At 41.8% G+C, this 70,683-nt stretch overlaps 3 protein-coding genes across 4 annotated transcripts in view; all 3 read right to left on the minus strand.

Moving 5' to 3' along the window:
- ccn5 (cellular communication network factor 5) overlaps positions 1 to 8,732 on the minus strand; it is a 12,472-nt gene extending 3,740 nt beyond the window's left edge. The window contains exons 1-4 of the mRNA XM_088937494.1: positions 8,621 to 8,732; positions 7,173 to 7,389; positions 5,970 to 6,218; positions 1,822 to 2,045 (exon numbers count right to left, since the gene is read on the minus strand). Of these exons, the coding sequence (XP_088793620.1) occupies positions 1,822 to 2,045; positions 5,970 to 6,218; positions 7,173 to 7,389; positions 8,621 to 8,659 (729 nt within the window). The 5' untranslated portion in view covers positions 8,660 to 8,732. The remainder of the gene's footprint in view (positions 1 to 1,821; positions 2,046 to 5,969; positions 6,219 to 7,172; positions 7,390 to 8,620) is intronic.
- A 22,362-nt stretch (positions 8,733 to 31,094) lies between these two features.
- On the minus strand, positions 31,095 to 60,729 carry helz2a (helicase with zinc finger 2a). Its single transcript, XM_088937495.1, has 20 exons — positions 60,626 to 60,729; positions 55,709 to 56,749; positions 54,173 to 54,356; positions 53,031 to 53,138; positions 52,031 to 52,548; positions 51,123 to 51,740; positions 50,003 to 50,795; positions 49,230 to 49,308; positions 43,708 to 47,308; positions 43,429 to 43,514; positions 42,626 to 42,769; positions 41,312 to 41,476; positions 38,605 to 38,749; positions 38,354 to 38,470; positions 37,750 to 37,942; positions 36,062 to 36,196; positions 35,422 to 35,631; positions 34,450 to 34,606; positions 33,876 to 34,043; positions 31,095 to 32,337 (listed from the first exon to the last, which is right to left on the minus strand). The coding sequence occupies exons 2-20, from the start codon at positions 56,707 to 56,709 to the stop codon at positions 32,219 to 32,221; spliced, it is 8,541 nt and encodes a 2,846-aa protein (XP_088793621.1). The 5' UTR covers positions 56,710 to 56,749; positions 60,626 to 60,729; the 3' UTR covers positions 31,095 to 32,218.
- Positions 60,730 to 62,820: 2,091 nt separating this feature from the next.
- The window catches only part of gmeb2 (glucocorticoid modulatory element binding protein 2), a 17,053-nt gene continuing 9,190 nt past the window's right edge, over positions 62,821 to 70,683 (minus strand). For both annotated transcript variants that reach the window (XM_088937535.1, XM_088937536.1), the window contains 6 exons: positions 70,477 to 70,580; positions 68,053 to 68,210; positions 66,828 to 66,899; positions 66,492 to 66,629; positions 66,207 to 66,329; positions 62,821 to 64,916 (listed from right to left, as the gene is read on the minus strand). In XM_088937535.1, coding sequence (XP_088793661.1) covers positions 64,282 to 64,916; positions 66,207 to 66,329; positions 66,492 to 66,629; positions 66,828 to 66,899; positions 68,053 to 68,210; positions 70,477 to 70,580 — 1,230 coding nt within the window. In that variant the 3' untranslated portion in view covers positions 62,821 to 64,281. The remainder of the gene's footprint in view (positions 64,917 to 66,206; positions 66,330 to 66,491; positions 66,630 to 66,827; positions 66,900 to 68,052; positions 68,211 to 70,476; positions 70,581 to 70,683) is intronic.

Here is a 70,683-nt window from a genome sequence, read left to right on the forward strand (position 1 = left end):
AATCTACTTTGAACAAACTACAGTATGTCCAAAATTCAGCAGCCAGAATCCCAACCAGGTCTAGTGCAAATGATCACATTTCTCCTATCCTGGAGTCCTTGCACTTGCTTCCGGTCAAATTTCATGTAGACTTTAAAATCCTCATGCTCACCTATAAGGCTGGGCATGGCTTGGCACCTCAGTACCTGTCTGAACTATTATCTCCCTACTCCCCACCTCGCAACCTTTGCTCTTCTAACTCTGCTCTCCTTACTGTCCCCCAAGCCCATCTACATTGTATGGGTGGCAGGGCCTTCTCCTGTTATGCCCCCAAGCTCTGGAACTCTCTCCCCAAGGATATCAGAGAGTCACCTTCTGTAAACTCCTTCCAATCCAGACTCAAAACCCTCTTCTTCAGAAAAGCCTTTACTTAACTGGTTCCATTCTTCACCCCTCCGCTTTTCTTAGTACCACCATCCACAGTCTCCTATATATATTGTAATTGTGTTTTATCTTGTGTATTCTTTTTATTTATTGTTGTTGTCATCCTGTAAAGCACTTTGAGAAGCCACCTTTAAAGGCGCTATATAAAATAGTTTATTATTATAATTTAGACAGGTCAAGAATGAGAGGCCTGGAGACTGGCCAGGACACTGTGGTAAATCCCCTCCTGACCGCCACCATCTCCAGACACTGTCCTGGATCAGTCAGTTCTCTGTGACACACCGTTTTCCTTCACCCACCTGGGTGGTGAGTGGCAGCCATTCTGCACCCACCTTGCCTAAGCCAAGAGTTTACATTTACTCATGTTCGTATGAACAGTGCCATGAGATCTCCTTAATACCACCTTGGTTTGCTGCTTCAAGGCCTGGATTTTAAGCCCTCAGGATCAAATTCTTGGTCAAAATGTATACTGGTATTGATCAAATACACTAACAGGAATCAATACTAACACCCTTCACCTCAAAAAGGCATTCACTGATTTAATCCTCATCCACTTCTTCTTATGAGGCAATCTGATACTGTAACAGTGTAATGGAAACTTCCATTTGACTCCTGTATGGAGTCTTCTGAAAAATGACGCCAGTACGCAGCCATAGTGCGCCAGAACGCTCATCACACATAAGTGGGGAGGAGAACACAGTAATGAAGCCAGTTAATAAATAGGAGGCCATGATTGGTAAAGGCCAGGGGGGGAACTAGCCAGGACACTGGAGTAATAACCCTACTCTTTTTGAGAAACGCCCTGAGATATTTAATGACCACAGACAGTCAGGAGCTCGGTCTTATGTCTCACACGAAGGACAGTGCTTTATTTGCAGTATAGAGCCCCCGCATTAAGACTCACACAGACCACAGAATGATGGAACTGGCCAGACTCACACCTCCTGAGCTGCAGCTGCTGGCTGTATAATAATGTCTCAATTTTAAAAAGGGAGACACCAGAATTTGAAGTGGGATTGTGTAACAAACTGAAGTGGAGAAAACCTGAAATGGAGCTTTAGGAGCCTTATCTGTTTCAAAGAAAAACACATGTACGAAGTTCTCCAGGAAAAATAAAATACTTACAGCCCCAGCACATGCCATGCCTGAACACCAGATGGCGCCATTGTTTACTAAAAAGTACTTCTTCAATGTTATAGGCTGCTATACTATTGTTACCTATTTTACTCAAAAGGCATTCTAATTTGAAGTCGGTAATAGATCTGGCCTCTTTTACTCTTTCAAATCCTGTAAGGGAACATCCTTACGTTAACTCCTCACGTGCACGATGAATTACGACACTGCGGAAGAGCAGAAGCTTGACAGACGTTCACACCTGCCACATCACGGCTCACTCACCGTGGGGGCCAATCGGGACAGGCTCTGGCAGGGCCGCACCATGCAGAGCCGCGTCTGCGTCTCCAGGCGGCAGGCGCGGTTCTTGTTGGTGACGCGGGTGGAGGTTCCCATGCCGCAGGTCTGTGAACAGGCGCTCCACTCGGTGCTCTGCTCGATGCAGTTAGAGCCGGAGTTCGGGGTCTGGCTTTGAGGGTCCAGCCGGTTGGACACCTCGGGTCTGTGAGCTGAAATTTCAGTTTTTAAAGTGTCAGAGACCAACGTAACCAATCTCTGCCTTCTCAAACTCTGGGACGGCGCTGAAAATGTTGGCACTGTCTCGTGTTGGCCCTGAAATAACATCTCTGAAATAAAGTAGTTCAGGTGGGGAGCTGCGTCAGCATGCGTAGGCTGCAAAGGAACAGATAAATAATAAGCCTCCACTGTCTCGTTGTGTTTTCTTTCTTCTTTTTTCAGCATGGAATAAACCTATTTGTTTCTCTGAAATGAATCTCTTTTTCTTAAAAAAAAGAGAAATATTAAAAAAACATACAAATTTATTTGCACAAGTGGCGTTGACACTTTCTCTGATGCAAACTTCATACCCTAACACTATAAATGCAAATGTTCATTTGCATAACCTTAACTGTTCAAAGGGATTTTTAAAAACTTGACGGTTGTAGTGATGATTCCTCATACTGTACAGGTATGTGCATACTGATACAGTAAATACAGTCTGTCAGGGTGGTAGACGGACAGCAATAGCAGCAGACGTGCCACTAGCTGCCGCCAAAAGGGCTAGTGTCTGCTTTCACATGCGAGGTTCCTTTAGTGGGATCAAACCATCCATCCATTTTCCAGCTACTTTTTTCAGTTCAGAGTTGTGGGGGAACTAGACCTATCCCAGCAAACAACAGGCACACACTATTCTATTGGCGGGCACATTCTCACACCAGGGCAAAGTTTCCCAGAAGCCAATTAAACTTTATGCCAGCAGCTATATCACCCTGCAACTCACAACTGGCAACCCACTGAAGCTCAGCAGGTGTGATCCTGGTCAGTACCTGGACGTGAGACCTCTTGGGAAAGCTAAGGTTGCTGCTGGAAGAAGCATTAGAGGGGTCAGTAGGGGGCGCTCAGCCTGCAGTTTGTATGGGTCCTAATGCCCCAGTATAGTGAGGGAGACACTACACTGTAAAAAGGTGCCGTCCTTCAGATAAGATGTAAAACTGAAGTCCTGACTCTGTGGTCATTAAAAAACCCAGGACGTTTCTCAAAAAGAGTAGGGGTGTTACCCTGGTGTCCTGACCTAATTTTTCTCTGACGTTTATCATTCATGATCTCCTAATAATCCCCATCTATGAATTGGCTTCATCACTCTGTTCTCCTCCCCACTGAGAGCTGGTATGTGGTGAGCGTTCTGGCGCAGTATGGCTGCCATCACATCATCACCAGGTGGATGTTGCACATTGGTGGTGGTGGAGGGGAGTCCCCATTACCTGTAAAGAACGTTGAGTGACGTTCCAGAAAAGCGCTATATACAGTAAGTGTAAGCTATTATTATTACTACTACCCAGAATCCAGAAGAAAGAATTGAATAGATTTCCATAAGAAAGATCAGTTTGTCGTTTGTTGCTAATTGATGAAAGAATCCAGTCTTCATTGATTAAAGGATTCCTTAAAAAAGACAATGCAATGGCTTCAACAACATGACTGGGGAGCTTGTTCCAGATTTGCGCAAAAAGGTGGATCTTATTCTTGGGTTTTAAGGCACTACCATATAGTTCCCACTTGTGTCCTCCTTGGTCACATCTTACAGACTACACAGTAGTTACCTATAGTAGGCTTTTTGGCCCAGGAGTCAATGAAAGGTGCTTGTTATCCCTTGAATTTAAGATTAGCACTATTACTTACTCACTGCGAGATACCCTAATCCAGCCAGACAAGTTGACGAGACATCCTTTCATGAAATACATCCTCCAGCCCCCGTTTCTCAAACTCAACAAAAGCCCCAACAATGGTGGCACAGTTTCTTAACAATACGCGTGATAAGAAAATCCGTTCCCTCTACAATAGTTTCTTAACAATATACGTGTTCATATCATTTCCCACTACAAACTGAGCAGTTGTTCAGACAGGATTCGTAATAAGGAAGAACGCCCAAGAGATTTTCCCACTGTACTGTACATCCCGAACTGAAAAATTAGGTACACCAAATTCCAAGCACAACTCAGCACATGGTTTGTGGGGGTGGAGGAGGGTGGAAACATTAGCCACTTGCTATTCTCAGGAAAACCCCACCTTTCCTCCAAATTCCAACAATAATACCATTTCATGGGAAAAGGGAATGGAAAGCACCACACAGACAGTATGGGTTTTGAAAAGGTAAGCAAAAAATCTAATATTGTTCTGCCAGAGATTATGTACACAAGATCTGCAGACCTAATAGGTAAATTATTATCAAAATTGTTGGCAAACAGCTCATCAAAATGGAGTGGATGGCTTGTCAAAAAGTATCATTTATTTTTGCAATTCCACTTCATCTGCTGAAACACAGATTCAAAAGATTCAAAAACAAACAGGTGTCAAAGCAACATATAATTCTGCAAAGTTCTTGAGGCACTTGAATACATGCAGCTAAACATTATCTCCGTGTCTATCACTCCCCAACACAATAGGATCACAAAATATCTCCAAGACAGATTTTCAGCAACATGTCTCTTTATGTGGCTCTCAGATTCAAGTCAACAGCCACACTGTTCCATGATTTGTAATCAGATAACTTGTATTCAGTTTATATTCTGTATTCGAACCAAAAAATTAAAAGAAAACATTGCAGAGGGCTTTGAATTGATAGGCGTCCCTCTGGATAACTACAGATATGGCTACCGCAGATTGTTAATGATGTACAATAATCTAAATATCTCCTTTCCAGAGCAGCATTGCATATCCAATACAGTATAACACTTCTCGAGCTCCACTGCAGCAAAAGCACATTTAGCACAAGCTGTTCTTCTCCTGTTGACACAAGCTGACTTTGTGGCATTTGTTGAAATCCTAGATTTTTTCCAGACTGTTTCATTGTTTTGTTAACCTCCTATTGGAGTTATTTATATTTAACAGATTGTGTTGTTTTATGAAATCACCGAGCCCTACCAACCTGGTCTTTTCCATGAATCGTGGAAGGAAAAACACGTTTCTATTCCTGTCCTGTCTGTCTGGGTTTTATTTTGCTTCAGTACGGCAAAAGAATCCCCCATTGGAAGTAAAAGAATATGATAACTGAAGGGTCGGCAGCCTAACCACAAAGTAGACATTGTAGGATTTTGAGTGGAACAAAAATGAAAGCGAGACAGGTGGCGTCAACGTGACTTGACAATTTGCCTCAAAACATTTGCGCCAGGCTTACAGACTCAATGTCAGTCATGTAATAACAAGCTAGAGCTTCACAACCACAGATTAGGATCTCCACACTCTCAGTCAGCAAAGTCAGCTTGGATCGAGAAGAGTGAAAATGTAACTAAACTACCTGGTTCACAGAGAAACAAAGGCGTCAGACGTCTGACGCTACAAGTTCAGTGTTTTTCCAGAAAAGCTCAAACGCATAAAAACATTAAATATTTTCTTCTTGTTTAGTGTTCTAGAAGGTAGTGTTTCCGCCCCACTGCAAGATGAAATAATTAAACCACCATTTTAGAGCAGAAGAGTGGATTTGTTTCGGTGCAAGTGTCCAGGAGTTGTCTACTTACCTTTTAAGAGCACAGTGTGTGAATGGACCCCAGTGTCAAATTGTCCCATCTCCACAACTCAGTCACACCACCAACAAGGAGGGGGCAAACACACCCTTAAAAAGCCCTGGTTGACATCACTATAGTGTTCTTATCTTGCACCCCAATGATCACACATGGATGTCAAAATGTGTCCTGAAACCATGGTGTGCAACTCATGAGTAACTTGTGAATGTGATCCTCAAGGTCTAATAAAGGCAAGGAAGAAGTGGGAGAGGAATGAAAACAAGAGACAGTTCTACAGAGACACATGGGTGTCTGGGGCATTTTGCTCAACCAGTGATGGAGCTGACCTCAAGGGACTCTTCAAGAGGCCGATCCATTAACCCTCCAGTCAAGGTGATGTGGGTCACATGGCCTCCACCAGACCATCGCAGCCCTTACCTGCCAAGGCGTCTTGGAGAACGCTGTTGGCCGTATTCTCACACACCCAGTCCTTGCAGCACTTGCCCTGGAGTTGCAGCTGCTGGGGGTTGGGGCAATCAGGGCTGGGCAGCCTCACGTCCTCGCTGCAGAGAGGCACGCAGGTGACCCCCCCACCCGCACAGCGGCACTGCACGGCGCAGGAGGGCTGGAACACCTGGCCCTCCTTGTAGCTCACCCCGTCCAGCTCACAGCCCAGCTCCTCCTCACCTGTGGAGGCACACAGCAGCGTGAGCACAGCCTCTGATTCTGCATCCACATGACAAGGATTCAAGCCTCCATCCCTCATTATACAAGCTGAATTCATTCCTCTGCAACTGCTCGTAAGGTGAAACCTCCCATGACATCCCATTTTATCATCTTCATCTGGTTCCAGAACTCAAATATGTTCCCTCAAACACCCAAAATGTTTTAACAAAACACGGGTTAGTGCTTAAGTATGAAAACAATAACATTCCTGGTGAATTATTCAAATAACATAAGTCATTAGCCAATGCATGCTGTAGACATTAGGTAGAACAACTAACAGTCCTGCTCATTTATGATGCAGTATAGCACCATTACAGTCATTAGCAAATGCAGAAACATTAACTACTATCAGCATGGAATAAACCTTTACCTGTTCCTTTGCAGCCTATGCATGCTTACGCAGCTCCCTACTCAAACTTCATAAAGAAAGATCCCCTACATGGTAAAGACTTCAAATCAACATCTACTGTACATCCTTTGGCCAATGCTTAAGCCACTGTGCTGTTTTCATAAGGTATGCTTACGTGTGGTTTTCTGCAATACTGTTTGTGCTTGTGGAAATGATAACATTAAGATCACTTTATTGGCCATATACAGTACAATTTCTTGTATTAGGAATTCATCTTTTCGCATACCCCAGCTTGCTCTCCATGAGACACACAGACAGGGAGAGAAGCTTTGGGTCAGAGCGCAGAGTCAGCCATTTATATGGTGCCCCTGGAGCTGTTGGGGTTAAGGGCCTTGCTCAGGAGCCCAGCGGAGTAGAATTCCTCTGCTGTCCACGGGATCCGAACCAGTAACCTTCCAGTCACAGGCGCACATCCTTAACCGCAGAGCCACTGTTTTATTTGCTGCATGCAACCCCAGAAGACGGAGCTCAATGTGTGTCTGCGGCTCGTCTGAAGGCATACTCACTGACACACACTCCAGGACCCCCCGGGTAGCTGGCGCTGAAGTCACACTGGAGCCCGCGCGCGCGGTCACAGCCAAATCTCTCATTGCAGGTCTCGCCCTCCTGCCTGGCACACACCTGGCAGCACTGGCACCCGTCCAGGACTACAGAAACACCCGCAGGGCATCGGGGAGCTCTCCTGGGGCAGTAGCACGGCCTGCCGCAGAGCTGGCAGCAGACCTGCCAAAAACAGAACCACAATTGCTGTTACACTTCGAGATTTTATTATTGTATCCCACAGAAGGCACAAGCAGATTTTTTTTAAATTTATCACTCTCTTTTAACTCAGCATGCTACTAACACAAAGTAAATATTGGCTATTTGAAATAGTCTGTGCCATCTTTATTGGCAGCTGTACGGTATGTGTTTGAGAGCAGTTTCAAAACTTTCAGATTAACACCTCACTTATTAAGAAGTCAACAAGCATTGCAGCCAGTATTTAGCAGGAATTATGTAACAGTTTCTTTCATTTATGTTTCTTTGAGATGTACTGCATTTACAAAGAAAACTAGTGGCTCTACTGAGAGCTGGCCAATGTTACTAATCTTAGTTGTCTGCTTATAAGTGCTTTATTCCTGAATCTGTGGTGTAGCAGCTTTTGAGGCAAGCGTTTGGCAATTGACACATTTTTCATTCATTTGAATACGTTTGTTCAGGTTCTGTTTGGGATTTTCAGCCAGTTGTGAAAGCATTGAAAAAAACAAGTTGGTGAGGTTAATTGAATTTGCAAGAAAGTGATCAACAATTAAGCTCTGTGCATATGCATCACTGCACACAAACTGCAATTATATAAAACATCAGCAATAACATATTTTCCAGACCTTCACTGTCTTTAGAACTTTTTTCTTCTGCACAGACTACAGATGTTCTGAATTTCTTGGAGCCCAGTGGCTGTCATAACTATCGTGTGAGTGCAGGGGCACGTCTGAAGTCTGACCTTCCTCACTCGGCCAGATAAGTTAAAAATAAACGGAGCTGCACCTCAGGTGTGCCAACACAGGAAACTGTTTTCAGAGATAAGGAGGTGCATGACAAATGCTGCATCTGCTGCAACAAGGAAACTTACTTTTGCAACAGCTAAAAGATAATAAATGGACTTTTTATGTTTTATAAAAAGGAACAGTTCCAGGTTTCAGAACTTGGAAACCTTTTCTTTTTCTGACAGCACGTACTGCTCAGCACTCACTCTCCTGGCTCAGTGTGTAGTGATACAATAGATCAGTATACATATACTGTATATTGGTGCTGAAAACTGTTAATGCACAAGAGTAAATAGAGAAATACCAGCATTAATTTATCATGCATATACAGGATTGCACCTCCAGTAGAATTCAAAATAGATCTGAACAAACCCGAGTTTTTCTTTTACAAAAGGCTAATACCTCAGAAGCATAAATCAAGTCCCTCTCACCTGTGTCACCACATGAAGGAACAGAAGCCACACAAACATGGTGTTTTGAAGATATCTGTTCTTTGAGGCGAGTTGATCCTCAGGAGCTGTACTGTGGTGGCTGTGGTGTTTGCAGACTGCCTGGGCGAGCTCATTCTGACATTTATAAAGTCCAAGTTCTGATGTCACACTGACTGACTGCAGTGCAAACAGTCACTGGACAAGGATCAGAAATGTTTCTAATTCCACATTCCTGCTGCCCATTTCCACTCACTGTGAGCCAGAGATCCCCCTCCACCCCCCTCCCCCAGCCTTTAAAACTGTGCAGTACTTCATTTGTATCATAGAATCACAACAGAACTGATCAGAACTGTTGCACAAAAATATGCTTGAATCTACTCTGCAAGATCACTCTGTTTATCTACAGTACATCTAGACATACATGCATAGTTCACTGACATAAGTACATAGACGCATTGAAAAGAATGCCTGTTTATTATGGACCCACAAACTCCGTTGAACTTATGAGGTATGAGGGCTGGAGGGATTACCTATGCCTTTTGGCAGTAATATGTCTATATTTGTCATGGAAAACACCAGAAATCATAATTCCTGGTGTTGCAGCCCATTCCCAGCTTTTACTAAACTACTAATAATAATCAATGGATTACATAAGTGGAGCATTATGGTGCAGTGGTTAGTATTTCTGCCTCACAAAAATGAAGGAAAACTAGCTGGCTTCCTTGTTGACCTGTTGCATCTTTAGTTATATGAAATGTTAGTTAGTTATACTTTTAATTATAACTATTATAAGAATAGCTATATTAAAGTTTTTAATTAGGAAGCTGTATCAGTGTGAGCTGCAAAGCAACAAATGGATGCAGCCGATTGCTTGCTAAAAAGTAGAAAAAAAGAGAAAAAAAATTTGGCCTTGAAGAAAAAATGTCTTTTCCGTCTCCCTCACACCTGAAGAAGGCTCATCATTCAAAAAATGCTTTTTCTGTCTACACATGCGTGTGGAATTGACCTTTACTTGCTTCTTGAGGTGTTTAATTAAAATTACTATAGGATAGCACTGTGGTCTGTCTGCCTCACTGTCTTGTACATTAACTTTCTTTTACTCTCCTACTGCAGCATATCTGTAGGCAGCAGCTCTGTCAGACCACACCACCAAGCAAGAGAGACCTGATATGACCCAAGGACTTGTGGTTTGTTTGGTCTCTTCTACAACACAGCTGTGCAGGTTCCTTCCAATTCTCATAGGAAGCAAACATTCTTCAGAAAGTCTTCAGATATGACCAAGGTCAAGAACTGCAGATAAGAGCCTGAACAGGCAGCTAGGGCTAATCAAGGCCACTTGGATCAGATAATTGGCAGGAGTGGTTCAGGAGGACCTCAAAAGAAGATACAAGTTACACTGGGGACTAGCAGATAACGCCAGGCCAAGGAAAGCTACAGTATTTGTGTTTCTCATGCAGAGATGCATTCACAAAAACACACACACACAGTGTCCAAACCAAAGAACGGTAAAATTGCATGTTTCTTTTTGATAATCATCAGGTAAATGACCCCATCAGTCTTCCATCCCTCAAACAGCAGTGAATCCTGTGAAAGTCCTTCATTTCAGAGGCAGCGAAGCTCAAACAAACACCGTCGGGGGCACTCAACTTCATTTCTGCTTTTTTCTCACATAGAACTGGCATTACTAGCACTGCTAGTACTTTACTGCCATTACTGTGGTCACTACTACGATTACAGTTACAGCACTAATAGTAACAATACAAAATATACACCTCACTTAAATAAAAAAAGAAATTACAGTGATCATACCACACAGCATTACAGAGACAATATCACAGAGCATTGAAGAGACCATAGCGCACAGCATCACAGTGATCATAAGATCAGATCACTTTATTGGCCACATACAATTTTGTTTTATTACGAATTTGTCTTTTTGCATACGCCAACTTGCTCTCCATGAGAGACAGACAGGAAGAGAAGCTTGGGGTCAGAGCGCAGGGTCAGTCATTTATATGGAGCCCCTGGAGCAGTTGGGGTTAAGGGCCTTACTCAGGAGCCCAATGGAGTAGGATTCCTCTACTGGCCGCAGGATACAAACTGGCAACCTTCCAGCCACAGGCACAGATTCTTAGCCACATAGTGCAGAGCATCACAGTGACTATATGATATATCACAATAACCATTTCACACAATATCAGAGAGACCATATCACACAGCATTACAACTTTTATCAGGACTAGATTCGCTTTGGTTGCTGTGATCTTGAGATTTTGCAATGACGGCAACACACACTTGGGTGCCTCTGACCTTAAGTAACGCTTTCTGAGTAAAAAAAAACCAAGAGCGATCACCAGCAAGAGCAAGAATCTGTGTGTCAAGAATGAAATGTACAAAAATGGCAGATGTACATTGTCACTTGGCAACCGCAAGAAAAAATAAACTCACTCCAATGGCAAAGTCACTACTGTGTAAAGATAAACAACAAAATCCTTTTTATATCGCAAATAAATGTCTAGAACACAATAAGAAACAGGAATCTGTCAACTCAAGTAAAGAGCTTGTCTCAATGTTGCTGCTAACTGAACAAGGTGGTGATATTTTGAGCTTTCTTCACTGTAAGAGTTTTGGTGGAGCTCCTCAGACTCTTCTCAGTACTGGCCTTCACAAAAAAAAAAACTCTTCGATCATTCTTGGCCAAATAAAACCCAAACCCTTCCCGTTCCTAGATCAAAAGACTTTTTGTTCACAGGGCTGTCCAGCAGGTGCAGTAGTACGTCGAAACTCTGCAGACTTGAGTCACTCCAATTCCAGGAAAAAGACACCTCAGCATAAACATTTTTCACTTTAAGACGCCTTGCAGTCAGAAACAATACCTCACTCACATTAAAAGTGTATGTCTCACACACTTATTATTCACCTTTTCACAGAAGAAATAAATATAACTAAGGCATAACTTCTGTCAGTTGATTTCATGCAGTACACTCTATAATGTGATTAGGAGGTATTGTAAGTTAATACAATGCAATACACGGCTCTTAAAACCAAGTTCTTAAAATAATTTTACCCTTTCATCATTTATATAACAATTGACCGTCATGGGAATGATGTTTATGTGGACAATGGCCATATTTGGACAAGTATTAGGTCACGCTTTCTTATCTCTCTTGAGGTGATGAAATTGGACTGCATTTCGGTCTGTCTGCAAGACAATTTCAGTTTCTGAGTGCTAAGCAGGAACTTCCTTGCTGTTTTATATGTCTCATGTTTGACCACAGAAATTAAAAATGTTGTTACAGAAAAATACAATTAGCCAAATATCTTGGTGTGCATTTTGATTTTTAAAAAAAATTATTCTATTAGGAGGCTTGATCATGTACATGATATGCAAAGAATATTGTCCAAAGCCATTTGGCACTTATGTCATTTAATATTTTACTTTACTACCCTCTTCTAGGTCTATTCCACTGACCTTCTGATTAACACTAACATATAAAGACAAGAGATATGTAAACCTAAAAGTGAAACAGGAAGCCGTTCGCTCTGAGAGAATTTTCCAGTCTCTCTAAAGCAGAAACAATGTCTCCTGTATTTGTCAAGGTTCCTGATGGATTAAGGCAGAATCCTGTTATGCAGAGTTCAGCCTCTCTCAGGGACAGCTGACAATCTTTAGGTTAGCAAGGCACTGATTAATGAAGAACACAGCATTATCCTTCAATCAGAGCGGGAGTCATTCCTGAATAGGAATGAGCTCTGGTAGTCTGGGAGACTTCATGGGGAAAATGAGCATAATTCCATGAAAGGTTTCTCCAGTTCTTTTATCTTCATTCGTAAAAGCAGACACCAAAAGGTGAGGTTTTAAAAATAGCACTAGACTCGGGAGGAAATGCCTATGGTTTTACTTATGACAGGTGGAATCCATGTGGTTAGCCAGCATGGCAATAGTGGAGAGTATCCGAATATATTTTGAGAGTTCCATCTTGCCAGCTTTGCTGTTATTCCTTTAATCTGAGATCTTGCTAGTTAACCACGAAAGGTTTGGACAATATAGAGTTTTGCAGTTGAATTAAGATTAAAGATGGTGGTTGCAAATGGTCATTGCTGAAATATTTGTGTGAATAAGATTCAAGATGAAAAGTAAGGTTATTGGATTGCAATGACAACATGTGGTAAACCTGATTCTATGCTCACTTATACACAGCACATTTGCTGTGTGTTTTAAATGCAACAAATTTTGAATAAAAGCAGGGCATGATAGACAGGAATTGAAGCACCTGTGACAGTAGAACATGTTAGACACATTTCCTCATGAACAAGTATTTAAGTCTTAACCTAAAATATTTTCAAAAGGGAAGTGATATAGTGTGGTTTAAATAGCATTTTTTTAAATGAAAACATTTTCAAGAAATGTACAATTTACAGCATTTTTTTCTTTTCTTCATGCACTCACAATGGAGCTATGATGAGAGAGCAGTCAGACACTTAAGATAAATATAACTACAGTGTATTTGCTGCACTGTGTTTTACAGTTACCTACTTTGGTCTCCTACATTTAATTGAAGGTGAACTTACAGTACATGAATAAGAAATACATAAATGTATTCATTTCTTAAAGAGGTGTAAATAAAATTAGCAAAGTGCCGTTAACTTTTCAATGCAGTTACACCTCACCTTGTCTGGAATGAAGTAGATTTGACATTAAACCATTTTACTTTTGGTACAAAACATGAACTGTACATATAGGTTTTAGTTACTCTCTGAATTAATTGACTCATTACCAAAGCAATGGCTTTATTATTTAATGTATTTACTTATCTGAATACAATGATTTCCGTCACAGTATGCCATCCTGCCAGAATCTGCAACAAGCAATAATACTCAGAACTGCAGTTGCAATGCAGTGCCTGGAGAAAGTCCACATTTCCTTCTGCTATGATCAAACAGGTTATAAAATCTGTGAGAAACGTGCAGTCAGAAGCAGCAGCCATCTTCATCAATCAAGCAATATCTGTTATCAGTTTTATAAAGATTTATGCATTCCTTTCTCATGAGTGGTCATATTGTCTTTAGTGCCTAAAATAATTTTTGCTAAGCATATTTCTGCTACGTGCTTGCTGGGATAGGATCCAGCTTCCTCATGACATGAATTGAGCAAAGCTGTTAGAAGATGGATATTTCTGCTTCATTGACTGATAAGTCTCAACAAAGATTCCAGCCGGAGCCGAGCAAGCGATCCAAACTTTAACACTTACTAAGACGGAAGATTGTAAGACAGCCCAGGCTTTCTAGCCTGGACCAGGTTTCCTAGTTTTGGGGTGTAGGGTGAACAGACCTGCCCTAGAAGGAATGTACTGTATGGAGACAAGATCCCAGTGCTAATCGGGGCTCTGGAAGACAAAATACGCAACACATCACCAGGCTATCTGGCAGAACAAATCACACAGGAAACCCAGAACTCGATGCAACAAAGAAACAGAATAGGATTCAACTGGGATTATGTTTTGAATATGAACCACATGAATGGGATTCTCTCCAAAGAATCTTGTCCCAGATTTTATGACTTGTCTCTCATGTAATACTAGGTTTTTCGTCCAATGGGGTTTTGATGCCGTCTTTTGTTCTTTTGTTTTATTAATCGCCAGGCTTATTAAACTGTGATCTACGGCTGCCTAATACTTAAGGGAGATTAATGTGAGCAGGAAAGCAAAACTGCATGACACAGGCCTCTGAAGCATCCTCCTGGTGAGGCAGTGTGGGCTGGAGCCACTAATTGAATGTTATGCCTCAAATTCTACCTGGAGGAATTATCCCTTTTCTGAACTCTTAGGAGCATCGAGTGACAATCTATGTGGAAAGCTATAGAGAAAAAACAGCAGAGAATTATGTTTAAGTGCGTGGCACCCACAAACGACAATATCACTCTTTTGTTCTCTATACACTTACACAACAATGGTTCTCAATCATTGGTCCAGGAATCAGTAGCAGTCGTTAGACACTGTCCAAGGAGGTTGCCAGACAATAGGATTGTTCTCCCTCTAGATCTAGAAGAATGCAAAATGAACACTGCCAAGCAGTGACCAGAATGGCTGCAATAATGGATCAATCAGGTCTGATAAAGCTTACATGGACCTGTTGGTCAATTGGCAGGAATGGTGTATAATTTAAATAGCATTTTGTATGATAATTGTGCATTTTGATTTCATTTGGGATTTTAAGCCTAGTGCATAATCCTTCTGATAGAAATCCAGTGAGTGTTGGCACCCTAGTCAGAAGAGCATGGTAAACAGGAAACACTATGCCAGCCAAGGCTGTTCGGTAGGTTCGCTGGCAGTTCATGACTTGCATCCAATAGGTTGCAGCCACGTATTTTATGCCCACACCGAGTTACTGCCTGCCTTGCGTAACACACCCCATAATGTAAATTGGTCATTGACAAAAAAAGAGTTTGGAAGATTAACTCCAGACACACTGGAACCACTTTGTCACGTCATTTGCCAAACCGCTTTATACCATACGGTGTCGCTGGAAGACGGAGCCTACTTGGCAAGCAGCGAGCGCAAGGCAGGGTACACCCTGGACAGGACGCCAGTCCATCGCAGGGCAAGTGCAAGCCAATCATACATTGGAGGCCACGGTAAAGGCCGAGGGGGGAAATTTGGCCCGGACTCCAGGATAACTCCCTACTCTTATCGAGAAATGCCCAGGGATCTTTAATGACCACTGAGAGTCAGGACCTCGGTTTAACGTCTCTTCCAAAAGACGGGAACCTCTTTGTACACCTTCAGAAGTGCTTTTCTGATGTTTCTTGTTATGGAAGCTCCTGAGTATTTCTGACTTGTTGTTCGGAGCAGAAAGCGCACCCCTGAAACAGTGAGCGGCAGGGCTTCTGCTGCAGCCCTAGAATTCCTGCTCCTGGCTGCAGTTAACCCCAGCGAAACCCACATTCCTCTCCCCCAACCTGCACGGCCACAGCCTGGCTCACCCTCCACGAGCTTCTCATCTCGCCTCGTGCATTCCTTTCCAACAAGCAGCCAAGCCACTCAGGCAGCCAGGGCTGGCAGCCGAATGTTGAGCGGTTTTGTAATGATCGTGCTGCATGCTGTTTTTCACGAGGGTCGTTGGAAAAAGAGCCATTGTGCGCTCCGAGAGGTGTGGGACTAGCTTTTCCAAAACATGGGAGGAGTATTTCTTTCCTCCCTAAAGCAAATTAAATCACAAGCTGTGTTGCCATTACTCTGTTTTCTGCTTTAAGTAAATGATTACAATTTTTGTATACTTATGCTGTCCTTTTTATTAGACATTCAGATTATTTATAGGAATATAGGAAGCAGATGTTGAACATCAGGCATGCAGATGGCTCATAATGGGGTACACCCAGCAGTCTCAGAGTTGGCCACCCATTAATAAAGATACAGTATATCCTATAGACCCTATGGTACCCTAGTTTTCCTCCCCCATTACTACATCGTAATAACAAGTAATTAACTATTTGTAAGACACACTTCTTCCCAAAGAATCTGAAAACACTACACAGTAAAAAGTGCTCACTGAAGAGACAACAGCAACTCATTGACCACTACACCACAGATCGGACAGAGAAATTCTGCATTTTATATTCTTTATAGTAAATTATAGATGTAGAATATTATATTCAATGTTATAGACAACTGATCACACCAGAAGAAATCTGGTAACATCAACAGCAGGTGCAGAAGTTAAAGCAGCACTAATAAAGGACAGTGGATGTATAACATTCAGCCCAGCTGTAGAGACCTTTTCTCAATGAGTGAACTGTAGAAGCCTTTTCATTGTGAGTTATCAGCTTATATTGTTCAGGCAGTAAGAAGGCAAACCTACTTTCATGCCTGAGATTGAAGTACAGACAAATTATGATGTTAGGTGATATTAATAGCAAACTAGAATATATTGGCAAACAGTTATCATAAAAAATAATGATGAATTAGTTATAACTTGACTCTGCCCTCCATTAAATACATAGCAAATTTACAGTCCCATATTAACATACTGGAGAGTTTGTAAACGGATCACTTGACAGTTTAAAAATATTTCCTGTTTGACTCATTGTTCCAGTAAGTGAAACATCGATGAGTTTATTAATGGGGGTAAGCCAAATCCTGTTCACGACCGATGCCAATTTCTGAACTCTGTTAAAATCTTTGATTTCGGTGAGTGTGAGACTGTCCATGAGGCCAGCAGACCAAAAGTCTCTGTGATTCACAGGAATGAGAAAGAAAAACCTATGAAGCACCTTGTTGTTTCAGTTATGCCTCATTTTTCGACTTAACAGCCACACGCACAGCAGGACAGAAAACAGGAATTTTCCAGTCTGTGCCAAAGTACTTGAGCTTTTCTACATGAGCACAACAGTGTTTCACTTACTTCTCCATTAACTCAATATTGTAAATGTATTTTTTTAACCGTTTCTAATTCTATTCTGTTGCTATCAAAGCTCACTGGCAAGTTTTCTTTCTTTTCTAAGTTATCACTAGTAAAAGGAGAGCAATAGTTAATACTCTCCAAAAGACTTCTATTTTTCTTTTACATATGTGATAACATTGAAATAGCTTGGAAATACACTGACTGAGGAAGAAAGTTCCAACTTTCAGAAATCCCCCATAAAGAAGCTCGCTTTAATTCAGGTAACAGGTAACATGTGCTTTCACATCATTTACTGGAAGCACTATGCCCTCAGTAATAGGCAAATGGTAGACATCTGTTTTCTGTGACATCTGTACTTTGTCTCAAAAATCACAGTGTATGATGGAACAATATTTCACTGCAAATAAACACATAAGGAAATGGTTTGTTGTCAACATCCTAATGAAATGAAAATGATTGCAACTTTTGCTCCAGGAAAATGTTTGAAAATACCAGTGTATTTAACTCACAATAACTTTGCCAGAACTGTTTTTCTTTAAGAATATTTGATAAATAGTGCATTCGGCCACTACAAATGTCAGAGTATCTTTGTATGCTGCCCAGTTAGGCTGGAGGAGATTCCCCTGAATCTTTCAAGAAACAGCAGGATGACATTTTCCCTTCATTACTGAATCTGAGGATCTCCTCATTCTAGAACTGACTCCAGCTACAAAAGATACATAGAAAATTAAAACCTGGAATACGTTAAAATAAAGTCCCCCCCAAAGGGCATTAATACAGTACTCCTCATTGGTGCACCTTTTACAGAAGACAGAAGTAGAGAGTGTTTAATTGCATTTTATCACTTGGTTTTGCAGCTCACAACTGGCAACCCACTGCAGCTCAGCAGGTGTGAGCCTAGTCAATACCTGGATCGGAGAACTCCTGGGTAAAACTCAGGTTGCTGCTGGAAGAGGTGTTAGTGGGACCAGCAGGGGGCGCTCACCCTGAGGTCTGTGTGGGTCCTAATGCCCCATTATAGTGATGGGACATTATACTGTTGCAATGCTCTGTGGAAAGCGAAGGGCATGACAAGACACAGAAAGGCGTCATGGCCATCCTCTGCAACCAAGGAAGTCTCCAGTCATGAGGGCTACTCGTACGGTGAACCCAGGCTACTGAGGTCAAGAGAGTGGGACTGCCCCAGGGAAACAGCTTTCCCACTTCAAAAAGGTCTCCTGCACAGGTTTCTTCGTGCTGCTCATCTTCCAAACAGATGGGCTGCACGAAGTACCGTCAACCATCATCGTCGGACACCATGGACAACCATCACCTCTAGTTTAAGTACTTGATGTGGAACCAACAAAAACATATTTCTTTATTCAATTCTTTTTGGTTGTTATTCAGACTTGACCTGTGGCATATAAGCTTTTAAACAGGACTTTGTAAGTGTCAGTTTGTCCCCCCATAACTTTAAAATGGAATTCTGAAAATGGAAAGGAATTTTCTAAAAAATAAAAAGTTGTTTTAATTTGCCACTCCAAAATAGCTTTTCTTTAATATCAGTATCCATCACCCCTCCCTTCCCATCACCCTTCTCTTTGAAGATTTTTTACTGCTACAATCCATATATCATGGTGATTAAGTACAAGAACTGTGCATGACTACTGAAATACACACTGACAGTGCTGTCCAGACTTTTTTTTACACCTGAAGTCTCAGTGCCCACATAAATGGGAAGAGCAATACGTCTCTCACTGACAATGTTGTAAAATCACAGGTATCCTGTAGACCACATGGGTTAATGTTGAACAGACAGCTGAGGATACTAACTGACCGGGGGTCAACCCAATGCTTGTGTCAGTTGGTCAGGTGATACAGTACGTCTCACTCTATAGGGCTAATTGCACACCAAATAGGTGCCCTTGCTTGTTAAACCATCCAGAAAACTGCAAAAAGTTTCTGATTTCCATTTAAAAGCAGATAAGTGTGTAGCTCAAGCAGCTCTAAAATGCATTTAGTCAATGTACATTAAAGTACACTGTACAATGTGTTATTATGTTGAGGTAGAAAATGAAAAACAGGTCAACAAGTCACACAAGACTTTGAATTTGTTAATATTTTAACTTGTTTTTGTTATTACCACATCTAAGTGTAGACTAAAGAGCTGTGCGAGGTGGTTATTCAGCAAATCTTAATTTCACATTGATCAGCTTTGTCAAAAGCACAATCACAATAAATCAATGTAAACTGCACATGAGCAGCCAAAATGAAATTCTGGAATAGATCGGTTTAGTATAACGGATAGATTGGCTATTTGACTTATTCCAGATGTTCCTTGTCATAAACAATTTGATTCTCTCTATAGGCTACTTTCCATGCTCCAAAATAAAGTTTTAGCAGGATTACCTGCTAGTTTAAAACCTAGCTAACAACCTGAGAAGACCACCATGGAATTGAGAATACCGGAAAGAACAATGCAAAATGTTCAATATTTTTGCACAACAGTGTATTTCTGGACAAACAATTCACCCAGTAAAAACACAGATTGGCTCAATACCTCTTTTGCAAAGCAGTAGTTCTAGTCAAAGGCAGCAGGAAACTGGGAGGACTCGAACCCTAACTGCGTGGCGAATTCTGCTCTGTGGCTTTGTGAAGTTCTTCTCCGCCCATGTCCAAACTTCACAGTCTAATATGACACTGTACAGTAAAGAGCAGTTACTGGAAATTGACAAGGTTAAAAAAATACATACGACAAACGTACCACAGATACAACAGGAGCTGACTCTGATGCAGGACTTGAAAAAGACGTGGAATGATGCCCCTCAGACAAAATGAGGAATTCATTTATCCCATTCTTAATCAAATGAGTGAATCAATAAATTAGTTCACAGTGAAGGAGTAATGGTTTATGGGCAGGTGCAAGCAGAGGATTATGTACAAAAATGAAAGGGTAATGTGCAATTATATGGACTTAGGGTAATTCTGGGGGGAGTAAATATACAGGGTTCTGGTGATATGTGGATTCTTGTAGGAGTGGTGTAAAATGATTATGAATGAGTTGGTGTATTATGTAACTTTATATCTATTTGTAATGTTTATTTGCACTGACTACCGTATGTTTCGAAGGTTTCTCTGTGTGTAAAGCATATCTGCTCTGATGCAAGACAAATTTCTGAGAAGTGAAATAAGATATTATCGTATCCTATCCATATTTTATTAGGGCATAAAGACCTACTTAAATACTCATGTTTAAAATGCCTGTCAGTTATTCTATATAATATTTACAGCAATAAGCAGCATGTGGAGTTGGAAAGTATATGCGAGAATCTTTAATGAATAATTAATGTAACGTGTTATAACTAAGAATGGCAAAATCGTATTATACATTTACTCCATAGTTATTGAAAGAATTTAAGTAGAAGAAAGGTTGTTTGACTCTTTACAATCCTTGATTGCGAGCACTAATTGAACAAGATTTTTTAATAGCCGTCTCTCACCTCGCTGGGAACTGCAGTTAGCTTGTTCACACCTCTTCTATATATTTCAGAACGAGATTAGTCGAAAAAGATTGATTCACCACCACATCGTGTTACAAACCCACATTTTTAATGCAAACAGTGCCTTGCCAGATTAAAATCATTATCATCAGTTCAGAAAAAAAAACTATTCATGATTAATCAAGGGTGTATTTTGGATTTAAGTGGAAAACACTGCACTGCTTTCTGGTATTTCCTACACGAGTTGTGCAGAGCTCTTCAATCCAAGCAAATATTGAATAAAGAAGTGCCTGGATAGACACGTAGTCCAAATTTTGCCAATTTTGTTCACTGGAAGCACATACTGCACAGTTACCATATTCTTGACCTTGAGTGGGTCTTCGGGACAAGCCTTTTGAACCAACACTAACCTTACTAATTGAACATCTATATTACAATGTTAATTCTTAATTAGGCTGGTTGCACTCATCGAGAGCTGCAGGGTGTGGCTATTTTCATTTCAAATGCTCTCCAAGCTATTTAATTGACCAAATCACCATTTTAAGTCCACAATTTGATTTCTTTTCTTCAAACAAGTAGAAATGAGTTATTTTAAGGGTGACCCATAAAACCTGTTAGATTCAGGCTAGGCAGGATCAAGCTCTCTGACAGTTTTTTCGAGAGCTCTACCAACTTCGCAATACAAGAACATTATAGGGTAGTCTGCACTTCCTATAGCTGGAAGACATAAAAAGCCTACAGTGTACAAAATGACCTGTCAAAGTTGAAGGCATTAAAGGATGAATTTTGATATTATTCGTGTTCAGCATTCTCCGCAGAAACAAATCCTTTAAGCTAAAAGTTACTCAGTTGTTACAGGAAGAAGCAAACGTATTACTGTAAAGTCAAAGAACTCCTAAAGCTTTCATAACACTTATTTCTGTTCATAATGCTTCTTAAAATGTTTCTTTTTCCTCAGCTGCAAACCAGATGTGGATAGTTATGCAGGCTCTCGGGTCTCCAGCAAGGAGAGAACGGACAGCCAAGATATTTAGTTGAAAGGAAATGACACCTAGATTCCGAGCATTCTATCTGGATGTGTGAAAGTCCCATAGGCTTCTCACAGGAAACACCAGGGTCAACAGTAAGACGTACGTCCTTGTGTAGGGTCAATCAATGATGTCAGGCAACAGCTCCACATACTGTAGCATTCTGACAGTCCTGTGCTGACAGATACATTTAGTAGGGAATAAACCAGGAGCTCCTAAAAAGCCTTTGGGAATATTCTCCATTGCTATTGAGAAATCTAAGTACAGTAAGATCTATGTTAAATCAGATACTCATTCACAAGATGAAGCAGGTGTACACACCATGGTCCTCAGGCCTGGTTGTCATATTCTAAGAATGTCTGCCTTCAGTGGCTAAAGATTGTCTTAATCTGGACTGCTAGGTTTAATTGAGTGAAGTGAATGTATTTGGAAGGGACTTGTTCAGAACACTGTGGAACTATGGTCATCCTTTTCACAAGGAAGACATTGATCAATCAATGAATAAGTGAATAAGAGTCACCATTTTAATTCCTGGCATTAAGGGAATGTTAAATGCAAAAACTGAACGTCTTCAGTCTTGAACAGTAAAATATAATTGTGTATGGCACAAGCACTCAACACCTCGAAAAGCACTATCAATCTAGCCCAATAACTTCAGGAAAACCAGGGAAAAGGATCCTGTGGACACATGAAGGGCTGAATTCAGAATCGAAAGCAGGGTTGAGGGTGTCTGGAACAAGCTACCCATCCATGTGATTGAAGTCATTTCCTTTGGGATGCTCCAAGGGTGGACAAGCTAAGATCCATGGATAAAAAAGGTAAACAAGCAAAGAAGAATAAGACAAATGTCATATTAACATTTGATCTCCTAAGTTGGCACTGAGGGAAGATACAGTACAAGATGTGAAAAAGGGGTTAACTGATTTCTTTCTGCACAAAGACTTCTTGTGACAAGACATTCCATGCTTAAGCACCTTTGAGTTACTGTATGCCAATGATGGGAGTTAAGAGATTCCAAGTGCAAGAGAAACCCCCTAACTAAGGAGAGAGAAAACAAGGCCATTCAAAGTGGTCAAGGTCTTGGAAATGTCCAAACACAGGTGTCCTCCCCACTATACCATGGTAACAATTTGCGTCAGAAACGGCTGAAGTTTGCTATATAAACTGGAAGTTTTGTACCTACAATATATTCCGAACAATACTTTGATCTTATTGTTCCTTGCACGCAATAAACTCAGTTTAAACTTCATCTCAGGCTCCAGAACTTACTGTATTTGTCTGTTACAACAGTATGTCCCTGACGTAAAGCATTTTTAATGAGAGGCAGGCTGAGATTAAGAGCAGAAAACCTCTCTTAAGTATCAGAGCCAAAGGGGTGCACTTGTATAACACTCTGGACTAGAATATGAATTCTGCACACAAGACAGAAAACAGATGTTACGAGCAACTTCAAAATTAATATACTGTACAGTAGCAGTCTGTTAAAGATGTGCTCTGAGATGAAGAAGGAACAGTGTACTCCATCAACCTGCAATGCACGAATTCAAGAAAAATAAGGGTTTTCCACAAACAAAGGTGTTTTTTTTTATCAGAATCACTAACTTTGGACAGCCAGTAACAGCAGTCCATCTAGATACATGCATGGTATATACTAACATGGTGATAATTAAAGAAGCAGAAGGATATTGACAAGGTTGTGTAGCATCATGGAGAATAATTGCAAACTACCCTTGAGAAGCTGGAGGTCATCTGAAGAGTATAATAATAATAATAATAATAATAATAATAATAACGTAGCAGTTGCCTTTAAGTGTCTTGTAGAGACTGTGGGTGAATTATGGCATCAATTACTGCTGACAGCAGGACCTTGGTTTTACATCTTATTTCTAGCACAGCAACTGTCAGAAACCTGCTCATGGTAACACAGATTTTCGGTAGCAGAGAGAAGAGTTAAGCCAAGAGTGTCCTGGGGAAAAGCCATTAAACAAGACCACTGGGCCACCCAGCTAGTACCTGCACCAAGTTTAAATCCAGCTGGAAAAGGATTCCAAACACCAGGGCTTGTAAATGTACTGCCACCCTTAAAACAGTAAAAAAAAAAGTATAAAAGCATTAGAAAAGATCACAAGGCAAGTGAATATAGTGAAATGTGTTTTATGTGCTTTATCCACCCGGGCCTCTCACAGAACGCGATTTATAGGAGGTGATATTTAAGTCATTTGTTTCTCAGATAAGAGTTTTACCTCATCAGTTGACTGCCATAAAGTTAGAGGGATGGCATAGTGGTGCAATGGTTAACATTGTTGCCCTGCAGCTCTGGGGTGCCATCTGTGTGGAGCTTGTACGTCAGGGATTGGCTCAGAGTGCTCCAGTTTCCTCCCACAATCCACAGACATACTGGTAGGTTAATTGGCTTTTGGGAAAATTGGCCCAGGTGTGATTGTCTATAGCAGTTTGAAGATGGATGAATGTTAAGTCACAAATACATTGACTACAGGGCTATTCTACTTTCACAACCCTTTGTAAATCCCAAAATGCAGGACAAAACCACTACAGGGCACACACAAAAAAAATCACTAATGAAGTAGGGCTCTGTCCCTTATGGAGATCAGGAATCAAACGCCTGGAGGGAGTTTAAATCAGACAATATATGGTATCCAGCATATCTCTGGGGAAAAAAGGAGAAAAACCCAGCACCTGTAAACAAAAGGCTCATGTCATCTTCACAGGAAGATAACTCAGGATGTGGGCACTGTGAGGCATCAGCCCTGACAATCGTGACTGCAGTGCCATCGCAAACCTGCGACTCAGCAGACATCACAGCCCTCCGTGCAACAGCATACAAATTGGCATCCCAGGCAGCATCATTTCCATAATTAAGAACTTTCCCCAAATCTCCAAACCCTGACGAAGCCCATAGTAGCCGTTAGGACAAATGTCTATAGTCCAGAGTACACTTATTACGCAAGACATAGCACATGATTGCCTTGGGGAATGAGTATCAGGTAAACCTATATGAAAATGCATCAGTCACAGTACATTTGGAGATTTCCCACCACTTTACTGTGCTTAAGGCATTCATTTCCTTTAGTTTCTCAGGGTTTCCACAGTTTACTGTGTGGCTCTCCATGCTCTGACCATGATCTCACCTCGCTCTGTTTTACTTCCCTTCCCAGGCATATTTCAGCATGAACATTAAGGATGTTTCTGGCATTTTCCACATCGATTACATTTTTGTGGAATGAATCAGTCCTGAGCCCTCCACGATTGTCAAGCCTGGTTTATGCAAAAACAGAAAAACAAGGGATGCAGAACACAACCCGTTACTTTTTACAGAAGTTATAATTTACAGAATCTATCAGTTTGAAGCAAAAAGGCTGCACTATGCTTTAGCACACTACAAATGTTACCGTTTCACCACATGAAGTCATTGTGTATTACTCGTTTCCAAAGACTTTATAAATATCCTGAAAGCAGCTATAAAAACACTTAAACTAACAGAAGAGCTTGTCCGCTATTTCATTTGCAGTTACTAAGAATAAGAATAAGGTAAATAAATAAGTCACAAGACAGCAATTCATCTGTGAAACCACTTCCTCAGCACAAGCAGGCTCGGTCAATATTTTTAGCCGAGATTGTTCTCTGGCTCAGAGCAACTCGGATTTATTTAACGTAGCAGATGCACAGTGGGAATATTTTCAAGGAAATTCTCCCCTTGTAATTTTTTTTTACATTTATTTTGATTTTGGAAACCCGAGAGGAAATTTTACTCCATGGTCGTTTGCCTTTTAAATTTCAGTGGTAAATGAAGTGTGTCCAGGCTGCGGATCTGACTTTTTCCAGCTATGGTTTAGCAATGCATTTGTCAGAAGTCCGTCTGAAGAGTAAGTCATCGGAGAGCAGAGTAAGAGCAGAATTAAAATCATCTGCATGTAATGACCTAATCTGTACTTACAACGTAACTCTTGATGGGGCTAACTGCAGAAAATTCTGCTTTGGTGTCTGCTGACTCTCAGCAAAAAAAAAAAAACAACATCAGGAAGGGTCATACAGGAAGATTAGGAAAACAATACGGGATTAAACTAAAGCCACCCAGCGAAGCAAGTGATACAGTAGAAAAAAAGTGCACAGAAAAACAGGGAACACGTGAAACGGGCAGCAAAAAGAGAGCTAAATGGAGGTACTGTCCATTTCCCCTCTAAACTACTCTAAATTGCTGAAGTAGTTCAACTAGGGAGCTGTGTCAGCATGCGTAGGCCGCAAAGGAACAAGTAAAGGCTTATTCCATGCTGAAAAGAGAAGAAAAGAAACGTTTCAGCTGTGGAGACTTCTTCGTCTGTCACACCTGAATAAGGCTCCACAGCCGAAACGTCATGTTTCCTTTCTTCTTTTCAGCATAGAATAGACCTTTTACTTGATCATTTACTCTAAATGGCTACAGATCCACAAGCCAAATGCATCCTGTAGTGAGGTTTGCAGTAAATAGAATCACTAGGATTGTACCGTTAATGAGTTCCTTCAGATGATACTCCAGACCATTCAGAAGTCTCCAACTCGGTTCCTAGTTGGCCCAATGTCCCCCGGCTCTTGGTCCAGCCCGAGATGTTAATCAAATGAGTTTCTCAGTGAGACTTTTATAGGATTCTTCTAAAGTTCTTTTACTGTGTCAAAGAAAAGTTTAGAAATTGTCGAAGAAAACTCTTCACTCAGGTTAGGTGTGGTCAGGCAGAGTATTTTATTCATGCGTATGGGGAGGATGTAATCATGCAGATCTGAAAGCAGCCTCTCATACAGATCTGTGAGTAACCTCTCCACCGAGATGATCAATGCAATGAGTTTTATACAGCAAATTCACACAGGAAAGCTCATTCTATGTTTCCATATTAGGAGTTGTTTTTCTCTCTACAAACATTTCTTTGTAATTGACCACATTCTTCTTAAGAAGCAGTTTTACCTTGTATACAGACAAAAGGAAGTATATAAATAAAAGGTGTGAAATAAGCTAGAGATCCTGCTGTTGTAGCATTAATATCAAAAAGTCAAATAATATACTTGCAATTGTTCTTTCATACGGTTGCTGGGAAAAAGCATTTTTCAAAGCCAACTAGTCACTATCTTATACACTTTAAAAAGGTAAACGCTAAAATTCTTCCTCAACTGAAAACCTACACTTCAGGAAAAGTAGTTATCTATACAACTCATTCAGACCTGATTACAAGAATTAAAGACACTGTTAATTAAATAATTACACCAGCTATGAAACTAAGAGCTCAAGTGGCATACTGAAGATAATAGGCCCCCCGGGAGTTTGACACGCTTGATCAAGGCACCGTGTTCTAAATATGTATTAACGTATTACTTCTTATTAGTGCAATGCCTAAGATACACAAGAGCAGAGTCATAAAGAAAACAATGTCCTGAAAGGTAGCTTTTCATTAAAGTGTGGATTCTGAGCACCTTTCAGATTAGATATGAAGCATAGGACCAGTAACACGTATACAAATGCAGTTTTAACACAATTCAAAAAAGCTACAGCCTCTCAGGCAAGATGGCACATCAGCAGCTGAAGATTGACTTGCTGTTGTCCCGCAGGTCTTTCTGCCACCGCCTCTTTTGGTCTGCGGTTCCTGGACTACTAGTTCCTCTCCGGTCTCACAGAAAGCAGCTTCCCTTGCTCCATCAGTGTGGTGTCGAGGGGCTCATGGGGGGAGGAGAGAGCCCACCTGTACAGGCTCAGCTCTTTTTATCCCTAGACCCTCTCCGACAGATTATCAGGAAGAAGCTTGGGTCGTTTGAGAACTGCGAGTACGCAGATACTCCAGCTATGAGAATGAGATCTCCAGCTATCATAGCACTATCGGTTCTTGTTTGCATTCCTGCTCACGCCTCTGTCCAAAGTCTGGTCCAAACTGGCTCAGCAACCCTTCACACCACCTCTATGAGCCAATACCTAAAGGGTGGTAATTGTGTCATGTCTGGACAAGTGCTCAACTTCAGCACTTACTAATTGTTTCTGGCCTCACTGTCTCTGTTGGAAAACTTTTAATTTGAAGACTTTGGGGAAAGCACACATGGGCACAGACCCAGCCACTAATGGAAACTTAATGAATCACAGCCTGTTCCTCCTTCATCTGTTGGCATTCTGTGACACAGGGCTGGCCCTAGCTTTTGGGGAGCCCTAGGCAAGATGCCCCTCCAGATCACAGTTTGCCACGATACTGTTCTCCCACCCCAACCTTTTTTTTTTTGCCATTTAGAATAATTAAATTGATTAACCAGTTTGTAAAACATAATAAGTAGTACACATTCGACAAATACAGGATAACGTATTTTAACATTGAAAGTAATGCCGTGAAAGGTGAAATCTATTAACTTCTAGTAAAACAGCTCATGTAGTCGACGTGTCTAGCTACAAAATGCCTACCACTCGCTAGTTACGTTGATCTGATGGACTCAAAACCAAATGAAATACAAATGCTTTTTTACAATAACTTGATTTGGCGTAGCTCCGTAATATTCCTCTTCTGTTCTGCGCTTCCTTTTCACAACACCCCGATAGGTACAGGTACTGCATGTCCTTCTGGAGAAGGATGTACGTTTACCAGTGCGACTACGTGGTTTTAATTTAAAACCATTACAACATACCTGTAGTTTGCAACACAAGTAAAGGATCACTTGTCATGTTCCATTACGTTAGGTATAATAAAAGATTAATAAAAACATAATTACAACTTTCGGAAATTACTGCGAGAACGAGAGTCATTTACAACATAAACAAAATGAACGACTACATTGGCATTCACAACCAATATTATAGTTTATAACTAACAAACTTGAACAGCCTAGATTAGCACAACAGTATCTGTGCATCTAATCAGGGACTAATTCTTTCTGTTCATTTGTTACAGTAAACCTTTATTTGTTACAATCCTCCAGAGATAAAAGGAAACATTTCTCTCCAGATTATTTCATTTCGATTCAGTTTTAGGTGGGGGAAAAACTTACAATTGCTGTCACTTGGGGGGAGGAACTCCATCGCTGTTGATACAAATTCAGACTCCCTGAGCTACGCACTTACATTGTCCCACAAAAACGAGGCAGACCTGTATATCTTCAGCATTTATTTTCCTAATTCCAGATTCCTTAAACTCTCATTAATTTTGACAGGACTTTATCGCCCCACTGTGGCTGTATGGAGAACTACAGATCATTTGATGCAGCCTTATCTTGCTATAAAGACAGTAAATAATAATAATAATTGCTTACACTTATATAGCGCTTTTCTGGACACTCCACTCAAAGTGCTTTACAGGTAATGGGAACTCCCCTCCACCACCACCAATGTGCAGCATCCACCTGGATGATGCGACGGCAGCCATAGTGCGCCAGAACGCTCACCACACATCAGCTCTCATTGGGGAGGAGAACAGAGCAAAGAAGCCAATTCATAGAGGGGGATTATTAGGAGGCCATGATTGGCATGGGAATGGGAAATTTGGCCAGGATGCCGGGGTTACACCCCTACTCTTTCTGTGAAACACCCTGGGATTTTTAATGACCACAGAGAGTCAGGACCTCGGTTTTACATCTCATCCGAAGGATGGCACCTAGTCTAGTGTCCCCGTCACTATACTGGGGCATTAGGACCCACATGGACCGCAGGGTGAGCGCCCCCTGCTGGCCCCACTAACACCTCTTCCAGCAGCAACCTCAGTTTTTCCCAGGAGGTCTCCCATCCAGGTACAGACCAGGCTCACTCTGCTGAGCTCCAGTGGGCTGCCAGTTGTGAGTTGCAGGGTGAAATGGCTGCTGGCAGTTCTTTGGCAGAGGAAAGAAAAAAGCATGTGTAGTGTCCCAGCCAATGTTTTCTGTGAGCAACCTCGTGATTTTGACTGAGTTTGGTTTTGGATTACTCTCTGATTTATTTGTTCTCGCTCTGGCTTTTCAAACTTTTGCTTCCTATCCAGTTCTCTGGTTTTTGGATTCTCCTCCGGCGCGTGGATGTTTGAGGTTTCACAGATTCGACCCTTGCCTGTTTACTTCAGCCTTGAACTGTGTTTCACTGTTTGTTTTTCGCCAGCTCTTCACTTACAGTACCTGCCATTCGAACCCGGCTTCGTTTTCAGTGTGATACCCTTTGTGTAAATCCCAAATATTACACTCTCTTTGCTGTAACACCCTGCCTGACTGCTTTCTTTGCCTGTGCATGTGTCTCCGTCTGCACTTGGGTGCACTCCACTGCCCTAGATGGCCGCACTTAACGTAGTAAATGCAGCATTGTTATAACTGTAAGCTGTGGGGAAAACTGGCTGTAGGAAATATGTGTTCAGTTAATCATTGATGTGTACTAGTTTACTCTTTATCTTTCTCCAAAATACTAGCTGCAGCTACAGTATGTCAAGTTTCCAGCGTGTTCTACGGCCTTTCAAAAGCCTTGCAAAAGAGTTCACACTGGATGTTATCCACACCTGTTCCATGCCACAGATGATCTTTTGAAATGTCGTTAATTAGCCGTGGGTGAAATTCAAATTGATCAGAAGTGCAAATGGTCGGAAGCAGGTGAGTTTTGTTACCCAAGTTCCCGTCTTTTCACTGGATGAATTGCCAGACATGTTCCACACATCGTCAGCTTTGTCCGGACGCAGGCTTTAGATTTCCCTTTTCTTGCTTGGCTACCAAGACTCTTTTTTCTCAGATTTACCATTTGTGCCGTGTCTCCGCGCCTCCTGGCTTCGACCCCTGACTATGTTTCAGAACCGTTTTGATTTGCGCTTTCACCAGTCGGTCGGCTTCCTGGGTACGAACTCCACTTTCGGACCGTGACTCTGAACTGTGTTTTGCCTATTGCCCGCTGCCTGCTCGGCTGATGTTTTCACCCAGAAAATGAGGTCTTCACTTGAGCCGTTTACTTCCACTAGCATCTGTAACTACATACCTGTTTCACCACTGTAACTTCCAACATCCCCTGAAATCTCCGTTTTGGATTCTGCTGCTCCTGAGGCCATCTCTTCAGCCCCAGGTCTGTCCTGGGCTCTACCTCTGGCGCAGTCAGCAGGTGTCCTACAAGCACCTCTTTTTTCTCTTTTTCCAGTGCATGCAAGCCTTCTATTTGAGACAGGCACCTCAGTACCTGTCTGAACTATTATCGCCCTACTCCGCACCTCGCAACCTTTGCTATTCTAATTCTGGTCTCCTTACTGTCCCCTGAGCCCGTCTACATTGTATGGGTGACAGGGCCTTCTCCTGTTATGCCCCCAAGCTGTGGAACTCTCTCCCCAAGGATATCAGAGAGTCACCTTCTCTAAACTCCTTCAAATCCAGACTCAAAACCCTCTTCTTCAGAAAAGCCTTTACTGAACTGGTTCCATTCTTCACCCCTCTGCTTTTCTTAGTACCACCATCCACGGTCTCCTCTATACAGTATATTGTAATTGTGTTTTATCTTGTGTATTCTTTTTATTTATTGTTGTTGTCATTCGTAAAGCGCTTTGAGAAGGCACCTTTAAAGGCGCTATATAAAAAAAAGTTTATTATTATTATTATTATTATTTTACAAACCATCAAGCATCCTCCCACAACCCCATTTTCCTCTCTGCAGTGTTGCTTTATTTACTCTGTAAACATCCTAAAACACATCTGATTCTTGGATGTCATAATTCCTCATTTAAAACAGTGAATAGCGGATGTTACATTTTTCATTTAACAAGGAGGTGCCAGAGCTGTGCTTAGAGAACCCAGAATTCAGACAGTCTAAAACTGAGAGATGTCAGAGCTGATACCACAGATTATACCACATCTTTGTTTTAGTCCTTGTCTCCACAAAAATTAACAGTTACATTACAACAGTTACTTGATTTAATACAGGTAGAGATGAAGACTGGTCTTGCATTTAAGTTCATTATAACAAATTGTTTCCTTTGAAAAAAGAATATATGCATATATACCAAACAGGAACATCACAGGTATTACACTTAGGTGCCTTAAAGACATTATTGAGTAAAATAAGACAATATCACTATTTGGTTCAAGATAGCAGTACAAATGTAAAGAAAATAATACACAGCTTTCTTTCTAACGTATATTTTACAAAAATCCTTATTTATTGATAAAATCTAACTAAAAGATACATTCTTTTAGAATGAAACTCAGTCTTTTATATACATAGGCAGAATTTAAATCAGAAGAAGTTCCTGTATAACAAGATCTGATATTGCATGTGAACTATGAAACTGACAAGTCAGAGTTGAAAACTCTGCAAAGGAACAAGTACAAGGTTTATTCCATGCTGAAAAGAGGAGAGAGAAAACACAAAGTTTCAGCTGTGAAGCCTTCTTCAGGTGTGAGTTGAAAACTCTATTGTGAGCCAAGGGCTTATAATGGAAGAAAGGTTCTTGTCTGTTACATGAAGTTGTCTTTCCAAAACGACTTTGTGTTGTCTTAAATCATCTCTGAAAAGTATCCTTTATCCTTAAAAATATCCTATTGGAAAGAACTGAGAACCACAGGTGTAGAGTGGGATACACTTCAAACACTCTTGTCCTGGATCTTCATCGATGGCTCATCCTGGAAATAGCCGTCATAAATTCTGTGACATCAATCCTTTCCTTGGCACAAGCACATATTTAGTTTGTCTGTTGATTCATAAGGCATCATACTTCAAAGATTTACTGGTGAACTTGATTAATGCTTGATTAATGAGCACTGGTATTCTGTACTCTGATGTCGTTTGCATCCATAACACAGTTCTTCTGCTGGTAATGGTCTATCAATCTCTTCCAAAGTGCACTGCAGGTCAATAAATCTTTGTTTCCTGTACAACACATGAGTGCAAAGAGGTAGATGTTTACCACAAATACAGCACATAATAAAAAACTGTGTTAACGCCAGTTAAGTCAGAATTCATGTTAGCATTTAATGTCAATTGGTTGACATAGAATTTCCTATTCAGAAGCCATTAAATGAGGTGGAAGAAATCAAGTTAATAAATACGCAGGGAAGGAATGACTATTTTAGAGCAGGGTTCATGGAATAAAGTGTAGCCATGTGATTCATTATAAAAAATAAATGAAAATACTCTACAGTTCCATTTATTCAAGATATTGGTTGTGCAACAGGTAACCATTTTCAGGAGGTAAGAGCAGAGAGCTGAATGAGTACAAACTAGCCTGGAGAAGCCAGTATTCTTCCTGTTTCCCAACAAGTAACTTCCTGAGTCCTTGTAGAAATTAGCCAAGACAATGTCCTTAATCTACATCACCATCATTATAATTTGTAGACTGATCAGTGCAGTTTCACACCATTGTAAATTGTATTTATTGTCTTTAGCCATAAATTGTACTTAACCAAGATGCACAATATTTTTTTTTTAATACAAATGGCATAGAACACATAATAGAAATATTAAAAAATCATACAGTAAATTGGTCAAAAACAAAGAATAATAAAATGAATTATAAATCAAAAGGTATATTGAGAAACTAGGCTTTTAAGGTCGTTTTAAAAATGTTGACAGTTGCAAAGTCTCGAATGGATTTGAGCCATGTTTCACAACAATGATTTTGCACAGGAGAAAGTTCTACAGCACTGTGTGAAACCTGGTGTCAGATTAAGAGCTGCTCTAACTTCGTAAAGAGGATCTGATAACCTGGAACTATCCCATTCAGCGGTATACACGAGCAGGAGAACTTTTAAGTCCACTTTAAGTTTCAAAGGGAGAGAGCGAAATTAACAGTTAACGAAATTAATGGAATTTGCTGAAGCACAGCAGTTTGAGTTTAGCACACAGGGCGCACAATTCTGGACATTTGGACTGTCACAGAAACCACGCTAAGTAAGGTGTCACTGCAGTCTAGTCAGTCATAGTCATAGTCATAGTCATAAAGTTTGTGTCAATATTTCAGCATTTAATAGAACAAGGAAGAAACATTGTCTTTTACAGGAACGGCTGAACATCACAGATGTCACACCCTGTACACCTAGAGGGCGCTCTACTTCTGTCCTGTTCCTAGTTCCCTGTGATTATTCATGTCTTTCCGGTGTGTCTTGTTGTGTAGCCTATTTACTTCCTGTGTCTGCCTTGCTCCTGGCTGGGTATTGAGGGTACGGATGTCGTGAGACCCGCCTAGCACCAGGTCGCCCCACGTCAGTAGCCTGAGGGCATAGGTTTCTATATCGACATCGTCTGACCCCCTGAGCCTGGGCTAACCTCCGTGTTGCCCCTTTCAACGCTACGCATAGGGTCTCTACTGCTCTCCTGGCCATTCCACGGCATGCCCCTTCTGACATCCGTGACAACAGAAGGAGTGTTTTTCTTCATAATTTAATCTGTGTTGTTGTGGTACCACTTACCTATGACACAGAATCCTTCCTGAGCCCGAGTGATGCCCACATTGACTTGGTTGGGATCAATGACAAATCCCAGAGTCTTTATGAGCCAGGCTTTGGTAGGTTCAGTCTCTAGCTCTGAGGAGGGACAGGAGCGCACAGTAGAGAGAATCACGTAACGCCACTCACTCCCTAGAGAAACGGAAACAAAAATGCTTTCGGTTGATAAGGGAAAAGAAATCCTATAGTCCTCAGCTGTGAGTGATGAATATCTCATTTTTGTAGGTGTTCTTATTGTATTTCAGATGCAAATCACTCCAATTCACCTGATTAAATCTGTCTTCACAAGGTCAGCTGCCACTGCTGGGAGAATTACCTTTCTTTTTAGGGTCAAATCTGATTAGTTTTATCTAGTTGTACCCCCCCCCCCCATATTAATTCCAATTGGATTCTTCTGATTGTATCACTGACACAATTAGATACTCAACTAGCCATTTCAATAAACAAATATTATGGAAAAGAGTGCACATTATTATTGTGAAATGCAAGATCGGGCTTTAAAGTTCTAGACATTAAAAAGAAAAAAAGACTGCAGTACCTTGACTTTTCATGATGGTGCTGACTGTGACATTGAATATTTCACTTTTCTTAAGGAGCTCATTTATTTTTGATACCTGAGCATTGTACGGTGTCAGAATAGCAATGTGTTCAGGTTTAATTCTGGAATGTTTCGTTAACAGCCTGGCAATACGGACCTGGGGAAAAGATAATTAAGAAGGAATCAATAATATGCCTATACGGTGTACTTATATTGTCTTTATGCCTATAAGAACACAGGAAAGGATATAAGAGAAAAAAAAGCCAATTTAGCTTTTTTGGTTTCTAGTATAAATATAAGAGCAGAATACAAGCCTCCATACACATTACACAAGTTGAATTCCCATTTGTAATATAATCCAGTATCCAAGACAGTGAGGAGATCCCAAGTGCAGGCAAAGCAAGCAGAAAAGCTGGCAAGGCAGTAAAACAATCCAAAAACAGTAGCTGAAAACTCAAGCAAAGCTCATAGCCAGGTGAACAGGAGAAAAAGTTTCAAGAGAAAATCCAAAAGTCAAATCAAAGCACGATCAGAAATATGAAAGTAAACAAAACAGGAAACAGCCAGACTTAGGGAATGAAACTCTGAGACTGAGCACCTGAGCGACAGAAGGGCAGAGCCTAGATAGCCTGTTTCCAACAGGGTAGGTGTAGTAATTAACTACGCACAGGTGGAACAGATCTACGGTCGGCGCATGTAGTCACAGCAACCAGCTGATTAACAGATTTAGCTGAGGCGCTGCCTGCTACCGTGTTTTCCAGAGTTTTGGTAGGAGCATAGACAATTTTAAAAAACTTCTAAAGTCACAATGCCCTTTTAAAATAATATCTACGGCACATTTGTCTGTTTAACCTTGAACTATAAGGATGTTGAGTTCATCCTTCTTTGATAGAAGATGTTTTGGAAAATCCCTTTCCTGGCATCAGCTCTTGCCGTGTGCAGAAATGCTGGTTTCGACAGAGCAACACTCACACACTGTTCGGCCTCCTCCATGTTTGCCTTGGAGTTTTCGTTCCCCTGCTCCGTAGAGACGATGAGGCTCATCTCCTTCCCTTCCACGTGGCCAAAAAGGATAGAGGTGGCTCTCCGGCCTGCCAGAAGAACACTGCCTTTGCGTTTAGTGCCAGTTTTCAGAAGGTCATGATAAAACTCCTTGGACGGAAATTCACAGATATCTTCATGCTGTAGGGAGAAACAAGCACACCGTTTTGTACGAGGTACTTGGAGATAGACACCTAAATAAAGGTATTTGGAATGGAACAAGAATTAACATTTATCTAGACACTTTTGTACTCATGGCCAGCTAAACGAGTTTTAGCTGATTACAAAAGAGGAACTTAAAACTGTGAACAGCGCAAAGAAACCAAGCAGGCAAGTGGAAGAACGTGACCGTGATCCAATGTGAAGCAAAGTTCAACAAAAAACATAACTTTTTCAACTTCATGTCAGACTCCAAATATTTTTTTCAATTATATATTCAAACATTTCACATAAGGGTCAGCATAACCTAAAGACAAAGGGCAGACGCAGCACAAATTAGTTAATCACAAACAAGAAATAGAATACTAAACACAGTCAACAGAAGAAGGGTAGTTTGGAAAGAGTTCTGTACCATTCTATACTGCGTGTCAAGCATCAGGGCTTTGTCCATGTAGCGCTCGAACAGTGACTTCTTCATGCCCAGTCTCTGCAGTAGCTCACTGTGCACGATGGGCCTGAGCTGCATGTGGTCACCGAGTAGCACGATCTGAAGAGAAAGAGCCATCATCAACAGCTCCTGAGGTATTCAATCTCGTCTGTGTCTTCCTGAGTGGGACTGCCTTCAGATGAAAAGCTGACTGTGACGGACTCAAGCCAAATCAAAACCCAACAGTTCTCTGCTTCAGAAAATCTTTTTTACTTTTACTTGTATAATGGAGGTGCCTTTAATTGTACTGTTTTTTTTCCCAGTAAACCAAGGTTGGTAGACCACACTACATGTATATGTGATAACCACTTTACATTGTACAGTATGTCAATGTGTGTTTATGTGATATGTTTTATATTAGAGAAACAGAGCTCAAGAAGGCTAGGTTTTCATTGTTTGTTATAAACCTTTTCACTTGAACAGGATATCCAGCCAGAGACAAGGTCCCCAACAGTCATTCTGATGCAAGGATCTTCCATGATTGACTTAAATGGGACCTGCACTGCTATTTTTATATTTCGGGGTTAGAAAGAATCAGCATTGTTGAGTGTATTTCTTACCAAAATGAAAGTATAAACGTACACAGCAACTTGTAAAACCCCCAATTTACATCACAAATTTGATTAAATTTTCAGGTTTCCTCTCGCCATATTCTGCAATTCAGAACAAGGCAACAAAATGTTCAGTGAGGTGAGGTGGCTCGATAACACTGTAAAGAAAGCTTTTGAAGGCATCTCTTTTTTTTCTAACCCACCTCCACCCCCCCCCCCCCAACTTTGGAGGACTTCTTTATTATTGTTTTTCTCTCTTTTGTCTCTTTTTCTCACTCTCTCACTCATTTTTTCTTCTAATTAGACAAAACAAAATTCTTACCTTCACAAAACATAATTAAAACACAACAAGAAAAAAAAAAGATAAATTCAAAAACTTCCTACTGATATTCTTAATATCCAGTGCCATTCAAGTACTGTATGTCTCAAATGGGCCCCAAACATTCCTATATTCCCCTGTAAATTATATAAAATCTTTTCAAATTTAACTTGTGATACAGCCTCTTTAATCCATTCTTTGTGTGACGGTCCTGTACTGTCCACCCACTTTAATGTCCATCTCTTTTAATCCAATAGAAATATCGCACTAATCTTTGTGATGGTTTTGCCGATATATACTTCTTACTTGTTAACTCTGCCTGTAGATCATGTTGGAACATTTCTGCAGTGAAATGTCTGCGGCACAGTCTGTACTTATTCAGTCATACATTGATTACATTAGTCATTACAGTGACTAGTGAGCAGGAAGGGCCACATCACATCGCAATTCGTGTGAACTCTCACTCTTGCCCGTGAAGACCAGGGGTTTGCGACAATATGGCGACCTACAGTGGTTTCACAAAGTTCACGATTTTGTGCTTAATTCAAAATTTGAAAAATTGTTCTTTACCATCAATGACTATATTTTGATTCCAAGATTTAATAACCAGTCTAAGAAACTGGAACTGTGGCTCCTTTTTAAAATACATACAGTAGATACACGAATGGATACATGAAAATACATGAAAAAGATGAACATTTTAAACTCTGAAGTTACTAGAAGGTGAGGGTTTCAAGACAGACCTTTTCCGGCTTGTGTGCCACTAAGGGTATGAGGGCTTCTGGCTCTGTTGCCATGGCACACTCGTCGATTAAAATCTGCCTCGGGTTCAGTTTCTGAGTAAAGTTGGGATTGGAGGCCGCAGTGCATGTACAAAGGATGACATCATGGTTCTCCAGCTCCTGCTGACGGGCCGCGTTCAGTATTTTTTTGTGACTGGAATGTTAAAAGGTCGATTTACAGAATGTACAAAAAACAAACAAAAAATTAGTTCACGAACAGCTACTCCAGAGGCTAGAAGCAAACACCAGATGACAAAATGAATGGAATTAAGATGCAGATGTTGCCCTAATTTAATGTAAGCAAACAACAGTAATAAAAATCAGAAACAAACTAATGGGGCACAACTGTTGATAAACTACCGAAGAGAAAGGGGTAAAATTTCAATCACTTCAACTCCCTTCCTTGTGCACTGCAGATGAACATGACCAATATAAAAAAAAGAGGACAGGAAAAATAGAATAGCAACCAATGAAATTTTAAACGTGATTTTTAAGTCAAAGTGATTAACTGGAGGTAAAGATTAGATGCAGGATGAGGACCGTAAAGGGAATCAGGCACACATACGTATCTACTTCTTCATCTGTGAGGTTGTCTCCACTTCGTATTCTTACATCGAACCTCAGGATCTGATCTGCGTATGGCTTGCCCGGCATCCTTATTAAATGATGTAGACTGATGGACCTGAAGGAAAATGGTTCAAGTTAAACATGGGGACACCAAACCAATGTTGTTGGTTTTTTTTTTATTATTTGAAAAAGACTAGAACAACACAGCAAGAAGTAAACAGCATTTTTGTGTATAGGGAAATGCTGTACCTGAGCGATTCCTTTGGCTTTTCTTCACGGAGAGATTTGCGAGAGAGTTTCAAGGTGCTGCCTGGATATGGAAACTCCAGCATCTCCATCTGGTCACTGTACACTCGGAGGGGTCTGAGCATGCTTTGGAACTTCAGGAGGTATTCTGCAATTCAGCACCAGGTTTGCTGGATTAGGCCTGATCTTACCACTACAGTTCACCCACAAGAAACATTACCTAGTGCTTCCATGTTTTTACGTTATCTTTCCCTAGCGGTTTTTGTTTTTTAAAAAATATCTTATATTGTTTCTTATATTTCAGAGTTTCCTGTTGTATATCTTACCATTTTTAAATGCAGGGAAGTATCAAAAACACATTAGGCTGATTCCTTGCTTAAAATGTATACAGTAGCTCGTATACAGTATGCCACTGTGACCTGGTTTGAAGCAATACCACTTTCTCAATACATAGAATGTAGAACATATAGATAATGCAGTTTTATTCCTGTTGAGCTATACAGTATATTGTAATAGAGCACCTGCCTGTGGCACCTGAGCCACTTCCATATTTCTGTGCCACCTGCCCAAAACTTTGCCTTTCTCCAATACGAATTTAAGAGGACTGTGGCATTTCTGTGGCCTGTGACCAGCTTTGTTTTTCAACGTTCGTGTTGTCACTTAAAGAGCCTGCCCACCCCTGTTCATGAGCAGAGGGCCACACACTGCATACACTCCCTAGCCCTTCGGTCTTGGACTTCGGAGGCTGACAGCTTCCTCCATCTTACAGCAGACATATGATTGAAGAACCTCCCCCCCTCTTTCAGTGTAACCAAAGATCCAAACCTTAGAAACTCTGTCCGAAGTTTGATCCTTGGGGTTCCTGTTCCCCTACTGTGATATGACAGTACTTTCTCTTACCAAGGAACCCATTCCCCCACTTCGTCCCCTCTGGGATTTATAACCATCTAGAAACCAATCGCAGTTATTTTGCCCCTTCGGGGATAAATAAATCTGCTCTGGAATTAATCATCTATTGCTCTTCCTGCACCTCTTTTGTTCCCTCAAACCCCCTCTGGGATTCGTAATCGGCTGCTGTTAACCATGGCCACTTCTCAGATCTCAAGAGAGAAAGAACCTAGTCTGTTTTCCATCGCCCTGGTAGTAGCAGTTTTAAGCCCTGTCTCAGTTGATCCCATCTGGCCAGGTCCACTCTATCTCCGAGTCAGTTGTTGCTTAACACAGCAACAACCCACTCTGCTGCTATCTTTTTTCCCCTGTCTTTGTCTTCTTACAATTCTGGTCCCTAACCTATTGGCACTAGGATGGCTTTCTGTGAAGAACCTCTGTCTCTTTAACACTACAAGACCTGAGCTTCTGAGCTTCACCATAGAATAGCTGCACCTCACCCAACAGTGCTAGGACAGCCATGGATGGCTGCTGTTTCTTTTAACCCTACGAGACCTGAGCTCTTAACTTAACAGCCAGCAGCCATATCACTCTGCAACTCACCACTGGCAGCCCCACTGAAGCTAAGCAAGTGTGAGCCTGGTCAGTACCTGGATGGGAGACCTGGAAAAAACTAAGGTTGCTGCTGGAAGAGGTGTTAGTGGGGCCAGCAGGGGGCGCTCACCCTGCGGTCCATGTGGGTCCTAATGCCCCAGTATAGTGACGGGGACACTATACTGTAAACAGGCACCGTCCTTCGGATGAGACAAAAACCGAGGTCCTGAATCTCTGTGGTCATTAAAAATCCCAGGACGTTTCTGGAAAAGAGTAGGGGTGTTACCCCGGCGTCCTGGCCAAATTTCCCATTGGCCCTTACCAATCATGGCCTCCTAGTAATCCCCATCTATGAATTGGCTTCATTACTCTGTTCTCATCCCCACTGATAGCTGATGTGTGGTGAGTGTTCTGGCGCACTATCCAGGTGCTGCACATTGGTGGTGGTGGAAGGGAGTCCCCATTACCTGTAAAGCGCTTTAAGTGGAGTGTCCAGAAAAAGGGCTATATAAGTGTAATTATTATTATTATAACTTGACTGAAAAGCACCAACCTCAATCTCCACCCAATATTTGACAACACCTCAACTTAGAGCCCACTAGCTCCAAACAGACAACCATTTGAGTTTTGAGGAATTTCAAAGGAGTCTGATCTTATAATCATGACACAAGTATTTCTTCTCTTTGAAATCGCCAGACAACTTTCCCCTGACTGGTGTTATAATCAGGATTTCTCTCTTCCTCTCAGGTTATTTCAGATTTGGATCTGAGCCTTCCTCTTTCTCTCTTCACTGTTTCTACATCCATATTCCAATAGGTAATGAGCTCCAGCTGCAGCTACAGGCTGAACTGTCTGCACATTAACCTGCCTTAATCGACTTTACCATGAGAACATGCATTTTCTAATTACTCCCATACCTTTTGTTGCCCTGATAATGTTGTTTCGTATTAGTAAAGTGAATGAATTAACTCACATGTGAAAATGTATGTTTATCCACTTTGTCACACGCATTTTCTTGATCTTTCCATGAACCCTTTTCACATGTGTAAATTGTGTTGACGGCTTGCCTGGCAAAATGTGTCTAGGATTTACTCACACACATTTTGTTGGCTCTGTACAAAGCCATTTTACATATTAAATGTGCGTTACTCACCGCACAGCTATCATTTACTTGATACAATATGTGAAGACATGACAAATGTTAGAGAATAATACAATGAAATTATACCAGCAACAACATCCACAGATTTGTTAGAGGGCCCACAGTACAAAATGCAGTCCTTCTTCACTGGTGTTCCCTCAGTTTCTTTGGTCTTCCTTGGGGTTCTCCTGTCCTTGTTCTGCTGAAAGAACCAATAAACGATATGGACTCCCACCACAGTTTTCCCAGTTCCTGTGAAGAATGGGAAGGCCAAAAATGAATAACTCAGAATAAGCCAACCACGTGTACAACTATGTTCCATTCTTATCTCCTGACAAGCTGCTGAGTAATCTGGGATCAGTGAATAATAACTGTACATTATGCCATGAAGAAAAACCTCAACTTCTACCTCATGTTTTTTCAAAGACACATTTCCAACTCGAAAGAAATGTTGCTAGAATGCATTGTAGTCTCTAAATTAACTGATACAGATCTTCTAAAAGCTTTAAATATCCAATAAGAGACCTCAGAGGATATTAAAAGTCTGCTCATGTGTGTTTTCATATCATGAGGCTCACATACTGTAGACGTGTTACAAATATGAACCCAAATCAAACAGGTCATCATAAAATGGGTTGGAGCAGGGCCCCGTACAGGCCTATATTTTCTCAATACAGTCTCTCAATTCATACCCACTTACAGTACATCTTCTCATTTTTGAATATAAGAACAATATTTCGTATTTCAGTATTGTAGGCATAACTAACCCAAAAGCACAATGCTAAAACTGCTAATTAGGCAATATGTGACATTTTAATAAGTTAATACACATTTAAACATCCACAGTTTTCACGACCCATTGTAGCTTTCAAAACGGCTGTCATGGAAATGTGTTACGTAAATGTTACGTAAAAGTACATTTTTCAAATAAATGTACACTTCAAATAGGCAAGAATGTAGTTAGCCAATTTTGCTTTGTGCACTGGATTCTGCCAGGCTAATGCCAGCTCACTAGTCACTATGTCACTGAGTGACTATATACATTGAGAAAGCTGCTTCCAAACTGTGTGCTCTCAGTTCACCCTTTCTAATCAAAAACATGTTCTCAGTACTTAATCAACATGGACAACAGTCTCATATCATCCTACATTTTTAATATTTAACCACCCGCAGTAACATAAATTCAACCCACGCCCACCTGCAACAGAAACAAAATGTCTCTGTAGGGCTTTAATTTGGAGAAAAAAGTATTACCCATTAATGCCTGTCAATAGGTTTTATTCAGTGATCATCAAAAACAGGATGGAGCAGTCAACAGGACATTTGAGAAAGCTGAACCAGAAGAAAAGCAGACATATTTGTCTGAACATTTATCTGCAAGCAGACCCCCGAGTTTCTTACCTGGGGGACCCTGGATGAGAGTGAAAGGTGTTTCAAGAGCTTTCCTTACTGCTATGTTCTGGCTTTCGTTCAGATAAGGCAGCCCCAGTGAGCCACAGCCCTCAATCAGAAAATGCTGGCGTCTGAGTCTCACCACACCAGCCCCTGCAAAACGAATGAAAGAATAAATACGAAGACGAGTACCTAAGAAAACCAATGAATAGCATATAACTGGCTGAATTGCAGTGAAAACAAAGACAAGCCTTCTTAAATTACTTGAAACGATAACAGTGGATATCTCAATACAAATACACAAAAAATATATAAAAATATAAACATTCCCCAAGTATTTTTGTAATCAGCCTGATTTGGAATAGCCGGTTGTGTTTTTAAATGTCTCGGCTTGCGCCTTGTGACTACAGAGGAGAACGAGAAAGTGTAGTGTACTCTACCCCGCTCATTTTTCTTTTAAATATCGCAGTCACCACAGCCCTGTGCTGGAGGTTCATTGCCGATCGGAGGAGAGGAGTGTCACTCTGTGAAGCGCGGCACACAAGCAAGTGTCCCAAGAGGCTGCAGGGGGCGCTGTGTCACAGAGAGCTGAGAGAGTCCTGGGTGACTTTCTTTCGGCAGCTCTCACCCATTGTACCTCACCGCTTGGGGAATCCTGATCACAGTTGACTACTGACATGACCCGGGCTCGAACCCAGGATTCTTTGCCTCCCGTAGAGGTGTGGCCACTTGGGAGGCCTCAGAAAAAGAAAATTTTAAAACAATCTTGTTATCTATATTATAATCTTATATTAAAATGTGATTCTACGCACCATGAGGGAGTGTCTTCTTTCCCAGTACGATGTTCTTGACAAGTTCATTAGCACGTGCAAGGTTAGAGACTGCGTCTTCTTTGCGGCTGAAAGTGCCAGTAGACATATTTTGAGAAAAGTGGGAAAAAATACTTCAAAATGTTTATTTGTACTGAATCTCATCTAAAAAATAAGCAATGACTGTTTTTAAATATTGAAGACTAGTTGCCCTTTTTACTTGCAAGCTTAAATTTCCTATTGGCAAAGGCTTTGGAAAAACTCGTGAACCGTAATACTCACACATCAGGTAGTAGCTTTGGAATCAGCTCCACTGTGAATGCTGTGCCTTTCTGGAATATGCTGTCGGGAATATTCTTCATGGGCACATGGTTGATGTAGAAGTCTATTTGAATATAAGAAAGTTTCTTTGACTCCTCTTCATCGGTGATTTTGGTAGTTACCCCATGAGCCACCCATGTGAAGAATTTGGGATCCACTTGATCCGACAGAGGAGCATGTCCGGAGGACTCCAGTCCAAACTGGTTTTCTCTGGAGTTTCGAGTTTGGTCCCTCAGTCTGATGCATAAGAAGCACTTTCTCAGATCACACTCGACGCACCACAGCTTTTTGTGAGCCAGTGTTAGCTGGAAGAATCCTTCTAGTTTGTCAGACTTCGATTTCGTTTTCCATTGTACAGCTGTATCTTCAAAGACGATGCTGTCGTTTTCCGCCACGGCATTGAAGGCTGATTCCATTTCACACAGAGGCTTCCAGACCCTCCGATACTCCAAGTAATCGACATATTGCTGCTTCGATGCTCGTGTGGCGTATTCAGAGAAACACTCTATGGGGTTCCTTGCATGCTCAAGACAAACCTCAAACTTTGGATGGATAATTAACAACTGCATTTGAGGCACCAGCATACCTCGCTTTGTGTCTGTGCCCAACTGCACTTGCAATATGCCCCCAGCCTTCAGCTTTAGAGAGAGTTCAGCACAGTGCTCCTCTGTATTTTCAGGAAATTGGGCAATATTTGGCATAACCCTTAACTCTCTGCCAGGTGTCTCTGTATAGTTACAGTTGACCTTATTGACGCCTGAATTAATTTTCTCAAACAAACTGAGTACCCTTTCCCAGTCTCCTGTCCTAAGGGCAGAAACAATTTGTTGCCACGTATCTGTTAACACTGGTGTTAAATATGTACTGGGACGCTGCTGCTGGATCTCGGAGTGAATTTTGCTATTTTTCATGGAGTACACTCTTCGGCTCCATACCAAAATCACGCATTGACTTTGGTCATCATACATTGGTTGGTATGCTAGCTGTAAGTCCCTGTAGCTTACAGAGTGTAGGTGGGGTAGTGAAGAGCGGTTTAAAGGAAAAGAAACCTTGAAACTGTTCCCCGTTGGAAAGACCTCAACTACAAATGCTACCTTTTGTATGGTTTGACTCTTCAGTTTGGATGCCAGATTCAGGCTCTGGACAATCTTGCTGTAGCTCACTTGTTTCTCATGCTTCTGAGGAAATTCTGCACAAAACAGATCAATTTCTTTGACGGTGTACTGGGCTGCTGTATTTCTGAGTACCGCATGGAGATGTCGCTGGACAATGACATCCATGTAGCGCCGTATGGGAGACGAGGCCCAGGTGTAAGAGTCAAGCTGCATGATGTAGTGGCCAACTTTGGATTGATAGGTTGAGTTGGATCGAATGATGTAAGCCTTGCCGAGAAGCTTCCTGAACTCCAATAACACAGGAAGCAGCCGGGGGTGGATGTCATCAGTTGCAATCAAATCAATAATTTTATCCAAATCCCTGTTTTGGACTGCAGATTTAAGCTCTGTCCACAAAGATGTCAATATACAGAACATATCATCAGCAACAGCAGAACCGGAGTGCTGGGAGATGTTTTTTTCTGACTCTGTCATGACGATCCTACCCACAGTCTGGTGTGTAGGATTGGATTCCTGGTTCATAATGGGCCCGTTTTCACTGGCAAGACGTTTATTCACTTTGAAATGGTAGGAGAGGTGAATAGACAAGGGTATGAAGGAGGTGTATTTACTCTGAAACTCATAAACTTGCTCAGGATGGGGAGTATTCTGACAACGAATAGGAGTGACTTTTGCTGTTACATTGTTGCTTATAAGAAATTCTGCTACCGCGTAGTTGAACATTATCATGAGCTCCTTGATCATCTCATGGGACTTTCTTTCTCCTGGATTCACGTCCTCATCTAGTGACTCATAGTACCAGTCTCCCAACAATCTGTTTTTTCTGTGAACCCTTGAAAAGCGGTAAGCTACAGCAAGGCAGTCTTCCACAGTATTGAACCTGTACTCATTTCCAGAGTACATCTGGATAATCTCTTCCGCTTCCTCGTAAGATATTTTTCTATCTGATCTTATCACTGAAAATGTGAAGCTGCTTTCCACAATCCTCTCAGTTTTCTTATCAACAGTTACCATCAAAGATATAGTGTGACGATTAGAGTTGGGAAGCAAACTGAAATCCTTAATACTCAGTGACCTTGGAAACATATACACGGGCTCTTTTCCAGGGGAATAGTATGTCATTCCACGTCTTCTGGCATCTTTATCTATGGGACAATCCTTGGTGACGAAGCTTGCAACATCCGCAATGTGAACACCAATTTCATACCATTTTCCCAAATCTCTTACACTAATTGCATCATCCAGATCTTCAGAATTCTTTGGATCAACGGTGAAGGTTGTGTACTCACGATAATCGTTTCTGTTTTTTCCATCCAGCCTTAAATCCTCAAACTTGGCAAGTTCATCCTGAACAGAGGGAGGATTTCTAGTCAGCTGATATTCTATGTCTAGAACTTTTAAGCCACCCTCTAGGGATGTTACTCTAGGAAGGACTTCTTTAACAACTCCCAGGGGATAAATAAAGTTGTTGCGCCATTTCAAGACTTGGACAACAAAAAGGTTGTTCATTTTTGATTCCTCATTTATCTTTATGCATTTTGTCTTAATCCACATCCCGTTTTCATATTTCCTTACTGCAATAACATTAGGTTTCTTCTGGAAAAATGGAGTGTATATTTTGGGAATGCATTTGTTAATGGGTGTCATCACTTGTTTATCATAATGTTCAATGGTACAAACAAATACCCTTGAATGTTCAGCCACTTTTAGTACCCCTACTACTTTCCCAGAAGGAAGGCTGTTTTCATTGCTTATTATCTTCACAATAACCTGGTCCCCAGGAAAAGCTCTGCCAATATTCTTTTTCCCTTGGATTTTGATATGCAGTGTTGGTTGGTCTAGAGGCCAGGCATAACCTGAATCGTATCTTTCCAGTACCAGTTCACAATGTTTGTAGTCACTTGGGTTGTCTCTCAGTAATGTCTCTAGAGAGGACTCAGTGTAATCGAAAGGCGGTTCTTCTTCGGGCCTTTGATATTCACCACTTCCAGTGAAGTAATTATTTTGAACAATATCCAAAAGCCCTTCACTTGTGACAGTCACCCTAATGTCTTTGCTTTCGTCCAGAAGCTCCAGCAAAATTGGGTCATCAATGTCAGAGAGGTCCGATTCAACGGATTCTGTATCACTGATGTCTTCCTCTCCTGTTCTGGTGAATCTTGCTATCTCCTTCACTTCTTGGTCAATGTGCTCCATGGTGAGGTGCTGTGGGAAAGCACTGCCCTTCTCGATGCACTGCGCTATGTAGCTCCTCCAGATCTTAGAGCACTTCCCGAAGTAGCACAGAGCTGCCGCGTCTCCAACCACGATGACCTGGGACTGCGCTCTGGTCATGGCAGTGTTCAGCACTCGCGGCTCGTTGAAGAACTCCAGAGCGGCTGAGCTCAAAGACAGCAGGCTGTCTCGGGTCTGAATGGTCGTCATCACAACTACTCTGAACTGCCTCCCTGCCCAAGAGAAAAGATTATGTTAAGTCAAGAAGTAATTTTCATTTCAGGAAATATTCCGACAACATATTTCTCTAAATTGAAATGGTAAACATTGTCACTGAAATACATGCTTCCTTTTTTAGAGAAAAGTTACATCAGCAAGAAAGTAACAGATTTGAAATTGAACAGCTGTAATTTAGCTAAGGCTTTTTTTCTAGTAAACTTGTGCCCTTTTCAAAGAACTGGACACTAAAAATGTATGAAAGTTACGTGGTGTAGTAATCTAAAAGTTAACCTTCAACAGTATAGAAATAACTAGGCAGGAAGAAAAGCAACCATTTATGCAATTGTGAAGGGGAACTACAATATACCTGAATACCAAACATACTAAAAGAAAAGAGATACAATAGTTTGTCTGTGAACAGCCAAAACATTATGTCTCTTTTCTTTTCCTTTTAGCTTGTATTAAAACTTTACCTGTTCCTTTGCAGCCTACGCATGCTGATGCAGCTCCCTACCTGAACTTTACCAAACATACTAAATGCTTATGTTAGAGAAAAGTTGTTTGAGAGAGGATCTTCCATAGCAGGTAGTGTGAAGTAACTGTAATAGTGAAATACCCAAAAGATGGTTGGTGACTACAGAAGTTTGATTGGAGTTAAGCTTTTGAACCTTGTGAAGAGAAATTGCTATTCTGCGTTTTTTAGGAAACTCTGATTTCCCGAGTGAAGAATCCCTTGGTTTAAAAACGGCCTCTCCTGGTTAGTGATTGCATTTTTTGAATAGGGAGATAGGTTCCCATTCATGGCATATCAGTTTATGGAGAGAGAGATTTAACAGCAGGTTGTATTCTTTTTAGTTTAGAAGGCAGATTTATCTTATTCTGGCCTTTGTAAGAGTTTGAATACTTAGTAGTAGTCTGGGATTATTCTGGGTGGTTTAAACACAGGCCTCTGGAACACCTTGAATGTAAACCTGTAAAAAGAGTTACTTGTATGTTGTATGTGTAGCGTATTTGTTGTAATTTTTCAATAAATATTTGTTTAACCCACTGTGGCTGAATTATTACTCTTTTCACCAAAGTTGTGCCAGAGAACAAAGAACTCATGTACCTCTAATCATATCAACTGCTTGGGTATATTTTTGACAAATCTTTACAAGTTGGGGGTTATGATTTTGAATTTTACTTATTAACTAATCTGCTCAGTCATCTACCAATTGCGTAATATGACTTTACTCTCTAACTTTCCAAATCCTGAGAAAAATATATGCAATCCAGAATCAAATGGTGTGAAGTTTGCTCTTGAGGGAAAAAAAGACATTTTAATTATACTATATATGGTAAAGAAAAGTTGGATATGAAACAGTAGCCCATCCAAAAAATGGGGTTCAAATACTGGGAAAGAAAAGGCAAAGCTGACACTTTTAGAAAGAAATCCCTTGCTTGAACCATCACATTGAAATTTAAATGATGTAACATTAGGAGCAGAAATGCAGGACAGAAGACATTTCAACCACAGGTGCTGGCGCTGCAGATCCACTGTGTGAGAATGATATTTGATGTAATCCGGGAATTATCAGTGGGGGCAATATTTTACTTTAAATGGAATACTGATGAAAAATTACTTTGACAGTGCAGTATAAACTTAAGAAAATGATCAAACTTAATTCAATTTTAAATCAAAATTAGTCCATCAAATTAATAATTAAATTATTTGCAACATAAGGATTGACTTGGTAAAAGAACCACTTTATCCTATATCTTTATTTCCTCCTTCATAATTACTGATTATCTATCCTATTTACTCAATGATTGATAAACCAGATGCAAACAAATACACTTAATCAGGTTCCTATCAGACAGACAGCAAATCCAGAATTTTCCTATCCATCTTTGACAGCTAGTTTTCCCATCCTGGCACAGGTTTCAAGAGCTTACCTTGTATGTTCAACAAATTCTCCACTGTAATTTTTCCCAGTTTTTTGCTTCGCAGTTTCTGCCTGATGAAATCCACCTGCTGTAAAATTGACATAAAAAAAGCAAAATTAAATCAGAATATAAAAATGGTTACAAAGGCCATTCAGTATCCAGCTTGAAGAGGAAACAGAATTCTTAGAGCTTACACATTTGAGGCACATTTACTTATAGACATAAAGCTACAAGACCAGACCACAGCATTGGTCAGAAACAATGGAAATGATAGTGAACTATGTCATGAGAACAGCATAGTGTAGTGCAAAATCAGTAACAGCTGAGAACATCAGTTCTGGTCAGTCTTGCGTTAAGTGACGTGACAAAAAAGGTGCAGTTATTTGTAAGCTTGTCCAACCTGATGCTCATATTTTAAAACTGGCGGGAGACCAGCTGCTTATTTTTCTTATTTTCAGCACCCACTCACAGAATTTAAAACCTATAAAAGGAAAACTGAAGCAGGGTGCATCTATAGTACTACCTGCATGCCACTGTGAGGCAGGAGAAAAGCAGAATAGCCAGTGAACACTCATGTTAAAAAAAGGACAATCGAGCAAACACACAAGCAGGTTTCCAGTGCAAACAAAGCCATTAATCAGCCGCACTATATACTGCACTTATAAGACCTATAACCTATATTCTTTAAATATTGCTAATGTTTATTTGTAAGTACTGTAAACATTTCTGTTGGAAAATATTTAAAGGGTTACTCAGACACTAGAAATCACAGTGGCTTTTACCTGCTTTCCCTCTGAAGCAACACAAATTGTCCTTTGTGATGGATCCCCCCACTGTGATGGCCAGTTATGGAGAAGGCTTTGGACTATTTCCGCTACTTGGTCAATCTCCTCGCAGTTGAAATAGGATGAGGTGATTCTGTCCCAGTGGCAACTCCCGCGGGCATGATGGAACATCAGTGGATGGAACTGAGGATGAGGGGGAACATCCCCCTTGGCTTTGATGGCATCACTCTTCCCTACATAGAAGTGAGTCGACACAAACTCCACTATCTCTCTCGTGGAGCGATAGTTCTCGTTGAAGATGATTCTGCTACTCGAGGCCACCTCGTGCGTCTCCCCCTGGTAGAAGTGGAAGAGGCGATTCAGCAGAGTGTGGTCAGAGTGCCGGCCCTCTTCCACCGAGAACAGCTTGGGGCCCATCTGCATGTGGTCTCCAGCGAGCACCACTCGGGTCCCCTTCCCAGCCAGAGCCAGGGGCATCAGAGCAGCGCACTCCAGCATCTGGGAGGCTTCGTCTATCAGGATGTGGGTGAAGTAGCCGGGAGGGAGCTTCAAGGCTTGGAATCGCCTGGCTGTCATGGTGGTCGTTACGACTATCCTGCGAGAGTCTAATGTCTTCTTGTCCGGGAATATGAATGACTCGCCGTCTTCTGAGAGTAGGCAGTACCTGAGAGTGATGTGGTCAGTAGCATTCACAGCTACACCTCTTCTGTTTGACTTTATCCTCAGAGGTACAGTGTTCCCAGCATTCACCCAAGTGTGGAAATAGTCCTTTAAGTATATATCTGCAGAGCTAATAAAAAGTGTACATTGAAGTATTTGTAATAAATTAAGAGCCATGTAGTAATTAACAAAGGTCCAGCGTATTACACTAGGATTTAGGTACAATGAGAACCAAGCTAAAGAATAGATCTAATAGAGAATACCTTTGCTTATGTTATACTACTTAAAGCCATGGGTTTTGTTTCTATCCCTATTATCTCTATTGCCACTGTCATTTGAGAATTAAACAGCTAGGTTATCAAAGCAGGACTAATCCTTTGTAAATAAAGCCTCTGTAACTGAATGGCAAAGATACAGGAATTTGACCATAACTTCCAGTATTAACACAAATTCCTACCTGTTTGTATGGGTGCAGATAAGAACCTTGGTATCAGGCTGGCGGACAATTTCCATGGCTGCACTGGCCAGCGTGTAAGTTTTCCCAGTTCCGAATGGTCCATATATCAGCAGTGGCGCCACAGGTCTGACTCCATCTGTGTCCCCAATGATGTAAGCCATGGCTGCACTCTGCTTTGCATTGAGCTTGGAGAATGTCCCGCTGTGCACTGGCACAGAGCAGGCTGTCACATCTGGCAGCACTATCCCCACATCTGGAAGGAGGTCGACAGCCTGATGCCACTCGCAGAACTGGAGCCGGTTCAGCTGAAACTGGACCTCCATCTCACGGGTTGTGTCCTTCAGGAGACCGAGGTCTGAGCAGCACCGCTTGGAAAGATGGAGGTAGATTGTATTCTCACTGCTTGCTTCCCAAGAGATGACCGCTTCATACACCTTGTTGTCTGTCGGGTGAGATGGAGCTAGGAGAGCAGACTGAACTGCAGTTCTGAGCAAATAGCCATTAACAGTATCAGGTGTCAGTGCATAAGGAACCGGGACTTCTGCAGAACGCTCTCTGGTTCTGTCCTGCTTTTTCCCAGACTTATCCATTAGCGTCACTGTCACTTTCAGGCTCAACCTGTAATAAAAAAACCATGCTTCTTAATTATACGCATCAAGTAGGAAATGTCCATTAAAATTTAAGCTTATTTAGGCTAATGACTATACCAAGGACCCTCTCCAAACATTGGTGAACAAAATCCAGGAGATAATCATAAGCAGCTTAAGGTTGCAGAGATGGAACCTTTAAAAAGACATGGAGGAAAACTGAAAATTGTTCCTATGTTTATGTATGTAAAAATCTCTAAAAAATTTCAAATCCTACCTAAGAGTTGTCTGAAAGTAAACAAGCATATTAAATTATGTCACCTCTCTAACAGCTCCTCCTGGGCCAGCTCTTCTCTGTAGAGGAAGGAGTGCATTCCGTCTCTGTAGTTCTCCCTCGTAAGGGGCTCAGTTCCCTCTGCTCTGGGTTTGTACCGCAGGTTCAGCTGAGGCGGCTTGTACTCCTTCAGCAGACTCTCCTCTGCCTCAGTCCTCTCCAGGCAGGGGACGATCATCCTGTTTCCACGGTGCCAGCGCTCCAGGCTCTGGCCACAGGGCCCGCTACCCTCGGGCGTCTCCGCAGGGGGAGTCGGGCTCCGCTGACCCACTCGCACCCGGAGCTTCTGCAGCAGCACGGGTCTCATGTCAAAGTCGAACACCACCCACTGCTCGTAGAAGCCCGGGCTGAGAGATTTGAAAGTGACGGGGACGTCGCAGCTCATGTGGGATGTGCAGAACGTGTTCCCTGTGGCGTAAGTACAAGGACCTTCAGGACCGATGTCACCCAGAGTAAAAACGGCTCCTTGTTCGTGTTTCAGCAAGGCGACGTGCACCAGAGGTCTCTGAGAACAAAGCACACACAAAAACACAAGTTAACAGTGACTGATGTCCTAGACATTTTAATAGGAATCTGGGCTTTTATATTTGTTGTTTACTCTAAATCATTGGTAATGAACCCTACTGCACATATCACTCAAGGAGAGAATGCTTGTGACGCAGAAGAACAACAGCAAAAAAAGTCTTCATGGGCAGCAATTTGCAAACAATCAACAAGCAGAGTTGCAAACACTTTTCCAGAAACACCAAACAAACAGATTGCAAACAGCACAATTAATGAAGCACACTTACCCCCAAGATGAAGTGATCTCCCTAATGTAGCTTTCTCCCAGCGTGTCTTGAAAAGACTTCCTAGTGCAACATGTTGGCATCAAATCATCAAAAGGCATAAACCAAGTGTGTCAATCAGACCTTTTTCTCTGTTCTTCACATTTGACACACTGATGATCTACCCAACTGGGAGGCTGAAAACCAAAAGCAATCTCACCTCTGATTTGACATGGAAAGTCCACTTCCATTCCAAATGGTCTTCCTTGGAGCTCATGGTCAAATCCTCACTACAGGTGACTGACACCCCAGGTACACAGCTGGACATCTGACAAGGGATTTCAAAAGCAGAGATGAAAATGGCACGAAGCTAGTTTAAACTATAAAGCATATTAGATTAAATTATAGAATATTAAATCAGAATAGTAAAAGGCATTATAGCAAAAAAAAACAAGGTGATTTTATTTATTATAATCAATAGTAGTTTATTTTCCTGTAAGAGAACCACAAAATTAGGTTGCAAAGATCAGGTCTTTCAAGGCGGTTCTGTGTAAAGAAGCAGAAGGGAACTGAATTTTTTTGTGGAGCAACGTGATGGGCCTTGTCTCACACACTGTAAAGTAAATATAATTCTTGCCTTTTTGTAAATAGTTAAGTTGGTTTGTTTGTTTGTTGGTTGCAGCCACTTCACCTCATTTTGGTTTAACAGTCAAAACCCCATTCAGAGGCAAGGCTGGATTTACAGCCTGGGAAGCAAATCCCCGGATGGCCACCAGCTTGTTTCCCATTGTGCCCTCTTGTGGACTGGAGGGGAACTGCTCCCCGTCCACTTATAAACACTGCTCAAACAATAAGTTAAAATAATAATGAGTTAAAATAATAACTCAAATGTTTCAATAAGGTATTAAAAGATTGTTATTTAGGGAAATGTGAAATGTAATTGGTAATGGATGCTTGTTTTGATGTATGTGTTTTCACTGAGGTAAATGTGTTTATTTAGTAGCGGGGTCCTTTAAGAGTGTTGTGGGGGTTTAAAGGGGGAGGAGCCTCCTTAATAAAAGGCAGAGGTTAAGCTCTGTAGGGGAGTCTTCAGTTGGGAGCTAAAGAGGAAGTTGGCTCTGTGGAGATTTAGTTGCTTGCTCTCTGGTGTTATTTCCGTTGCTGCCACTATTATTTAAATAAACTGAGGCCCTTTTGTATTTTCTGATGGTGGACAGCATTCGTTTGTGAAAAGTGCTCAGAAGTGGTCGCAACAGATTGTACTGTGGGATGAAGGGTGCGGCCACAAGCGATTATTGGGTTGTGTTTCTTTTTGTCGGAGAGGTGTAGTAGGTGTTTTATGAACGTGGACCAGGTCCTCACAATGTGCACTTCGTTGCTGCTGCTCCTGTACTCCTTCAGCAGCAGGTCCTGATACGACAGAAGGCCCTGCTCCTGTGCAGCCCTCATCCTCTTCTGAGCAGACCTGGTCCTCAGGATCCACTCCTGCAGCTCCTCTGTGGAATGAGCTGCAACACAGTTCTGTCCGTACTCACAGGTATCAGGCCTGCGGAGAAACAGGAGAGAGAGCGCCTGCTTTTCTCTGCTTCACAAGCACAAAAACATCGATCTGTTACGGAATATTAATGAGGACCCTATGCAGAATAGTCAGGACGAACTTCAGAGGTGTAGTCGATTAAACAGTCCAAGGTCCAAAAGCCGAAGGAAAACTGATGCAAAAGTACAAAATCAGAAGTGGAGCTGTAAGCCGTGAGGAAGCTGAGAGTCAAAACCAGAATAAAATGTCAGAGTACCAAAACAAAACCAGGAGACGTAGTCGGAGAACAAACCAGGGTCAGGAAGCCAAAAACCAAGACGTAACTAATCGCAGGAAGACGGGGTAGCTCTAGCCAGGAAAACCTAATACTGAGCACTGGGGAGAGTGTGAAGCAGCATTAAATAGGCTGGGGTAAAAGCCTAATTGGGAACCGTACTGGAATGCAAGGCGGAATGCCGAGTCCTCCAGGGGCGTGGTGTAACACAATCTTTAAAGATGCCCTTATATAAATTCACCGTGGTATTTACTGTTAAAACAAAGAAACCTATAGAGGCATCTGTCTGAAAGCAAAGGAGAGCCACAGTAAGACAGCGTATCATGTTAAACTGCTGGAAACACATATAGGCTCTTTGAAATCATTGCAGAATAAATACACAGTAATCACAGCAAGAGCTGCACGAATACTGCGACTTCACCGTGGGGAACGGTCATGAGGGCGGTTAGCCAACACTTTGACAAGTAAGATTTCTTCCCAATGCTAGATAAAGAACGTTTCGTGTTTCAAGTCAGAGGATGTGACATGGCATTTAACTCATACTGTATACGGTTTCCCTTCTTTACCACTGGATGACACTTTCTTAACAATGGTTTCAAAATCTGGAGTGAGATGTCATGCTGGAATTTCATGTCAGCTACACAACTCCCATGCTAACCAAACTTTGTATGGTTGGATCCATGTATGTTCTCACATCTTTAGAACTTTTGCTTTCTTTGGTGTTTCAAAGCAGACATTACATTATCAATTGAGGAAGGATTATTTACTTTAATTATCGATTTATCCGCTCTGCCTGTTTCTGATATTCCCTATTTTCATAACCCCATATTTGTAACAATACTCTAATGCTGAATATTCACTTTTACCACACACTGTCTCTTTCAGAACCAATAAAAACATTACAAAGCCCCACCAGAGAAACGAGCAGGATTCACAAAGCTGCGCAGGCAGTGAGGAATTTTACAATGCAACAACACAGTGGGTAAAATCGATTTCTTTCACGTGTAAAGGCAAGACAGAGACATTCGGGACCGATTCTGGTCCTTGAGAACAACCAGACACTATGAGCTGGAGGGCTTTACTGTACCTGCTGCAAAGCTCAAACCCCTGGGTTAGGTTTCCAGGCGGGGGCCGGTGTCTCCACTCTGTCCCTCTGTCCTCGCTGATCATCCTGGCGTGGTCGAGGGAAGAGCAGTGGTTCATGAAGCTGTCCTTGGAGGAGAATTTCAGACAGCAGGCCTTGCAGTAATAGGTCTGAGCTGGAGATGATTCTGGTGCCTGTGCTTGCGTTGGTGCCACCTGTCTCTGGGGCTGCCTGAGCAAGTTGGAGCGCTTTAGGCCTTCCCTGGCCTCTGCCACCCACACAGCCATTTCAACTTCACTGTGAGCAAACCAGCATCGCCGATGTCCGTGCCAGCAAGGTTCACCATTGATGACATACCTGCAGTATTGCAGGGTGGTAGAGGCTGGCAGAGGCCTGATTTCATGAAATACTGCCTTGCCATGTTCTCCTGTTTGAAAAAGTACCAGCACTGGCTTCCAAACGTGCTTGAAGCAGGAATTACAGACCATCATCTGACCCCTGGGACTGATCTGCTGGGGACTGCTATACAAGCAGTCTTCACACACCTCTAGGAATTTGCCGTTAAAATTAGCTCGTATTTTTTCGGCCACACCTAGCTGCTTCACGTGAGCCCTCTGATCCACAGGAACTTGCATTGCTTTGACCGTTTCTGCCAACATACTGTAGCTGAGTTGTCTGGCCTTCTGGAAATTCCAGACAGCAGCTTCTTCTTCACTCCTGGCAAATGTGCACCTGTTCCCATGTTTCTGGCATCCATGTCCAATCTTGAAAAACCAGCACACCTCATATTTATATGGGACAGGGAACTCTGGACGGCGAGATATGTGCTTCCATGCATTTCCGCTGCCTCTCCGCCTGGCGAGCAACACGTTTCCTGCACACTGATGTTTCACCGTCCTGATTTCAAACGTGATCTCATTTTTCTTTATGGCGCAGGAGAAACAGGCGACCTGCAGGTCGTAGGTCCATAAAAAACCTTGCAGATGAAAATCTGCCATTTTCATCAACGGTTTATGCCAATTGTTTCGGAGAAAATCTTTCACCCTGTACAAAAAAAAAAGAAAATCATAGACTAATCAATTTAATGTACAATATTTACATCAGGGTATAATCCTTAATCCTTGCTCTGTTACGAAAGAAGTGTATTTATGTCTGAGAAAAGGAGGCATCTCTGTACATGCAGTGGTGGCACTGTGGCTAAGTATCTATGCCTGTGGCTGGAAGGTTGCTGGTTCAAATCCTGTGGCTGGTAGAGGAATCCTACTCCCTTGGGCCCCTGAGCAAGGCCCTTAACCCCAACTGCTCCAGGGGTGCTGTATAAATGGCTGACCCTGTGCTCTGACCCCAAGCTTCTCTTTCCTGCCTGTGTGTCTTATGGAGAGCAAGTTGGGGTATGAGAAAAGACAAATTCCTACTGCAAGAAATTGTACTGTATATGGCCAATAAAGTGATCTTATCTTATGTGGTGAGGCTATGGGTGTTTAGAATTACTATAGCTGCCCATTTACTATACAATGCTTACCTTTTAACTCACACAGTGACTTTTAAAGTCACTCATTGGGTTTTCCACAATAGTCTTCTCACTAAACACATAACATTGTAGATGTATCAGAAGGTGGAGAGTTGCACACCTTCCAGAATCACTGGAGCTGCATGACATTCCATGTTCTTCTGTTTTCTGTACACCCAACTCAGAGCTGCTACTCATGCCAGCAGAGAAATCTGGGCTTCAACACTTCAACAAACCCTGATCATCACATGACCTACCAGAAATGTATTAACTTTGACAAATTTACAAATTATTTTATTTACTTCCACATCAACATTTTAGTGCATCTGATACCCTGCATTGTACATTGTGTAACCAGTGTGTTACACAATTAATGTGTGTCAGGAAGTCCACATGTCTGGGAAGCAAATAAGTTCCTCTTTATCTGAGACACTAGAGAATAATTTACCCTGTTCACCACAGTTACTTCTATTGAATGATGATTCTTCTTTGAAATTGTCTTTTTTGTTTACAAAAAAATTGATATGTCTAGCAGGTAGTACAAGAGCCAAATAAATGACAGCACTGCGTTGGTTGACCTCTGGTTCTCTCCTTTGGGTTCAGTGGGCCTTTTTGTTTTTTTTACATTTTATTTCTGGAACTTTCCATGGACAGTATCGACGGTGCCAAGAGATAATGGGCGTCAGCAAAAGTCTTAGTTAATTCATTATTTACATTTTGTTATTATACATTTGAATATGTTCTATCCCTATCGTTGCTACAGCCGTAGGCTTTGTGATTAGGTTTGTTTTTCTCTTTAGCTGTGGGCTCCTGTGGGAGGGATGGGTTCGGGCAATGAGGCAGGTAGGAGGTTGTTTTGGTTTGTTCGGGTTCACTGGCGACTGTTTTGTTGATTGTCTACAAAAATAAATAGTAAAAATATTTTTAAAAATAATACCAACAGTTAAAAATAAAGTGTAAATGACACAGTCGTGTGTTGAAGCAGATACCCTGGGGTCCTTCAAGAAAGGGCCGTGTGAAACCCATTCTGTGCACCCACAGGCCTTTCTTGCTTCCAACCAGTGTCCAACTGCTCCAGTTCGGGGTTGTGAGGCAGCCAGAGCCCCACAGTGGGTGCCCAGTCCATCACAGGGCAGACACATACACACCTAAGTGTGAATTTTCCCAGAAACCAATTAACCTACCAGCTGGTGGGTGACAAGCAGAGCTGCCAGAGGAAAACAACACAAACACAGAAAGAACATACAAACTCCACACAGACAGCACCCCAGGTCCGGAATTGAACCCAGGGCCCCAGCACAGCAAGGCAGCAATGCTGACACCTGCGATACCCTGGCCCTTGCTTCTAAATGTTTATTCATATTTTCAGATTGACTTAAATTAAGTTAAATCCTGGATCTCACTGTTTTAATCTTAGTACTGTATGTTTTCCTAAGCATGACCGCTTTTGCCACCCCTGCACCTGTGACAATCAAACCCTTGATGTCTCCTTTTCTGTATCTGCGGTTCAGCCACCTGAACCACCTGAAATGTACAGTAATCAGTTTGCTGTGAACCAATAATCCAGAAAAGGGCCTCTCGCACTCTTCGGTCTGCAACATCTACAGCAGGATTCGTCAGTTTACACTATTTCTACTTTTGTCTCCCGAAAGTGCTTGCAGACACTCAAAAAAGGTTAAAAACACTGGGCAAAAAGCAAAAGGCAGTAGACGTGACAAGCAGAAGACAAACTTGTATTGGTTTCCCTTCCCAGGGTCTACCCCACCTCTTAAACCCATTGACAAAAGCTACAATAACAGAACAGAATAGCAGAACAGTTCAGTCCCAGACATCATCACCCCCATTACAACATCCACTCAAGATGATCACACCACCAAAGTACTGTAGAATAAACCCAGTGGAATGCACGCTGCCTGAGTTTCGTGCAGTAACTGTAATGCCAACACCTCCACTGCTACAGTGATTCTGCTCAAAGCAACAGATATAAGGAGCTGGTGGACTGTAAATTATCGCATTGGAGGACTTCGGGCTGCTTAGCCTTGCTCATATCAGCCAAGATACTAAGAAATTAACTTAAGCATCTTCTGCTGTGAAACTTGCTTCTACTGTTTCCAAAGTACTGTAGATATCTCCTATCTTGCTATCTCGCCTCCTGCAGACGTGGTGTGGCATGCTGTACTTTTCCATTTCACTCTGTCGGCAGTCTTCCCATAGTCTTAACAAAACCTGCTGCAGCCCCACCTCTGCCTGGTTCCAAGTACCAAAAACACATTGTCATGCTCAAGACTGCTCGCCTACGTTGACCAGCCCTCCACAACTTAAACCCCGATGCCCTGGATTTCCCAAATGGCATCTTGCGAAGCTGGCCTGCGTGTGAAGCTACGTTACAGTACAGTATGTCCTCCTCAGAGAAGCTCCCTCATCCAGTATCTCACACATCCAGTAACACACCTGTTACATTAACCTGTCACATTTCAGTGGTGGAAGAAGTGGGTCCACTCTAATATGTTATGTAAAGTGCTCTGAGATTCTTTGAAACGAGAATATATACTGTATAAATGCATTTATATATAATTCTTTTTTACTCTTAGTGTGCCACTACCCAAGGTGCAGTGGGTTTTGGAGGATGTGAGTGGGTAATTGCAAATCACAAGACACGGAACTGTGAGATGATAATAATAAACAGAAACTGAAAGGAACGGCAGAGCAGAGGTTAACGATTTTTCTCATACTTCCTCGTTGGACAAGGTGTTCGTGGTCTGTCATCGTGACGTACAGTTACAGCTGTAATAAATGCAACCCGTTTGCTTTTCTACGTGCAAATGAAATAAGGAAGCTTCCTGCTGCATCACTTTTAGCCTGTGGTTTAGGGCGTACGGTACATACAATAAAGAAGCTATTTTAATCTATAACAAAAGCGAACACAATATGAATTACTTATGATTATTATATTACGTATTACTATGATGTATTAATTATTTTTATTCATTGAGTTCTCATGAAATACATCATACGAAATAAAATAGTCGACGAAACAATCATTAAACTATTCTTAAAACAGAAAAATGCACGCCAACTAAACCTTAAACTTAAAACTATAATAATTTATAAACGCGGCTAAACTGTTTTTAAAATATGCGCATATTATATATAATAACATGAATAAGTTGACGTGACAATATACCAATATACAATATATTCCTTATATGTGTTATTCGCAAAATAAGTGATATAACAAAAACTTTAGCGTCCTAAAGCTAATGATTTTATAAAATGATCTTTCCTTCATCCTTCATTTTGCCCATTTTAGAAATTAAGCGATATTTTAATTAGGAATTCATATTACGACGACATGAGACTTTCTTATCAGAAAGGAAAAATACAATGTTTATAATTAAGTAAATACTTACTTTATTTTGTTCCATCGTACAATACAGTAAATTTCGAGGAGGACCAAGACCTGTGAAAAACTCGAATCCGTCAGCTGATTCCGCCGATGTCAACAAGAGCTGAAGTCTGTGATGAGCAAACCCTTTGCCAATGTTTTTAAATCTCACCTCGTTGCTTTGCAATGTTTGGACGTCCCCTTTCAGCTGAAGTACTTCTGAGTTTCGATTTATGAAAACCGAAACAGCTACAGGATATTGCAATTCACTGTCACTTAATTTTAGAGGTCTGCATTTGTTCAGAGACACAAAGACCCCTTTAAAACGTACTCTTAGTCTTATACTCTATGTACAAATAGCGATTCCAAAGGGTGCCTAAATGTGTTATTTCGATTTAGAATAATAGTAAAATATCAGATTTCACTACTACTTGCGTAGCATTGCTGTTGATACAACCTGCTTGCATTACAAGGCTATAGGAACACTACATTTTGGTTTAACCGCTATGTACTGTATGCGCATAGTGTGGCTTTTTTCAATGGCTGAGAGACCCATCGCTAAGAGGAAACATTATTATCGAAGGTAACAGTTATTACTACTTTAACAAACACAGTATGGGGTTGTGAACATGGGTGAACAGATTCCGGTATAAAGTATTTTTACGCCCTATTAAGCGAATGGTGTGATACGTTTTCGTGCGTTTGTTTGATCTAACAGGGTAAACATTTATTTCGTCCAGCTACTTGAGATAGGGCAATGTGGGCTCCATTGTTTTTGTTGATTAATATCGATGCCATGACTAAGCGTCATATGGTCACACTTTACAGCACATCCTTCAGGAAGTTTTCACGTTAGCGTGCAAAGTTCCCTCTGAAGAAAGAAGTCAATGGTGTTTCAGCATTTGAGATGATTCAACACTAGTACTGTATGGACACAATGGCCATTATAACATGGGTGTAAGCAACGTACATTCCAGAATTCAACCGCATTTATAATCCAATGGTTCTGTATTTGCAATATTATACAGCCAATTTATACTTGTCAAAACAAACGAATTGCTAGGCAGGTCTAGTTCTAGGGTGTTGTACCAAGTATTGACTCACCACTTAGGATATTTCAGGTTGGTATTTTTTATACATAATTTGGTGTCCCCATAAAACATTTCCCCTTAAAAAAACAGAGTATTGGTACAGAGTATTATCAAAGTAAAAAAAAAATGAAAATGAATTTTTAGGCACTGCCAACGAAATGTGAAAAAAAGTTTAGGGGAACAGATTTTGTATAGGCACTCCAGTAACAGCACAAGGTTTTATTTTAGTCATCAGATGGTTGTAAGCATTAAAAAAACTTACGCATGCTACAAAGGGATGGGAAATTATAAATACTCCTAAAGCTGGTGTCTTGAAACCCAGCTCAACAGCTCTCAAGATCATTTAGCTCTATTAAAATTGTGCATTCTGAAACATTACTATTACTACACACAGGGGTTGTCATGGCAATTGAGAAGTTATACTCATGGTGTAGAGAAATAATCACGGAGCTTTTAAGGTGTTTTTGGTGGTGAACGTCCTGTCAAGATTGTTGAGTTCTGATTTTGTTCAAACAGGTTCCCTGATACTCACAGTGCAGGATTTCTTTGGCTATCCTTCATACCTGCTCTGAGTCCATGTGTTATGTGTTTTATCAGTGGAAATTTAAGACTGGATATTCCAGGGTAACCTGCACACTATTTAAGATTTAAGAGCAGCAATTAACATGCATTTAAACTATTACCACCAATATATATTCTATATGTTTCAGAGTGTATTGAATAAGTTGGTAGTTACATTAAAATGTGGAATGTAATTCAGTGCTGAAAACACACCGAATGTATTAAAATATGTTCTGAATTTAAGGACTATTTGCATACTTATGTGGTCTATCTAATGAATTATAACCAGTATGATAAATAAAAACACATTTCTGTTGCAGTCACACTAAATATCTTTAGGTAGATATTTGAACTGAAGAAAACCTAACACTAGGAATCCCGGAATTTCTCATGTTAAAAATGAGTTTCCAAAAAACCTTCATTAGCACAGCTTAACACAGCTAACATTTACATAGCTTACAAGCTATGTGTTTCAAAGCCTTTGTCTTGAAGCATAACTCAATATGGAACCATTGTAATTTTAATTTTATGGAAGGGAAAAAAAAACAGAAACATCAGAACAGTCTTAAGAACTGTACAAATGTTTAATATCAAACCTTAAGTGTCCAGTCTCAGATCAGTGCGTAAAGCTTTACTTTATGAGAACTGGTATCTATTACAAAAAACCTCTACTGTAAACCAAAAGTCCAAGGGCTGATGTTTTTCTTAAGGCATTCAAAAGGTTTTCTTACAAGGCATGTAAATATCAGCATATTACATTACCGTCAATTATTTGCGATGTACAATAAAACTAATTTACACTTAAAAAAAATTATGTACAACAGTGAACTTTTGTTATTTACAAGACAAAGTGGGCAGCAAACTGTACACAACAAAATCAGGAAAACAAGGCGATGAAACGGTTCGCCTTTGGAAAATAATACAATGACACAAAAGAAAGAACACAGGAGCCAATCAGTCAGTGTGAAATGTGTTCTGGAGTCCCTCACTGAAATCTGGATGCAATTTGTGTGGAAAGTTTAAAAACTGGCAGCTACTCTGCACGCATTACTGAGACCAGTGCTTTGTGGTTTCAAGTATTTATTGATGGCTTCAAAGGTAAGCCACCTAGACATAGAGGGATATATATATACATATACTGTATTTCCATCAAAAAATGTACAGGTAGTTTAAGGTATATTTGTCTTTCAGATAGAAAATCGTTTCTTGAAATAATAAATCGAGGGGGAGGGGTGACTGAATTCAGACAGTTTTCAGTCTTATCCAGAAAAAAAATCAATTATAGTTCATAAACTATAGTGAGTCACTCAAAGTGCTTGCTTGAACACTAGAGGCATATCTATACATACCTGTATATAAAAATATATATTAACCTGTATTCAAAGGTAAGGATAACTCAGCTGTTGAAACCATAAGCTTCTGTTCTCTTGAGACAATTGACAGTCTGTTGCCTTCTGAGACAGTATCCACCAGATTTTGTTTCACTTCAGCTCATCATGTGAGAAAGAGGGAACAGGCGAATAAACTGATGATGCTAAACATCTTGCAAATGCCATATGTACTAGTGACACTTAGCACGTGAGATTTGAAACAATGAGGGTCCTTTAGATCTGTAACATGTATTGAGAGAGATCTGTACCTTGGTATCAAAATGTTAAGAAAAGCACAACCCCTCCACCCCCCCCCTCCAAGATCTTCTGTCAGGGATGGCGCAATTCTGATCCTGGAGGGTCAAGGTGTTGGCTGGTTTTCATTCTCAATGACTGAAACTGGTCCAGTTAAGCCAACGTGCAGCTCATTAACAGCTTCTCCCAGTTCCTCAGGTGCTGTAGCTTAGCAGAGAAGAAAACTGCAGACATCCCTCCAGGACCAAGGCTGTCCATCTCTGCTCTTCCTCCATTCCAGCCTTGTGCTCAGAAGATGCAAAAAAAGGAACAACACTGAAATACTTCACATTAAAACAAACGCCCAGATAGCCTTCCGGGCCAAGCCATGTGCTTTGTGAGGAAGCTCCGCAGTCCTGTTGTTGTTACTGCTTTTCCACGTGATCCTCCTTCACCTCGATCACAGTGGTCTCTTCGGTCTGCGTGACCGCCGTCTCGATGGTGCTCGTGGGCACGGCCACTATGGTCCCTCCCGCTGCGGCCATGTTCTGGAGGGTGGCGCCCAGCGCCGGCAGCGTGAGCAGCTGGAAGGGGCTGACCACCTTGACGATGGTGCTGCCGTCCTGGATGGCGGCCGTGCTGAGGACGGTCAGGTTGGAGGCGTCGGGCTGGATCTCCACCGTGTTGGGGATGGTGGCGCCCGGCGACGCCAGCACCGTGTAGCCTCCCAGTAGCGGCGAGTTCGTGGTGGTGAAGGTGGCAGGCTGCTGGGAGGAGTTGCTGATGCCGGAGCCCTGGATGGCCGACATCACTTTGCTCAGAGAGAGGTTGGTCAGCTGGGTGACGGGCAGCCCGGAGGCCAGTGTGATCTGCGCTGGCTGGCTGGACACGTGGGTGGCCACAGACGCTGGGCCTGAGGTGGCGCGCGTCAGCCGGGGTCGCTTTGGTGCCGGCGGGTTCGAGACTGGCGTTAGCGTCATTAAAACGTTGTTCAGGTGCTGAGATTTGCTCTTCAGCTCTTTGGCCCTCTTGCGGTGCTCATCACATTGTTGCTCCAGAGCTGCAGTAAGAAAAAGCAAGGAGCAGTCAGTTACTAAGATTACTAAGTGACTTACCAATCGCCCATTTCTTCTATACTGAGCATCCAAAGAAGGTTGGCACTCATAACAGCCAGCCTGCCATCAGTCACTATGAGTGGAGTTCTGTAGCAGCTAGATGCTCCTGCCCAGACCTTAACCCTTGCATCGCCTCATCAATCCTGAAGGACTGCGTTCAGGTGTAATGTCTTGCCAAATTTACAATTTGCCAGTTGTAAACATGCCTGACACCAAGCAACAGCGATCCGACTTAGCACGATCTGATATTTTGTAATGTAGAGTTCTTTTTGGAGGCATAAAGGGAGAACACTCTCCTTCCATCCTTCCTGGCATTTTTCGGAAAAGTGAAAATGGGAACAATAGGAGAGGAAGAGGAACTGCAGTGACCGTGCAAGTGGAGCCTCTGAGGAATAGGGTGGGTTTCCGGGACTGTCCAGGCTTCACCGGAAAGGGACCAGTGGTACATCACAGGAGCCTGGAGGAGTCCCGCAAGCCAATAAAAGTGTGCTCTTAAGCTGGTGATGCGCCATCTCTGGGTTACATTGTGTGGACTGGGGATAGTTATTCTCCACACATATCAAGAGAACAGTGTCTTGGTGTCACTGGTAAACAGGGCATATTTGTTCCTTTCTGCGTTTTTCTACCTTGGTTTTTATCAGGCTTGACATTTAATAGCTTACTGTTGAGTGCCAACAGGAACTAAGTTAATCAAGGGATAAAATGTTTATGCAATGTTTCCAAAAACATCTACTCGCTCTTCAAAATTCTAACCATTCTATGCATGCATACCTACGGTGATAAGTTTCTTCTGATGCCCAGTATTCTTTCTCAGTGGGAAACTGTTTCTTTTCACAACAGCAGGAAATTGCTGCACTGAGGGATAACCAATACGTTTCCTTGAAATGCAGAAAAAAACTACACTCTGCTTAAACTGAGTTTCCAAGTCATTTTTTAAAGGGACAGAAACAGGTGTACCTCCTTTCGACCAGAGACAGCAACGCTGCCAAGAAATATCTGACTTGCATGGATATTTAAATAGTAAACAAAAACATAACCCCAAAAATCTCTTTCAAACTCCAAGATTTAATCATTTGCGTCTAAATAATCTAATATAAGATCTACACTAATATAAGATTTCATTAATTTTTCAGCCCGTATATGCTGCAGGCTCACTGTACGAAGGAAAAGATATTGGGGAACCTGGTAGTCAGTAAAGCTTCAGGCCACTATTCTGTCGTGGGCTCTCCACTCACCTACTAAGCTGCGCGTGTACTGCTCTCTGTACCGATCCATTTGGCTCTTGTGACTTGCCAGGACCTTCTTCACCAGGTCCAGCATGCCGAAGTTTTGCACTATATTGTTCAACAGGACAGCATCTGTAAAACATTTGCCCCGAAACCGGTTAATCAGAACAAAACCAGAGCCGCCTGTTGGTTTATTTTGGTTTACAACTCATTCGCTCCTGCCACACAGGCCAACCGCCTGAGGCTGCGTTTTTGCGGTCTCGTCGCGCATCGGCCTGGATTGTGGGCACTAACCGGTGACCTGTAGGGGCGGCTGCTGAATTCGGTCTTGTAGTCCCTTCAGTGTTTCTTTCACCTCCTTCTGGAACTCTTCAATCACCTCCTCCAGCAGCCCCGCGTCCTTCAGCCCACGCCAGAAAGCTACCGTATCCTCTAGAAATGGAGACGTAGAAAGACTTTAGGTTTTCCCGGTTCAGTCCTGCAGCAGAACACCACTGACACCAGGCCACAGCATCCACATTCTTTAAATCCCACCTCTAGCACTTCCACTCCTGTCTAAAGGCACAATGTAAACCTCTATAGTGCTGTAGTGGAGTTAAACAAGAGCAAGATAAGGCCACTTCCACTGACCTCCAATTGTCGTCACCCACTCGGTACTGTCCTCTGAGGCTTCCACTGTGAAGGTGGCTGGAGAGCCGTTTACTGCAAAAACACATTCTCGCACGGTTAAGGCACGGAAACAAAACAAATAGCTTAAAAAAAGGACGATGTGACATCATGTAGGTACTTTGTATGTGCATGCCTTGAAACCAGAACATTTTTACACCCTCCAACCGTCCATCGATTTCCTAGCCAACTCATCCAATTCACACACACAGAGACATAGAGACACACACATAAAACACACAGAGAGACACACACACAGACATGCACCAGGGCCAGTTTTCCCAGAATCCAGCTAACCTAACAATATGTCTTTGGACTGTGGGAGGAAACCGGAGCACCCAGAGGAAACTCACTTGAACACAGGGAGAACATACAAACTCCACACAGACAGAAGCCCAGGCCCGGAGCTGAACCCAGGGCCACAGCGCTGTGAGGTATTAATGCTAACTACTGCACCACCGTGCCACCCTACACCGTCCATAAATCTGAATAACTGTGTGACACACGGAACAGGGCTCATGTTTATAGTCACAACTGCCCTGAAGCGCTCTCGTGTTTGTTTGAACTGGGCGGCTCCAGCGCACTGGTGGGTGGCTGTACGTGCAGCTAGAATCACAACAGCCTCTCGAGCCAATGTGTACAATAAGGCCCTGAAGCCCCTTCTTCTAAACACTCTACTCTATGCATACTACAAATGTGGTGTCTAAATTATTACAACAGCAAATGTCTGGAACCTGAAATGCTATCTGTAGAGATAAAAAAAAATGTAGCAAACGTCTTCTGCTTTGATGCAGAAGGCCTCATAAATTTCTGGCTGCACTGCATACTAATTCAAGCAGTTTGGCTGTGCAAATTGAGCACACACCTACCCCGATTCAGTTTACTAGACGCACTGATCGGGGAGTGCTTACTGTCTTGCCTCTGTGCGAGTCACAGTAAAATAATAACAGCTTTTAATTAATAAAAGGTGCCGTGCACATCATTAGAGCCGATAAATAGAAGCCTCTAAACGCGGTTCTGTGCATGAGTTTCTTTCGACACCAGACAAACGCGACCCATTCCTCCATTTTTTTCCCCCCACAGACACCTCATCGATCCATACAAAGCCCCGCGGCTCCACTTCAAACTGGGCCAGCGGGTTGGTCAAGGCGCGGCTTGCGGAGGGAGCGGCCGACTGGATGTCGGGTACCGTCGGCTGACGCGGGGGTGATGGGGATGAATTCGGTGGACTGCTGGCTGCTGAAGGAGGCCCTGTTGCCCACCAGGTCGATTTTCGTGCTGCGGCAGGTGTTGGAACAGACCTTGGCGTGCTGGTAGAAGTCCAGCTCTCCGGAGTCCATGATCTTCCTGGATTAGAGACGAAAGGTCACAGCCTTGTGAGGACCTGAATGAACCCCCCCCCCCAATCAAACCACATGGATCTAAAACAGAGACATTATAATTAACATAGACTAACAGCTCATACATAAACAGATTCACAGAGAAAGAGTGATTAACACCTTTAACATTCAATACTACAGAGCAGAATGCTGGCATGTTCTCTCTTTAGACCTACATCAGTGTAGTTCAATTACTGCAAAATATTTAAAGGCTCTGTAAACACTCTTGAAATGAAAACAACCTTTAATAAAATGTTCTCCATAGGGACAATATGCTTTTCAGGCCACCTTGTGCAGACTAAATTAATGCAATCCTACAATGATTTAGATTAAATAAATTGTGCTGAAGTAGTATTTTAAGATCACTTTATTGGCCATACACAATTTCTTGTATTAGGAATTTGTCTTTTAGCATACCCCAGCTTGCTCTCCATGAGACACACAGACAGGGAGAGACGCTTGGGGTCAGAGCGCAGGGGCAGCCATTTATACGGCACCCCTGGAGCAGTTGGGGTTAAGGGCCTTGCTCAGGGGCCCAACGGAGTAGGATTCCTCTGCCGGCTGTGGGATACAAACCGACAACCTTCCAGCCACAGGCACAGATCCTTAGCCACAGAGCCACCGCACCACACCAATATTATAACTTATACTGCCACAATACTTTATAAAAGAATTGGAGAGAAAAAAGCATAATTTTAGCTTTTGCATTTTTAAAGAGCAAGCAGTTTTGCTCCAACTTCAGAAATCAAGGCCAAGGCAGTAAGGAAATCTCCCAGCACAGTACTTTACATTGTACTTAAACTGGTTTATCACCCAGGGCAGCTCTATCCAAACCTCCTTAATGAAGTAATAATTCTTTTCTTTCACAAACATCTGTTTAACTCAACTATTGATCACTTTAATCTTCCCAACTCTCTAATCATTCCTTTAAGCAGTCCCAAGTGGGAAATAACGATAAACACATTATAAAGAGAAAGTGTTCAGCCCATCAAGTTCAGCTTACAAATGTTACACCCGTGGTACAATATGAATATTTAAAACAAGTACATACTGAGCATCAAAAGAGATCACTTATAGCTGCAACAAATTCACAAAAAGTCATAGTTCGGAAGATGAGTCTTTCTTTAGCAGGTGCAGTTGACACTTAATTGAATGGACATGGCTAAGGTAAACTCGTTTTGCTCATTAACATTTGTCACAAACAGAGCTGATCAGCAGGGAGTCTGTGTGTGTGTGTTTGCCATTGAAAGCAATACAAGCTGTATATCTGTGACGCATGCTTTGCACCAGGTTGCAGCTGCTGTCTGGTTGGATTCTCTCCCATTCTGGACGAGCACCTGCCTGTTCACGGGTCTCTGGGCCGCAGATGCTATCTGTCAGCCCAGCTTACTCCACCAAGTGCGATGTCACATTCTCATCTTGCAGGAGAGAAGAGAGGCGCTGTCACATGAGGACTGATATAGCCAGCAGCCATATCACCCTGTAGCTCACAGCTGGCAGCCCCACTGGAGCTCAGCAGGTGTGAGCCTGGTCAGTACTTGGATGGGACACCTCCTGGGAAAAACTAAGGTTGCCGCTGGAAGAGGTGTTAGTGGGGCCAGCAGGGGGCGCTCACCCTGCGGTCTGTGTGGGTCCTAATGCCCCAGTATAGTGAGGAAAACACTATACTGTAAAAAGGCACCGTCCTTCGGATCAGACATACAGCCGAGGTCCTGACTCTCTGTGGTCATTAAAAATCCCAGGGCGTTTCTCAAAAAGAGTAGGGGTGTTACCCCCGTGTCTGAACTGGCTTCTTTACTGTGTTCTCCTCCCCACTGATAGCTGCTATGTGGTGAGAGTACTGGAGCATTATTTCTGCCGTCACATCATCCAGGTGGGGCTGCACACTGGTGGTGGTGCAGGGGAGTCCCCACTACCTGTAAAGCACCTGTGGTGCACTCATTGATGTCCAGCAGGGTCATGGACATGACACGAAAACCTGACTCATCACCAAAGTCACTAAACAAGAGTTGGCTTTGCTTTTGGCAATACCCGCGGCACCAAGGTGCAGTTCTCTTGATAAGCAGGGCATATTGGTTTCTTTCTGCATTTCTGTTTCCCGACTTTCACCAGAGCTGACCTTCAAAAGGTGAAATCACCTCAGCACAAGTGTCCGATCAGCTCTCTCCTCGATAAAGTGATTTAGCGCTTGCATAACAGCCAAAGTCACACGTTTAAAAAAAAAAAAAACATACCTTAACATGATGCCATTCAAACGAATCGCTCTCTTCCAGTCTTTCAATGTTGACTTCCCCGCCAAATGGACAAACTCTTTAGGACTGATTAGGTGTTCATTATACTGGGGGAAAACAAAATATACACAAATGTGGATTAAATTGTCCTTGCTTTGTTGTGTAATTCTGTTGTGAAAGCAGTACAATGGTTATCTTATAAAGTAGCCC

This window comes from Atractosteus spatula, chromosome 19 (genome assembly GCF_055471065.1).
Source record: "Atractosteus spatula isolate fAtrSpa1 chromosome 19, fAtrSpa1.hap1, whole genome shotgun sequence".
NCBI classification, from domain to species: domain Eukaryota; kingdom Metazoa; phylum Chordata; class Actinopteri; order Semionotiformes; family Lepisosteidae; genus Atractosteus; species Atractosteus spatula.

Coding starts and splice junctions, on each gene's coding strand:
- helz2a (XM_088937495.1), bottom strand. CDS start 56,709: ATGAAAATGGCAGATTTTCATCTGCAAGGTTTTTTATGGACCTACGAC. Junction 54,357..55,708: donor GGGTTTGAGCTTTGCAGCAG/GTACAGTAAAGC, acceptor GTTTCTCCGCAG/GCCTGATACCTGTGAGTACG. Junction 35,632..36,061: donor TTGACACGCAGTATAGAATG/GTACAGAACTCT, acceptor TTCTCCCTACAG/CATGAAGATATCTGTGAATT.